The sequence below is a fragment of the Centruroides sculpturatus genome, unplaced genomic scaffold, assembly GCF_000671375.1.
Source record: "Centruroides sculpturatus isolate CEXI.00-Female unplaced genomic scaffold, Cexi_2.0 scaffold675, whole genome shotgun sequence".
In the NCBI taxonomy this organism is placed as follows: Eukaryota; Metazoa; Arthropoda; class Arachnida; order Scorpiones; family Buthidae; genus Centruroides; species Centruroides sculpturatus.
Genome location: NW_019384955.1, coordinates 276,023 through 348,111, shown reverse-complemented (window position 1 = coordinate 348,111; position 72,089 = coordinate 276,023). Strand labels below are relative to the sequence as shown.

Genomic DNA, 72,089 nt, shown 5'->3' with positions numbered 1-72,089 from the left:
TTTAAATTATAAATATAATAGAAATATTTGAAGTGAAAATTGTAAAATAAAAAAAGAAAAAAAAATGAAAACAAGATTAGAAAGAATAAGACAAATGTAAGATTTATGTAGAAATATTTGAAAATTCAAATGTTTTTAAAATTTTGGTGAAGTTTTCTTTAGAAAATAATACAGATTTTTGAACTAAAAAATAATACACATATTTATTCAGATATTTCCCTATCAGTATTTTCCAAATTGGGCGTTGTAACACTTTGGGGTGTTTCCTTACTTATAAAAGGGTGTTGTTATTGAATTGCCAACACTGCTTGGGAGGCAGCACCACTACAAAAATATCACATACACTTTAAATGATCAAATTCACTTCAAAACTTGTTCATTTTATAATAAAACCAAAAACCAGTCAGACAACTTCTGAACCTGTAGTAAATTGCAGATTATGGTTTAAATTTTAAAGTAGGACATTTAATTATTTTCATAACTATATAATATGTCTCTCTAAAAATTCTAGACAAATTGTTTTTTTACTAATTTTTATATTTGTCAAAAATATGTAATAATTTGAGAAAAAAAAAACTGAATTATTTCTCATCCATGCTTCCTACAAAACCTACAAAAACAAAAAGAAAATGGGGAAAAATGAAATACTTTTTTGATGAAGCACAATCCTTCTTTAAACATCATAAGTTTTCTTTGGTAAAATTTATAATTCATTTTCTCTAAGGCTAATAAATATGTGATTATGTATAAATCAACCATAAGAAATTAATGGATAAATCATTAAAGTTAAAATTTATATGATTGAATAATGCAGTATTTTTGTTGTTGGTGTATATGTTTAAGACTTATTTAAAAACTAAGTCCATGCAGAGTAAAGATTTAAATGTAAAAACCAAATAATTGTCCTTTGGTTATTAAAAATTTAAACTGAAGATGAAGAAGAAGAATGACAAAAGATATGAAAAACTGAAATAACTTATGATAACATTTGAAAATTTAAAAAATTTTTTAAACCATTTTTTATTTTTCTCTTTACTAGAATTAGGATATCTAGGCGATAAAAATCATAAAGTAGTTATGTAAGTTATAATTTATATAATCTTTATAACTATTTATATAATTTTTAGTGCTTATATGTCCTAGCATTACTTAATACAGTACTAATTTTGGATTAACATATTTTAATATACTTAAGTCTAAGTTTTAATGAAATTTTTCAAGCTAAATAATTTCCTTTTTAACTATATGATAAAACATCTAATTACACAGTAAAGTAACATTAGATCATATGTAAAGGCAATTTACTCTCTTAGTTTTCCTCATAATTTATCCTAATTATGAGAAATAGAAATCCTGCCTCTTGTTGAGTTGTACCAGATGGACATAATGATTTCAAATATCTCAACATTTGAAATAATTATGTCCATTAGAAATAAACTATTTTATGATTATACTATTATTCAATAACAAATAAATGCAATTATGAATTATGAATGCAATTATGAATTTTAATTAAAATTCTTAATTGCATTCATACTGAATTATTATTTATTTAATATAACACTAATTTCAAGTAAGAAATTATCATCATTTATTCTAATTATTATTATTAAAGTTTCTATCTGTTTATGGTATTTAAAAAATTCATGACTTTAAATATATATACAGTCGACCTCTGTATAACACTGTTGATTTTTCCATTTTATATGAATTCCATGTTGTACGAGTCTCTTAGATTTTACAAATACGTGAGCCGTTCACAGCTGGGCACACGTATTTGTAAAATCTAAGTGACTTGTACAACATGGAATTCATATAAAACAGAAAAATCAACAGTGTTATAGGGGGGTTGACTGTATACTAAGCTAAATACATTGAAATCTTGTCTTATTATTTCAATACAATTTCATAAAATAAGCAGTCTTCTATATGTAACCTTTGCAAAAACTATTATATAAAAAATAGTTAAATCAAAGGTTCCCATGTATATCATATCAATAACATTATGTTACATACATAATGATTTACATTCAAAAGTATTTACTAACTGAAGAGTAACTATACAGGGCAATTCTGAAATAGTGGAACAAACTTCAAGGAATGATTCCTCACAGGAAAATAAAGAAAAATGGTATATAAACATGTCTGGAAACGAGAGGTTTTTGATAAATCAAATCTCTTATGACAATGTTACGTGTATGATAATTTCATTACATAACTATCTTATTAATGCTCTTATATTACATAAATTGATTAAAGGGAGCTAAAGCTCACTTTAATCAATGTACATTAATCTGTACTATTGTAAAGTATTGTACTATTTTAGTAAAGTATGACACACTGATTAAAATAAGATGGAGCTCACTTTAGTCAATATGCACATACTTTACTAAACCATACCTATCTGCACAATGGATAGGTAGAGTTGCTTGGTGGTGTGGCCTCCATGCTCCCTTCATATAAATCTTTTGGACTTTTATCTGAGGTGTCACACTAAGATGCTAGATTATGTCACTCCCACTGACAATGCAGACATGTTGCTATAACATATTATCACCATTTGCAGGGATCCTAGAACCTTCAAAAAAGTGTAGCAGTCCATGCTCTGACATCTCTGCATATAGAAGATATCCTGAACATTTCTTGAAGGAAGATATGTAATTGAGAGAATTATGTAAGAGAGTTAATAAGCGAATATGCAATGAAATCTGTCTTGAACCTGACACTGTCATAAGAAGTTTGATTTCTCAAAAATCTCTCATTTCCTGACATATGTTTATATGCCTTTTTTTCTTTATTTTCCTTTGCGAAATCATCCGCAGGAGTTTGTTCGACTATTCCAGAATCATCCTGTATATTGTCTTGAATTGGATATTTAGCGTTCTGTTCACCAAGTTATTAATTTTACTATTATAATGAAAAAACACTAGGTATTTAATCAAGATGTTATGTCATCTTTAGTTAATTATTGTACTTAAACTTGATAAAGTGTACAGCAATCCTCAATTAATGTTGTCAATAAGTTCGTAGAAACTGTGAAGTTAAGTGAAACAATGTGTAATGAAACCAGTTTTACCATAGATTAAATAATATAGCCAAAAATTAAGTTCCTATGGAATATTTCTAGTCACACAAACACCAAAGACCCAAAATTCCTCTAATATGAAAGACTGAGCTGTAGTAAATCCTAGGTTTTCCAAAGCAGATATTATATAGACTTATTAAACCTGAGACAGAGAACAATCACCTATGCATTTTGGGCCTTTTTAAGCCCAAAGCTCTTCACTTGGAATATAATTTATCCATACAGAAATATCTGTAGGATATCTGGTTTATCTGTAGGATATCTGGTTTGATTTTTTACATTGCTTCTTGTCTATTTTTTTATTAACTGTAGGATATCTGGTTTGGAAAACCTAAGATTTACTACAGTTAATAAAAAAATAGACAAGAAGCAATATCAAATAAATATGAGCTATACAAGATTAATGAAAACACATATGCAAGCTGTTTTCTAATAATTTGTATATTAATTTTTAATTATTTAATAGGAAATGCTTCTCATTACAAGAGATTTGAAGAATGAATGTAAAATGTGGTTGTCACATTTATTATTAAAATGCACAAGAACTATATACTAAAATGTTCTTGTTGAAAGTAAAATTTACATTATATTTCATAAGTAGGATTTTAAGATATCAATTTATTTTCAGTTTATCAATTTTCAGATATTTTTGTGTTCAATAATTAAAGAGAAACCTGGTTTAACATTACTTTTTATTGAAAATTCAGAGATAAAAAAACAACTTCAATTTGCTGCAATTAAGTACAGAAAAAATTTTTAGGCGATTAGTGTTCATCACAAAATTAGTAGGCCTACAATGCACTAATGTAGTTTACAATTTTTAAAATAAATAAATTACGTATAATTTTATAATTTTATGTATATCAGACTGTGTCAGATTACAAAGAGCCTAATTGGGATCTGTTATGAAAATTCTGCATAGAGACACATTCATTTATAGATATGTCACTGATTTGTAGAAAACATTATCAGAGAAAAAACAATATATCAAATTTAATCATCTGTAAAACAGTAAAATAAAGGAATCTGAATGAATAATTCTCTTAGGATCAAAATAATACATTATATAGCATAACCATGAGCTGAATAAAAAACTTCCTAAGCTACTAGATTTCCTTGCAACTTTTGAAGCAATATTTTTACTTATTTCACTTATATTCAAAGTCTATAAGTATATAATGAATGAATCCGGTGCATTTATCTGCATTTGGAAATCAGTAAATGACAAGAGTTGTAGTGATGGTGGGTGGTGTGGGAGCAAGACTAAATTATTATCATTGAAGATTGGTAAAGATGGGTAATAAAGAATAAACATTTGCAAACGAAAAGTTATAAAGAACACCTCCTACCACCATGCAGTCAAAAACAAACAATTGCTGATTCAATGAAATATAAATGGCACTGTATAAATTTACATTGATGAAGGCAAACAGGGCAAATTTGTTTATGATTTACATTGATATTAATGTACATGATGTTTTACATGTTAATGTGGATATAGGTTCTTGTTATCTGAAAAAAGGTAAAACTATAAATGAATGCAAATTATATTAATCAGGTTTCAAGAAAAGAATTTAGTTATTATTATTCTAATTGGGTTGTGCTTGCAAACTCTGGCATTTATGTCCCATCTCATAGAATCAATTTTACTATTTATAAAGAAAATTCAACAACAATAATTGCAAATGATTACAAAAATAGTATCTTTCCTCAACAATATTATAACAAAATAATGTTACGTGAGGATTTGTAGTATTATTACTGTATTTAACTTTGTTGTGTATGTTGTGTTTTAATGCAAAAAATAATTTTTGTTATAGTTATTTTTTATACTTAACATGATAATCTGATTTACTATTTTCCATGCAAAAATTTTTGTTTAGTTCATAAACTTTATTATTATTCAAAAAATTTAAGAATTAGACAGATTTAGAATTAGCATAACTTTAGAATTAATAAGTTTAACTTTAAAAATTTTGAATGTCATGTTTCCATGTTTCATCAGATTTCACTCATTCACACAAAATCAATATGGCACACTTATTCACAATTTGAAAAACTATTATAATTTACATCCAAGCTTTGTGGAATTATTATTATTTGGAGATGATAATAAATAAACACAGACATAACTAAAAGTTGAAAAAAAGAAAAAAAACCTATATTTAATATACCCAAAAGTTTAATAGATAATCCTTCAAGCTGTGCATTATATGCTTGTGTATAGCCTTGTCTAACTCTCTAGTGGGGGATTGTGCCTTGTCGAGGATCAGTCTCAATGCTGGTGTTTCCTTATGAGTTTTGGCAAACGCAAATAGTCTGGGAGTGTCTGGGAAAGGCACTACAGCCCTGTTTAGGTTCATCAATCTAGCTAAAGGTGTTTGAGAGTAAACTTTTTTACATGTGCTTGCAGTTTGTTGACATAACCATCATCAATGGGGTCACACTCGGTATTATTGATGTATTTTTGCATCATCAAAGTGTACGTATTCTTCTTTAATAACACCAGAGCTTTGTTTTTGTCCACCTTGAGTACTACTACATTAGTATCCTTTAGCCATTTTTTGGACTTGGAAATCCGTTTCCAAATTTGGTCTTCATGCGTGCGGCTGTTAGAGTCCCGTATCCTTATTGCAGCCTTCCATCTGAAATAATCTTTTTGCAATTGTAATTGTAAAAGCCTTACTGTCCTTTTAAATTCTAATGTTATTGTTAATTGTCTACTTGGACTTTACTTATTAATAGGACTTAATACTAGTGTTTAAAGATTGACATAGCAATGAGAGTTAGTTCAGGAAAGAACAAAATTTCTTTATTATATCACCTGTAGTAATAGTTTCTGAAATACTGGTGTTTAAAGATTGACACAGCAATGAGAGTTAGTTCAGGAAAGAACAAAATTTCTTTATTATATCACCTGTAGTAAAAACTATTACTACAGGTGATATAATAAAGAAATTTTAAACGTTTTCACCATAGATGTAAAAATCTAAATATGTTAAACTTAATAGTCATTTGTTTACTTTAAAATTTATTTTAAAAAGTTTTGGCTCAAGATCTTATAATGAAAAACAAAACATTATTAAAAGAGAAAGACCAATGCCTAACTTAAATATAAACACTTCAATAAAAACATTTGTTCGACATTTTCATGATAAAATGGCTCTGTAGATACATAAAAATGCAAAAATTATTTTGTTGGCTTGCCTACTATTTTGAAATGAAATTAGTGTGTGGAATAAGAATGGCTTTGACAATTTAGCTGGCAAAAGACACGAAAAATTGTTGATTCTTTCGTATTTGAAGCAACTTGGAAATCAAAGCGGAATAGAATTTAACATTAGTAAATAATATAAAATAAATATTGAAAATTATAACAAGATAGTTACGGCTAATAGATATAACATCTATTAATTTAAATACAGTATATGTTTTTATCAAAGCAAGAATCGGCATTTAAAGGGCATAGGGAATCTATTGAATCTAATAACAGAGGTAATTATATTGAACTTCATTAATAACTATTTATTAATTACGTCAGATAAATAATCTATTAAAAATACATTTAAGGAATTAACTGATCGCCTCTGGAAGTCAGCTTCTTACAGAAACACAACTTCCCTATCATCAAGTGTCACGGCACACCGCTGATTAATAATATAAAGAACTCAGTCTCCACTTTACTCGGCTAGAGATGTTCGGTTAAGCTTTTGTTTAAATAAAATTTTGGCTCTTTCATCAGGGTTTTGTTTATGTCCTCAATTCCCTAATCACTTAATTATTTAACTACTTCTAACTAAGTAGAAATAAGTCAAAACCAGTTACTTTATACTCGAATATTTGTAGTCTTGGGAAAAAAGTGGAAAGACAAATTTTTATGACAAACGTATACATAAATTGTAAATTTAACAAAAATAAATTCTAATGCTTTTTCTGTACCTCGTGCATCACTCTCATTCATTAAATTTAGTTGTAAATGATGCTGTCAAAGTAACAGTTAATTTTTTAACATTACAAGAATTGTACACGTTTTTTTCTACATCCCTTTAGAGATGGGACATACGAAATCGTAATCTCACTGGTTTAACATTGAAATCTGTGAGTAATATAAAATCGGAGAGTGGAATAAATATATCAAATATTTTAATGGATTTTTTTAAACTCCTGTCAACTATACAGAACTATTGTAAAAACATACCAGTAAATTCTTATCAGTTGGGTTAAGTTATAAATCTACTCATGATTCACATAATCGGGCGAGGGCAGCCAAATATCTAGCAGGCAGGCGGCTAACAGCCCAGAACCAGTCCTGGATAGAACTGAATGCGTTATACTTGTAGCATCCATCCAAGGTCCTAGGCTTCCACCAGCTAAACCGGGTGAGGTTGGTGCTCTGTAAAGCGCATGCGCAAATCTGGCCTTTTGGATGCTGACGATACAGCACTTCCACTCTGCTACTAATATTCGAATATATAATAGCAATCTTTTTTTTTTTTTTCACGTGTAGTATAGAAATTTGTAATAAGATACATAATGCAGTTATAATAAAATATTGTGCAATTATTTTCATATAATTAAATTATTATGTATTTATTTTTTTAGAAAATACAAGGGAAGCGGTGCATCCACCACTTCCAATGACGGCATGCCACTGGTTGTTACCCTGTATACAAGTTTAGTAGAAGAAAAAACATTTTCAAATCTTTACATGTTCCAAAAATGTCTCTTTTTCAACCTCAGCTCATGTAATAATTCCAATTAAATAGAAAATATCTTCAAAACATAAATGGCAAACTACGTTGTTTAATATCTAGTACATGAAAATTTGTTTAGAAATATTCGAAAGTTAATAACTGTCTATTTATAATTGTTTATTTTCCTGCTGGATACTGTATAAGCAAGAAACCTGTCCAATGTGGAAAAGAAAGAGGTTTTTGGGTATAAAGAACATTATTTAACCTGGATAAGGCAGAAAATTAAGATATCACTTGTATACAAATAAGTAAAATACCTCCAGATAAAATGGTCATCACAGAGCAGGAAAAATTGCATTCCAAAGATGATTTTACACTTATCAGAGAAATGAAGGCCATATGACAAAAGGGATAAACTAATACAGGGTCTTTATTAATATTAGTTTTTTTTTTTCTTGAATTAACCAGGAATAGAATTGAATACATTTAAGTATCAATGACTTTCAAGAATCAAATGAGTTTCCAAAACCTCAGTTCTCAAGAACAAGCAATGAATTTGATTTGTGAAAACAGTGAGAATAAGTCAACATAGTACTGCCAATGTGACTCATACAGAGAAGTTAGTAGCTAACTAGTACAATTACTTGAAAACGACCTGATAAACATGTTGATAATTACAGAGATTGAAGTAAATGATTAAGCAGAGTATTAATATTCCTCAAAAAGGCAGATCACAAAATAACTTGGTCCCTGTATTACTACAATACAATCAGAACTTCTGATGGCAGAACAAGATATCAGTTTTCTACTCAAATTGATTGTTTAGTATCATGTGAACTCACAAGGATAGCATCTTAGAAGTATTCAAATACCTAGCACAAACTTTCAAAAAAAATGAAAACTTTTTTATGATTGAATAGTTCACAACTCTTTGCATTTGAATATTCCCATGTTTAGTTAGAATCATTTTGGATTAACACATTAAGCACCACAATAGAAAGGCATAAAATATCACACTGAGCCATGCTCTTTTTTTTATGGACAAAATAGTACAAAAATTATGGCTATTTAATATAATTTTTTCATCATTGTTGAAAAACATTTTTTTCTCAATTTTAGGCATGTTGCAAAATTGCAACAAGTGGCTTGAATTATTTTTTTCTGATTATGTTATGCTAACTTGTATTCTTATCAAGTTTTATTTAACAGAAAATCTACCACATAAATGCATAAAGTATAGATTGCATAAATGGACCAATACAAATCCAAGAAAAATAGAATAATCATTAAAATTATATACTAAATTATATACTGTACTAAAATATTTTTTTACTGTTTTTATTCCCTAAAAGAAAATAGAGATTGTTTCTCAAATATTCGTTTTTGTGCTTTATATTTTTATGATATTGTACTTATTCATGTTCATTGTGCATGAAAAACATTAGAAAAGGCATGTTTTGTGTATTTTTCATATTTTATAACAAAATAAAATTAAATTTCTATTAGCATTTAATCATAAAAAAATTTACTGGGCCAAGTGTAATTTCACACATTTCCATATAATAATACACACACATTTCTATGGCAACACCATTCAAATTCAAAGTTTTCTTAGAACAATCTGTTAACAGTTAAAAAATTAACTGTTAATTTTTAATAATTTTTTAAATTTACTTTCTTTAATTCAAATAAATAAATTATTTCTATTGTTATTGCCCAATTTCATTGACAAGTTTCATTTCTTCTGTGTCTTTGTTCAATGTATCAGAAATGATTTATTTTCTTGAATGTTAGTAAATTGAAATTCAAAAATTATTAGAAAATTATATCTTGAAGAAGGCATTGACATTCACTCAATAAAGTTATAGATAAAATATGTCATTCACCACAGATAAATTAATTCCTACCTAAACATTCAGAAAAAACTGCTGTTAATGTCTGGATTGAATAAAAGCATAAAATTTGCTTCTTGCCATACATACAAGTTATGGAAGTTGATGATACAATCTCTCTGAAGGTAATAGTAACCAAACAAAATTGGCATCCTTGGTACAAAGTCAACCTCTTTTAGTACCTGCATTTGTTGTAAGTGATATGGATGCAGATAAGCACTTCTTAAAACTTGCCATATTATAAATTAGCTTTCCCTCAAAGATTTGTTACTAAATTTGTGCAATATGAAGTAGAATGAATATTACTTTGAAAAATTATTAAAAATGTTTCTTTAAAATATGTAAAATTGTTAATTGTATACTTATGTTTCATTTGAAAGTGTTTATACCTAGATTTAAAGTATTTTGTTTAAATATAACTTAAATATTAAATAATTTTTAAAATTAAAATAATACATAAAAGATGTTAATTGCTGATGAAACAAACCTTTTATTTTTTTATCGTAGGCTTTCTTTTTCCGTTTATCTCTATCTTGAGCTCTTTGGTCACGAGCAGTTTCCAAATTTTCTTCAGATTCCCAAACAATCTTGGCTCTTTCTTCTACCTAATATATTTCATTTTTATCTTTTATTAATTAAAAGGAATAGAAATTTTGTCATCAATAAATAATATTTTAATGATAATTTAAAGAACAATAAAACAAAATAAAATAGTAAATCACCTGACATTTCAGATATAATTTCATATCTCCTCTACTGTAGTGAGGGTTCTTTTTTACAATGTACTTTAATGGAGGTTCTCTTTTATCTAGATCACAATCCTTCAACAAATAGTCTTTTTTAGCATCTGTCCTTGTAATAAGTTTATGACAACCATCATTTTCCCTTTGAGATAAAATTTTGATTATTAAAAATGTATATTCATTTTATGTAGTCCACTGTAACAAATATCTGATAGATCTCAAATAATTTAAAATCCATAAAGAAAAGTATTCATATAAATTATGAAAAATTGGAAATTAAAATAATTTAATAATTCTCAATAAAATGTAAGAGCAATCAGACCTGCAGTTGTCACAAATATAAACGTTGAAATTTGTGAGGAGAAAGGAATCCACAAATTCAACATCACATTTTTCACAATGAAGTCTATCCTCTTCAATGGGAGGAGCCTGCTCAATGTATATTGTTTGAGGTTGTGATGGCTCATCATCACATTCTTCAAGAAGAAATCCACCTCCAGTATTTTGTAATTTAGGAGGTACTTTCACAGTTTGCTCCTTGCAAGATTGACTGAAAAACAAAATTAAACATTATATTTTTAAATTAAAAGTTAAAATTAAATAATTAAATTAATATAAATTTGACTGATAATAGTTATTAATCATTTAAGCACCTTCTTGGTAAACAACATTATTTATTAATTTTTAGATCATAGATTTATAACATTCAAGTTAATTAAATTTCATTTACTAGAAATTATATCGATATTAATTCTTTTATATGGTTAAATTAACTTCAATTAAAATCAATCAACTGAAATAATATAGCAATCAATGAATGTTAATTATTCTATATATTGTTTCAAAACTTAAATTCCATCTAATAAAACTACAATTTAGGATCTTAAAACAACTAACAAAATTTAGTACAAATTATTTATATAACATGTGCATTTTGTATAAATGATACATAATACAATATTTATTATGACTATTAGACCATAATAAATATTCAATTTCATTTGATTTAAAACATCTCAGTGTAATGGCATCAGTTTTTTTAAAAGTACATGTCATCAATTTTACAAAATTGATGCAAAAACCCCATAAGTGTCAAAAATCAAATTTTACATTAGTAATAAAAGGCAATTAGTACTGCAATAAAAGCAAAAGATTTTTCCATACAAAGGTTCATTATAACTTATAATCATGTAATTATCTAGATGTACTGTACTACTGACAACTCCACAGCAGAAAAAAGATTTAGGTATACGGTTTCCTCAGCAACATGAATTGCCCAATTATACATGAGCTTATTACAAGTAACAATAGAAACATCTCTACTAGTCAAATGTTTTCAAGATTTTTGCATACTGCAAGAGCTTGCACAACTATGATATAAAATTTACTTGACGCATGTTGATTCTATATAAGGTTTTCGTATGTCAACAAAGATTTACTTTTAAAAACCTAATGCTATTATACTGATGTTTAAATCAAATAAAAATTTTGTTCTAATTTTTTAAAAACTGTTTAAAATTTTGAATTTCTTCAGAACATTCAAACATACAGATGTTCTCATTCTAACTTAAGATTCAAACTTTGAGGGTCTGACAATGGATGGAGAAGTCCTGAAAAATGCTTAATTAAACAAATAAAAAGATTTGACTCTTATAATAATCTTAGCATTTGTTTCTCCTCATAACAACAGATTGAATTACTACTTCCACAGTATCTATTACAGATACATAATCATTTGATGAACATTAGAGTATATCTTTTAGTTAAACATTTTTTTCAGAAAACCATTCTTCTGTAGATTATGGTACTTTGGTGCTTCTGAATCAAAAATTTATGATTATTTGTTACTCTATATTTAAGTTTACACACACTAAATTGAATCATTTGTGTTTAGTATCGTGTCAACCGTCTTTCATTCAGAGAAAGTAATAACATTATAATGCTAACAGTAAATCAAGTTAACACATGATATATCAGAAAGAGTAGACATATTGTAAATCTTTCCACATTAAATCTGTTATATTATTAAAATGTTTTATTAAATCTATTTCTTCCACAGCTAGAATGATGTAGTCTTAAATCTTGTAGAGAAATGATAATTTCCTGTAATGTTAATTTTATCCTAACTCCAACTTTACATTACTATTTACCTTTAACTGCTTTGATATGAAGAAGTACAGTACATCAACAAGGCAGTTAAAGGTAAACAGATAAATGTCCTCTTTCATTTCATAAGATTTGAAACACTGCATCATCCAAACCATCAATATAAAACAATGCTTTTCCAGAAATGTGAAAACAAAATAGATTATTTTGTGAGCAACACCCAAAACACTTTAGTAAATTTCATTTCTTCAATCTTCAAAGAGTTTTGTCCACTTTTATATACTAAAAAACTTAGAAGTTGGGATAAACGTTTTTGAATTGTTGTTTTATGTGATGAAAATTGTAACTCATTCTATTTCTTTAATAAAACTGAAATTTATCATTTTTTAAGTCAGTTTACTGAATAAAGTTTCAGGTTTCTATACTAAATGATTATCTATTCCTATACTATATGATTTTACTTAAGTAGAATTGAGTATTAACAGAATTCAAGTAGTAGTTACTTTTAAGTAAATGGTACACATATTACACACACACATTTACCTAAAAGTAACTTCAACTAAATCATTTTACCTTTTAAGCGACGATTCGGTAGCCAATCGTGATTTTCGTAACAACAACGCTTTCTGACGATTTCTTTCTATCCTTTCCTCTTGCTTTTTAGTTAATTTAATTTCGTTATCGACGAGTTTCTTGCTATTTGGTGAATTTTCTAATTGTTCCATGTTTTTAAAAAATTAAAAATTTCTATCTAAACACTTTATTGCAACAAACGTGATAATAGTTTAAGACGATAGATGGCATAGCAGTGAGTATTTTTTGACGTTCGTACAAATTCTGCGGCGCGTTCGTAAGCGAGCCAATAACGTTGTTCGTTTCGAATGAAACGGGCTATGTCATTGGCTTGTTTATTCAGTTGTATTGAAACGCTTTTTTTACCAGGCAGCGTGCTCATTCAAATAATTCGTATATCTATAAAATAAAAGATTTAATGAAAAAAATAAGTTATTATTTGGGAAATTATTAAGGGCTGAGATAGAGAGAGGAATGGAATTTTCACAAGCGGATTAGTCGCGAATATAAACTTCTATTTGAGTTATTTTTTTGATTGGATTGATGGAATAAGACAACGCAATAGATAGCAATTTGCCAAAGGGGTGATTTCCGAGAGTACTTTTATAATAATTGGTTCCTATTTGGGTGTTAGACACACGAAGAAAACCCGGAAAACTCAATGAGCCAGCACGTTGATCAGGCGCGAACCCATGACCAACTAGCACTGTTCAATGATTTTATCCATTTTTTTGTCTTTTTTTTCTCATTCTGCGTCAATAATTGACGATCGCTTCCCAAGTATTGTTATCATAACAGAATTAATATTTAATATTACAGTACTCACACATTTTTGTTGTTTAATAATAAAAAAAAAAGTGAATGATTTCATTTGAAGACCATATTCAAAACGAATCATTCAATTTTTTTTACATTTAACTTTATTTAATTTAAACTCGTGAAAATTTTTTTGTTATAGTTATGAATTAATTAATGAAGATACTATCCATACTGGTATTAAAAGTAAATTGTGAACTTGCTAAGAATATACTGTATTGATAGTGTTGTGTTGAAGTGATTGTGCCTCTAGCGGAGAGCAAGAGAAGTGAACGTTATCTTTTTTTTTCCAAAAAAAAACATTATTTTTAGTACGAATGAATAAAAAGTAAGGGTAAAGGCTGGAATTGTAAATAATATGCTTTGCAGAAATGTTCAAACTGTTAAAATTTGTGTGTATCTCAGATTTTTTTCATTGCATATAAATGTACATTTTTGGAATAAATATTTGAAACATTTTTGGAGATGAATGATTAGGAAGCGAAATAATTTAAAATAATTTTTTTAGTAATTTTCATTAAATACATTTAAAATAAATAATGCAATTTAAGATAGTGTAATTTATTTAAAATTTTATTAGCATTGGCCAATTGTAATGTTTTTAAATTCAAAGATTACGCTGATATTGAATTACCAGCAATAGAGTTTCATGAAGAATGAATTATTAAATTTCAAAATTTGATAACTAATAAATAAGTTAGTAAATTACACATAATTTCGAAACTAGATCTTTCTTGCATATTGACGGATTCATTTATTATTTTATTCGACGGCCAGATGGCCGAACGGTCAAGGTAGCAACCTACCGCTCTGGGAAATCGAATCCGGACGGATCATGACGTGATCCGACTGGATATGGTGGGTCCCGTCCCTCGCCACCCTGCCACACCATTGTGAGCCTGGCCAAACCCATAATTGGATTGCTAAAAGAGGCCCTCTTGATGCTTACAGGACAAAGAGTTTTAAAAAAATATTGGCTATTTTATGAGTATATAACATTTTTAAACATTAAACATGATCAATATAAATACAGAGTGGGGCATAATGGAGTCCCACTTTTACGAGGTGAATTTAAAAAAAAAAACGGTACAAGAATATGGAAAAAAATTTATTTGTTCAAAGTACATGTAATAAGGTTTTTTTGGTTAGGTTTTAAAAATGATGTCGTCCAATGGGAGATGGTGGGGTGGGGTGGGGTCGGAATGATAAAAGTTTTTTTTAACTCTTTCTGCCCTGTGGGCACTAAGAGGGCCTCATCTTGCAAGCCCATTATGGGTTCGGCCAGGCCCACAATGGGGCTATCGGGTGGTGAGGGACGGGGCCCGACATATCCGAACGGACCACCCCCGAAAAATTCCTGGGGATTTTTTGACTCGTTCGGATTCGAGCCCGGGTCCCCCAGAGCGGTAGGCTGCCGCCTTGACCGCTCGGTCATCCGGCCGCTAAATGATAAAGTTTTCAGAAGTCAACATGCCATGGTCGGGTGAACAACGGGGCTTCGTCGTGTAAGCTTACGTTATTGAGCTGCTGGAAACTCCGCTAATTCCACCAACGACCTCTTCATGGCCCGAAAGTCATTGTTTGGTGTGCTTTGTCCTCTGTAGGCATCGTGGGTTTTTTTTAAGAGGATGGCGTCACTGTTAGTGTGACTTCCAACCGATACTGCGACACGCCAGAGAAACTTTTTGCGCCTCATAATGGAAGAATACGATACAAGTGGCTTTTGGTTTCAACAGGATGGAGCCACAATCCATATGACCCGTCGTTCTCGCGCCATTTTGAATAAATCAAAAGTTTTTTCCATATTCTTGTACCGTTTTTTAAATTCACTTTGTAAATGTGGGACTCTATTATTTTTTAAATTTTAAAAATTTTAAATTCTAAAAATTTTTTTAAAAAATGGCCATTCCAAAAGATGCGTTCCAGCAGTGTTTCCAGCAATGGCAGGAGCGCTGGGAGAAGTGTATACATTACCAAGGAGACTACTTTGAAGGAAATTAGGGTTTTGTACCTCAAAATCAATAAATGTATTTTTGCCGACCAAAGGTCCGATACTTTTTGAACACTCCTCGTATTGTTAAATAAGTTTGCTTTTATTTTTATTAAGCAGCTGTAGTGTCTGTATGCGATTTAATAGAAATAATATTAACAAAATTTATTAATTGAAAGAGCCGGGAGGGGCCCTGTAAGAAGAAAATGTCTAGGGCCCCAAAGTGGCCCCTGATCGATTCTCAGTTTTCAATTCAAGATATAACTATGAATTATTAACCAGAGTACCACGTAACGAATTTCGTCGTGCATGCGCAACCTAAAAAATACAATAAGCATCAAAATCACGCTGTTAATGCCGGTGTATTGGCGTGAGAACGCGGCATCCATAAATACGTAGCAAATGGAAATTTCACTGCTGCAGCAAGCCTACTACAAGATATCATTTCATATGGCGATGTCAACTCAGTGGGAGAAAAATGACGCTAAATTGAAATCCTGCGTTAATTTTGGGACACTATTTACAAAACAGGCATTTATTTGCAAGCGAAAACAGATGATGAGATAGATTTCTGCTAGATATTTATGAAACTGGTAAAAACGAGGAAAAAACGACGAAAGCATCGCTCCCTCTTGCACGCACCCAGTTTAAATGAATTATTTCCTTTTGATCACAGTAGTATTTTATCATATTTATCAGGATTACCTCATTAATTTCTCAAATTGTTACGTAACTTACCAATTCTAAATTATTTTTATTTTAAATGGAAAAATAAACCTGGATTTAAAGCAATTCAATTTATTTATAAAAATACAAAAAAAATTTTGTATTTTTAAAAATTAAACACCGTTTGCCAAGTTTTTTTAAAAATATTTACTTCATTCAATTTATTTAATTTTTAATTTGTCTAAACTTCTAATTAGCATTAAAATTTAATTGATGACCTCAAAGCAAGAATAATCCAGGTCAGGAAGTCCTAATTGTGAGATAGTTAACAGAAACTTTTATACATTATTTCCCATCTTTTCTTTTTTTTATGCATGGGGTGTAACAACAAATTCGACTTAAATCTGTATTGCATTAGATAAAGCAGTTGTTTCTAAGGAAACTCCTCTTACTAAGGCTATAACACCAAAATCCATACTTAGATCACTCTTGCTTTGAGGTCGCCAATTAATATTTCATTGTGCAACCTCGGTGGCAGCATGGCAACTAAGTTTTCTCTAACGGGATTCTGGGATCCCGTTAGAAAATCCTAGAATCCAGAGAAATTCTTATTCCGGGAAACCCCGCAAATTTCTTAAAAGTTTAGTTTTTTTTCTTATTTTGAGCTAATGTTGAGGAAATTTTGCAAATAGAAAGTACTGTATAAATAACTCATAAACTGTCAGAATACATTTGCATTTATTAATTTTAAGCCTGCTTATTAGTTTTTAAATTTTTTTTGTTATGTCATGTCACAGATTGTCAATAATCAACATGTGGCAGGACTCTGAAAATTCTTTACTTGTCAGAACCTGTAATATCTTGAATAATTGCGCCGATGCAGTCTTAATTTTTAACCATGCCCAATAGCATTAATAACTGCATTTTTTTTTAAACTCTTTCCGCCCTGTGGGCACTAAGAGGGCCTCTTTTTGCAAGCCCATTATGGGTTCGACCAGGCCCACGATGGGGCTGGCGGGTAGTGAGGGACGGGGCCCGACATATCCGAACGGTCCATCCTCCCGAAAAATTCCTGAGGATTTTTCGACCCGTTCGGATTCGAGTCCGGATCCCCCAGAGCGGTAGGCCGCCGCCTTGACCGCTTGGCCATCCGGCCGCAAATAACTACATTATGCCAGGTTGTGCAAATTGGGCACGGATACAAACGTTGTCTTAAAAGTGTTAATAATTAATGGTAAAATACGTTTCATTATTTCTTATTAATAATATTTAATTAGATTATCAAAACTTTCAATTGAATTTTTATCATCTCAGTTAAATATATTCAGTAAATAACAATAAAATAAATGTGTATAAATAATATTTTAAATAATTCATAACAGTAATACACTAAAATATAAACGAATTAAAAATTAATTTTAGTTTTATAAATTTATTGCCGTATTAATTGACATATTTAATTTTTATTAACAAGCATTAATTTAAGATATGCCGCAAGAGGGCGTGAATTGGTAAACAAGTTTGCGGAATTGTTTCCTCAACCTTGAATCGTTATATAAATATAGATAAGTGTGATACTACTGATATAGAATATATGTCGGATTGCGCAATTCTTAGTTGTATTCTATCACAGAGTGTTGATATGGTAGCTGGAAATCATGCTAGCAAACAAATTTTTCTATTTTTTAAAAAATATTTCCTATAATGGTGAGATACGAAATCATGTAAACAAAATGGTTTCGAGAGAATTCAGAAGTATTCACGATCTCACTAAAAGTATAGTTAGTGGAGCAAGTACGGTGTCTGTCGATGCCAAAGCCAGACAGTTTTGCATCAAGTACGTAAATTTGTCTTCTGAAGAAAAAAAAGACTTATTTATTCATTTAACAAAGTACTATGGTGTGGATCATAATCTCGTACTTCAAATGTCGCAAACTATCGTGAGTAATAAAGACAAGGGAGAATGCTTCAGAATGAGAGCCGAGGAAAAGCTTAAAACCGCTCTTATGCCTTCTTACCAAGAACTATTTAGTCGCATAGGGAGGCTTGAAAAAGGAGTTAAATTTCTTGTGGATTTGCGTACTGATTTGTTGGATTTGATAGCTCTGGTTGATAATATTCATCCGTATTTTTATCAGTTAAAAGCATTAAATGCGACTCTACGTGATCTTCTTTCGTTATGGTTTTCGGTTGGATTTTTGCAATTGGAAAGGGTTACTTGGGATTCGTCCTGTGACATGTTACAGAAAATATCCGAATATGAAGCTGTCCATCCCATGAGAAGTTGGACCGACCTCAAAAGCAGAGTTGGATTGTATCGCCGATGCTATGTATTCACTCACAGTAGTATGCCTAAAGAACCGGTAGTCGTACTGCATACGGCACTTACAAATGAGATTGCCTCGTCAATTCAATCAATTGTCATTAATCAAAGAATGCACTCTGAAGGAGATATTAATTTAACTTTGAACAGATTAGAAGATCCAAAAAATATAAGTGCAGCAATTTTTTATTCAATTACATCAACTCAAAGAGGATTACAAGGAATCGAATTGGGAACACAATTAATAAAAAGAGTTGTACAAGAAATTTTAACAGAATTTCCTCATCTAACTCAGTTTTCGACTCTCTCGCCTATTCCTGGATTTAAAACTTGGCTTATGCTTGAAATTCAAAAATATGAGAAACAAGAACAAACTGTAGAAAACTTTTTTACAAATGATGAACTTTCTATTTTAGAGAGACATCTTGTGGAAAATACATATTCTGTGATCCCAAGACTAAAAAAATTATTAAGTAGTAATAGTTGGATAAATGATGAAATACTTTCTAACATTTTACATATTCCTTTAATGAGAATTTGTGCTCATTATTTATATAAAGAAAAAAGACGTGGATATGCATTAAATAATGTTGCTAACTTCCATCTAAGAAATGGTGCAGTTCTGTGGAGACTAAACTGGAAAGCTGATCTTTCACCTAGAGGTCTTGACAATTCTTGTGGTATGATGGTAAATTATAGATATTTTTTAGATAAGGTAGAAGAATTTAGCTGTATGTATGTGGAAAAACAGGAAATCGAAGCATCAGATCAATTTATTCAACTATTAAAACCAATATCCTTTTCTTCTAGTCTTTAACATGTTAAGGTTTTGAAGAAAACTTTAAAATAAATTAAAATATTTCTATATACAATTTCATTTNAGGAAAGAACAAAATTTCTTTATTATATCACCTGTAGTAATAGTTTCTGAAATACTGGTGTTTAAAGATTGACACAGCAATGAGAGTTAGTTCAGGAAAGAACAAAATTTCTTTATTATATCACCTGTAGTAAAAACTATTACTACAGGTGATATAATAAAGAAATTTTAAACGTTTTCACCATAGATGTAAAAATCTAAATATGTTAAACTTAATAGTCATTTGTTTACTTTAAAATTTATTTTAAAAAGTTTTGGCTCAAGATCTTATAATGAAAAACAAAACATTATTAAAAGAGAAAGACCAATGCCTAACTTAAATATAAACACTTCAATAAAAACATTTGTTCGACATTTTCATGATAAAATGGCTCTGTAGATACATAAAAATGCAAAAATTATTTTGTTGGCTTGCCTACTATTTTGAAATGAAATTAGTGTGTGGAATAAGAATGGCTTTGACAATTTAGCTGGCAAAAGATACGAAAAATTGTTGATTCTTTCGTATTTGAAGCAACTTGGAAATCAAAGCGGAATAGAATTTAACATTAGTAAATAATATAAAATAAATATTGAAAATTATAACAAGATAGTTACGGCTAATAGATATAACATCTATTAATTTAAATACAGTATATGTTTTTATCAAAGCAAGAATCGGCATTTAAAGGGCATAGGGAATCTATTGAATCTAATAACAGAGGTAATTATATTGAACTTCATTAATAACTATTTATTAATTACGTCAGATAAATAATCTATTAAAAATACATTTAAGGAATTAACTGATCGCCTCTGGAAGTCAGCTTCTTACAGAAACACAACTTCCCTATCATCAAGTGTCACGGCACACTGCTGATTAATAATATAAAGAACTCAGTCTCCACTTTACTCGGCTAGAGATGTTCGGTTAAGCTTTTGTTTAAATAAAATTTTGGCTCTTTCATCAGGGTTTTGTTTATGTCCTCAATTCCCTAATCACTTAATTATTTAACTACTTCTAACTAAGTAGAAATAAGTCGAAACCAGTTACTTTATACTCGAATATTTGTAGTCTTGGGAAAAAAGTGGAAAGACAAATTTTTATGACAAACGTATACATAAATTGTAAATTTAACAAAAATAAATTCTAATGCTTTTTCTGTACCTCGTGCATCACTCTCATTCATTAAATTTAGTTGTAAATGATGCTGTCAAAGTAACAGTTAATTTTTTAACATTACAAGAATTGTACACGTTTTTTTCTACATCCCTTTAGAGATGGGACATACGAAATCGTAATCTCACTGGTTTAACATTGAAATCTGTGAGTAATATAAAATCGGAGAGTGGAATAAATATATCAAATATTTTAATGGATTTTTTTAAACTCCTGTCAACTATACAGAACTATTGTAAAAACATACCAGTAAATTCTTATCAGTTGGGTTAAGTTATAAATCTACTCATGATTCACATAATCGGGCGAGGGCAGCCAAATATCTAGCAGGCAGGCGGCTAACAGCCCAGAACCAGTCCTGGATAGAACTGAATGCNATTTGCGTACTGATTTGTTGGATTTGATAGCTCTGGTTGATAATATTCATCCGTATTTTTATCAGTTAAAAGCATTAAATGCGACTCTACGTGATCTTCTTTCGTTATGGTTTTCGGTTGGATTTTTGCAATTGGAAAGGGTTACTTGGGATTCGTCCTGTGACATGTTACAGAAAATATCCGAATATGAAGCTGTCCATCCCATGAGAAGTTGGACCGACCTCAAAAGCAGAGTTGGATTGTATCGCCGATGCTATGTATTCACTCACAGTAGTATGCCTAAAGAACCGGTAGTCGTACTGCATACGGCACTTACAAATGAGATTGCCTCGTCAATTCAATCAATTGTCATTAATCAAAGAATGCACTCTGAAGGAGATATTAATTTAACTTTGAACAGATTAGAAGATCCAAAAAATATAAGTGCAGCAATTTTTTATTCAATTACATCAACTCAAAGAGGATTACAAGGAATCGAATTGGGAACACAATTAATAAAAAGAGTTGTACAAGAAATTTTAACAGAATTTCCTCATCTAACTCAGTTTTCGACTCTCTCGCCTATTCCTGGATTTAAAACTTGGCTTATGCTTGAAATTCAAAAATATGAGAAACAAGAACAAACTGTAGAAAACTTTTTTACAAATGATGAACTTTCTATTTTAGAGAGACATCTTGTGGAAAATACATATTCTGTGATCCCAAGACTAAAAAAATTATTAAGTAGTAATAGTTGGATAAATGATGAAATACTTTCTAACATTTTACATATTCCTTTAATGAGAATTTGTGCTCATTATTTATATAAAGAAAAAAGACGTGGATATGCATTAAATAATGTTGCTAACTTCCATCTAAGAAATGGTGCAGTTCTGTGGAGACTAAACTGGAAAGCTGATCTTTCACCTAGAGGTCTTGACAATTCTTGTGGTATGATGGTAAATTATAGATATTTTTTAGATAAGGTAGAAGAATTTAGCTGTATGTATGTGGAAAAACAGGAAATCGAAGCATCAGATCAATTTATTCAACTATTAAAACCAATATCCTTTTCTTCTAGTCTTTAACATGTTAAGGTTTTGAAGAAAACTTTAAAATAAATTAAAATATTTCTATATACAATTTCATTTTCTTTGTTGTATTTACAAATTTTTAAATCCTACATATAAAAACTTTACAAGTCATTTTCAATGTTAAACATTGAGAACTGTTAAAATTTCTAAAATGTAATTTTCAGATGTATTGATGTATATTGTAGCTTTTTACATAAAAAAATAATCATAAAAAAATTTATTTCTAATTAAAATAAATCTTTAATTATTGAAGTATAGTTTTATTATGTAAATACAGTAATACATGATGTAAAGTTTAATGTTATTTATATTAAGTTCTCCAAAATATTTTTAATTTTATTGATTTATAAACATTTGTTATATATTATTTTACTTAATATATGAAAGTTGTAATAGTAAAATATTTAAATGTTGAAATTTTTAATCCTCAAATCACTTATTAAATTGTATGCTTTGTAATTAAATACATAACTTGTAAAGCTCTTGTATATAATATGCAAAATTATAAATATAGATAATTATCAGCATTAATATTTGAGGCAGGTTAAAAATGTTTGCGAATATGCGAATTTAGACAATATATAACCTTTTTAAAAATACAGTATTAAATAAATTAAAAATTGATCTTTCTAGCTTCCAGATGGCGTAACTTGTCAGTAATCTTGGAAACGTTATATTTTCATAAGAATTTTCACTCTCAGATGGCGTAACTTTACAACTTAATCACTGATGGCAACATTTTTAATTTAAGCACAGACAGTTTTATAATCGCGCATTATTATTTTAATCAATAGAAAATTATTTAGTTTATAAGAAAATAAACACATTTTTTTTCTCCCCTTCTGTTCATATGGTGGTTTTTTCATTGCAGTTCTAATTACAATTATAAAAGCTGTTTAAAATGTTTATCTTTGCACGTATTTTGGTGTTTGAACAAAAATTATATTTATTTTTCATTTTTATTTCACCATTTAGAGCACCTTTCTATTCTACCCACAATGGGTTCGGAAGGCACTTTCTCAATGGAATGGACGATTGGTAAGGGACAGGCAGGGGCGCCGCCAGCTGTTTGAACGCCCGTGTGCAATACCGATTATGCCGCCCCCTGTTTAACTACGACTACCTACGCTGAGCTTGCCAGAAAGGCTCTTTGCCGCCCCCCTGGACGTGCCGCCCGCGTGCAGTGCACGCCTTGCACGCCCGCTTACGGCGGGCCTGGGGACAGGGCCGGACGTAACCAAGGTGTATTCAAATGTACTGTACAGTATATACATATTCCAATGTATATTCGATTTCGGATCTACCAGAAAGGTAAGTAGACGGCCAAAAACTTGATTCCACTTACAAGTTTTCAGCGGCATAGACGAGAGATGGCGGCGTACAGTACCTGTACATTCAACGGAAAAATGTAGACTATTAAACCATTCCATACCGCAAATGGCTACGAAAAGATGCCAATTAGATGCAATGCCACACTTTCAAGCAGGAGATATATTTTATTGTTCTGACATTAAAATGGTCTACATATTATTATTAGCTAACAAAAGCGGCAAGTCAGTAGCAAAGGCAAATAAATATTCGACACGTTGGAAGGAGCGATGCATACATGTGGCAAGTTAGATTTTTATACATGAGCAGAGCTGTAGCAATGTTTTTGACGTCCTTGGCAATATATTAGTTTTTTAATCCACGATACTGCACTGTACATCTGTATTTATGTAATATATAAATATACAGTAATGTATGTAATTCTCCTTGGATCTAATAAACCACTGTAAAACAATTACTGTACTTCAAGTAAAAACTTATGACAATTCGGATGACAGTCAAATTTTTATTTTCCAGGCTGTTATACAGAAGAAGAGTATGGCGATCGTGATTTTTGTAAAAAATGTGATTAAATATCGAGGGAGTGAGGAAAGAAAGGGGGTCGTGACTCTTTAAATTAATAGAGTCAGAGTTGGATTATGACGATTTTACTCGTTATTAGCATTTACAATTTTTTATAAAACCTACCATTCATAAATTATAAAAGTAATTAAATTATTTTAAAATTAATAACTAATCGTATAAGCCTTAACATAAAAGGTCACTAATACAATATAGTGGTTAACGAACAAATCGCGAACACTTTCGCGAAAGATTTTTATGTTTGGACAACGAACACATGATCGGATAACGGACACCCCACAGAACAAACACAAGAAGAAGCGACGTAAAATAATGAATACCAATTGGTCTTCCCTTGTCTTCGGACAACAATTCAAAACTTTTCGGAGTGCGGGAGACGTCGATATCGACGCTCAATCCGGTATATACCGATCGGATAGTATTCCTCCGAACTTTGAAACGCTCCTGTAATTCCAGCCTTTTATTTTTCTGACAAAAACAATTCTCTTACGTATTCGCGAGACTGTTGGATAGGCACTCGTTAAGTTTTGCTTCTGTTTTTCTTTTCGAAAGGTGAGAATATAATAGCACAGGGGGCAGATGCCTAATGTTGCTGGGCAGTATGGCGCGAACAGGGGCCATATTCTGGTCACTGTCTTTGGTCTCTCGTCTCTCACAAGCCGGTCACTGATTAGCTAATCATTTGGCTTAGCCAATCAGCGATCGGCTTGTGAGAGACGAGAGACCAGAGACAGTGGCCGGAATATGGCCCCAAGTCTACAGTAGGCCTCAGTTCAATCTTATTTAAGAAAGATACTGTATAACAGTGGCGTGCCGTGACATTTGATGATAGGGAAGCTGTGTTTCTGTAAGAAACCGACTTCCAGGGGCAATCAGTCAGTGGAGGTCTAGGGCAGGCCTGGCCAACATACGGTCCGCCTAATGAATTGATGCGCCCCGCGACTAATCTCTCACTATCAGTTACTCAAGTCCGAATAGCTCGACGAAAAATTCTGACGCATAAAAAAAAAGGTCAACAATTCACTGCATCTAGAGTTAACGCTCCATTACAAATGTCTTAAGCACAGCATAGAATGTTCATAACGCATGATAATGTGAAAAATGTATCTGTCATCTCTACGTACAATTTAATTAATCTCTACGGGGTGACACCAAATGAGATCTCGCACTACCTCAAAATCTTCCTAGGGCAGCCTCTGGTTCGCCCCGTAAAAAAAGTTTACTTTCCAATTCGGCCCGGGGGCAAAAACTGTTGGCCACCCCTGGTCTAGGATCCATTCGTATTCGTTTGTTCAATAAGCCAGTAAAAACCGTAGACTTCTCTAAATGTATTTTTAATTAGATTATCCAACGCACTTAATAAATAAGCAAGTTCAATATAATTACCTCTGTTATATTAGATTCAATAGATTCCCTATGCCTTCTAAATGCCAGTTCTTGCTTCGATAACATCTACTAATTTAGATATATCTATTAGCCGTAACTTTGTTATAATTTTCAATATTTATTTTATATTGTTTACAAATGTTAAATTCTATTCTATTTTGATTTCCAAATTGCTTCAATTTTACGAAAGAATCGATGCGAGATTTACGATTTTCGTGTCTTTTGCCAGCTTTACTCAAATTATTTAAATCGTCAAAGCCATTCTTATTCCACACACTAATTTTATTTGAAAATAGCAGGCAAGGCCAACAAAACAATTTTTGCATTTCTATGCATCCACAAAGCCATTTTATGTCTTCATAAATTTTATCGTGAAAATGTCGAACAAATTTTTTGTTGACGTATTTAAATTTAATTTAGGCATTGGTCTTTCTCTTTTAATAATGTTTTCTTTTTCATTATATCGTCTTGAGCCAAAACTTTTTTGAAATAAATTTTCAATATCACGATTACATTCTAAATCGCTAGCCATAATATAAGAGCTAAANTCAAGTCGGGAAAAAAGAGGGGAGGGGAAGGGAGCGGGAAGTACGGACACACAAGTCACAACTATCGACGTAACAGACTGAAGAGGGGCGAAAGCCCGAAACGCGTTTCTGTAAGAAGTAAATGTAGGTGATGGAATTATTTGCCAAGTGTCTATAAATGCACCAAGTCGTGACATAGAATCAGAAGAAACATAAAATCTTCTTTACTTTCTAAATCTTAAAACAAAGCACTTAGTCAAATAGCTCCCTACGAGTGGAATCAGAGACGGTCCTGCTAGGTGCATGCACGCAGGCTGCCAAATCCCGAGGCTGCCGATACAGATCATTGTCAAATGCCTCTTTTGTGGCATCACTAGTATACCTCAAAGGACGCGACAGGGTTGTAAATTTTAAACGTTTCTCGCCATAGCTGTAAAGATCTAAATATATTAAACTTAATAGATTGTCCGTCATTTGCTTTCTTACTAATTCATTTTAGGAGCAGGGTCCACGAAAATTTCCAAAATTTACAACTTTTAGCCCACTCTCATTGAACTGGAAAAATTTCTATCTTTATTATATCTAATATTACGAAGAAGTCGGTCCGCACTGTACTCGGCTAGAAATTGGTTCGGTTAAGCTTTTAAGAAAAATTCCGGCTCTTTCAGCAGGATTTTATTTATGTCCCTAATTCCCTAATCGCTTAATTATTTAGTAGAAATAAATTAAGACCTGTTACTTTGTACTTGAATATTTGTAGTCTTGGAAAAGAAGTGGAAAGACCAATTTTTATGACAACGAATACATAAATCGTAAATTCAAGGAATATAAATTCTAGAGCTTTTTTTGTACAGTACCTTGTGCATCCCATTCATTAAATTTAGTTGTAAATGATGCTGCCAAAGTAACAGTTAATTTTTAAACATTGTACAAGAATTGTACACGTTTTTTTCTGCATCCCCTTATAGATGGGACATACTAAATCGTAATATCACTAGTTTAACGTTGACATCTGTAATACAAGATGGGAGAGCAGAATAAAAGCAGAATAAATATATCAAATATTTTAATGGATTTTTTAAAACTCTTGTCAACTATACAGAACTATCATAAAAACATATCAGTAAATTCCTATCGGTCGGGTTAGTTATAAATCTACTCGCGATTCACATAATGGGGCGAGGACGGCCAAATATCTAGCAGACAGCCCAGAACCGGTCCTGGATATAATCATTGGAAGCGTTATGTGTGTAGCTTCCACCGTGAGGTTGGTGCTCTGTAAAGCGCATGCACGAATGCCTATAATCTGGCTGTTTTACACCATTCAAATAATTTTGACGAGGAAGCTGTCACGTATTCGACAATACGGCGCTTCCATTGGGAATATCCATATACGAATTTATATTCGAATATACAATAGCAATCTTATCGTTTTTCTTTTCACCTGTAGTATAGAAATTTGTAATAAGATACATTCAAAACTTCAATAGGACCAAATGTATCAGATTCGAAAAATTTCTAAAAATTTGATTCAAAGCTCTAAATGGGTATTGCTAAATAACGGTATACATTTTAACTGCTTTGACCATCTGGTCTTGTGTATTTATTTGAAAGCCTTATCAGAGCTCAGTTGACTAAACTATTTCAGTTATAGAATTAATTTCTTTCTGGTTTTTGTAGAAAAGGATAACGGTAAATTAAACAAATTGTTAACGAATAAACAAATCGTTCTCAGTCGACCAAAGATAATTATTAATTTAAGCGACATTTTTAAATAAATTATGATTGATCGATTTCTAAAATATATACAGTATACTTGCTTGTCTGGGTATGTTCCGCCTGAAAAGCAAAAATTAGATCCCGCTATTTAATCCATAGTACTGTATGTTGAAAACTAAACATTTGTCATACGAATTTTCAAATTTTAGATTATAATCGTTGTCTTGCAAAGGAAATTTATGTAAAGAATGCTTTCAACCTTTCATACATTTCAAGCGAATTACTTTTATTCTAACAGACTCGACTGGATGAATACGAAAACAATATAATCTATGATTAGATAGTCATTTTCAGTTTAATCTTTCATTTAATCTATTTTCTACAATATACTATATATATTGATAGCAGAACTATTTTTCAATAAGTGAATTGATCAGTCGCCTACAATTTCAAATACTAAAGAGCCCAAATCTTTCTGTGAATTTATAGCTATTAATAAGTTGTAAACAGTAAATAACAATTTTATAATAAATGTAAAAATATTCGGTATTTTGCATTTTACATACAGAGGAAAATAAAGTTAATCTTAAATTAATTAGTACATGAATTAAGTTTTACCATTTAATCAGTCACAAAATTAAATTTTTATTTTTCCAGCAGTAGTATGTAAAATATTTTCATAGTGTTGTCAACGATAGAATTCCCAAATGTTATTCCCCATAAAATTTTTGAGTTTATAAATCTGTCAATTTAAACAAGGTTACCATAAACAAATCATTAAAAACGGGAGGACAAAAACGTTTTGATGAAAAATAATAATAATGGCTTAGTTTTATAATGCAAAAGAAGAAAATAAAAAATATTTATATTTCTAATATTGCTTTTACTTTTCACCTTTTTTAAATACATTTAAAAAAATTTCTCCTGGAAAAATTTTTACATTCGGAAAGTGGAAATGTTCGGAAAAAATATAACGCACAATACTAACTTAGAAATAGATAAACTTAGGAATATCACGGATTTAAGTATGAGTGAGTGGTGAAAAATATTTTTTAATTTGCCAGTTTCCATTTATTAAGGGCCAGTATCAATTTGCAAAGTCTGCTTTTAGAAATTTTAAAATCGAATCTGATTGAACTCATAATGGGCATGGAGAAAAGGCATTCTTAGTTCCCAGAGAGCAAAAGGAGTTACAAAATTATACAGTTTTGAAACCAAATTAGATATGTCTAATTTTCGAGAAGAATTTCAGAACTTTTTGTAAAATAAATTTGACAAACCTATAAAATTGAAAGGCATTCATAATTTTCAATTTATTTCTCTTTCAAAATAAGTAATCAGAATTATGATTTGATCTATAACTTCATATTGCATAAGAATAATTTATTACTCAGGAAAGGTTATTTTAATCTATATAAAAAATAATTTCTGGCATAATTTAAATTTGTTATAAATTATTCTTTCTAAAAGAATTTCCTTTTAGCCATTTACAATAGTTTATTTTTTATTTATTTTTTAATATTTATAATGCGATGAATCAATTTTATACGATGCATTCATCAAGTAGACCTATCTAAAAACATAATCATTTAATGTTTTATATAATAAACTAGCCAATACAGTGCTTGAATTAATGATAGATGTTTAAATGTATAATATGAACGTTTCTTACCTACAGTTTACATTTAATAATATTTATTATCAAGTTATTTTTAAGTTATTTTACATAAAATATATAGGTCTATATAATATTTAAAATACTACTGTTTAATATAAAATAACTGTTATATTAAAGAGCGATATTCAAAGAAATACGTTATCTTCTAGTAAAAAAATCGTTTTACTCGAAGAACACTTAATAATTTAGATGTCATTTATCTTTCCACTAGGAATTTAATCTTTTTATTAAATTAAAAAAAAATCATTGTGTGTAATTCTGTAATTTGAATCGTGTTGAATGATTATCAATAAATCTTTTTCCTTTTTTCATTACGTCTAGAGTATTCTTTTCGACAGTATTATAAAAAATAAAGTATTGTAATTAACCTTCTAACTATTTCTTAATTACTTAATTTACATTTATTCTAGATATAAATTTTAATTATAAACTTGGAATAAGATCTAGAATTAAATAAACGACACGGAGTTAGTTTATTTATATTTATTAAATTTTAAATTTTTTAAAATAATTATTTAAGAGGAATATATAATTGAAATTATCTTGTGATGTGTATTTTATATTTAAATTAACAATTTTAATTATAAATGTATAAATTAGTTATGTAATAATTAAAAACACAACTGTTAACTAATATATTTTATCTTCAACAAATCGTGAATGTTGGGTCAGAGACCTTCATTTGAAAGAGGATTTTAAGGGCCTCTTTACTTTTTTTTCCTGATATAAACTATTGCACAGTGGCATTTTTCCACAGATTTTATCGTCGAGTTATTACCATGGAGTAAAAATAAATTTCATCTTTAAAAACTTATCATCATAGAGATTTTAAGTGACATACAAATTTAGATTTTTATATCATTATAACAGAGTTATTGCATTAAGAATTATCTAATAGATAGCAAATTTAAAAATTTATGATGAAATACCTATTTATCTTCATACTTTTAATTAAGGAAGTAAATTGATAGAATTAAAAAAAACAGTTATCATGAAATTGTTTCAAAGTTTTAAAAGCATTTTGTCACTTAAATTTAGTATTAAAATTAGTATTAAAACAATGCTGAATTATCACGATCGGAAATAATAATATAATGATAGTTAAAAGTTCATTTTTCTGGATTGTTTTTCTTGATATTTTCCCAGAAGAAAAAAGTTAACGTTAGTGAGGAGATTGGGTGTCTCTTTAATTGAGAAATATAAGAATATAGAAGCATTAGATCGAATAAATCTATTACATTGGTCAATACAGATTAAAATCTCAGAACATAAATATAAAAAATACGAGCAATTATTTATTGTGACATCGTCACAAAGCAGGGTTGCAATTTTTAATCATATTTTAAATACTGTATATGCTATCCACCTCAAATTACCAGTGTCTTGCCCCTGTATATCATACTTTTCCTTTATCAATAGAGTCGTGCCCGATTATCTATTTAACACCTTTTAGTGGAAAATATTTGAATTGAAATAATACGATTTCCTATGCAAATCAGAAGTTTCTCTATAGTTAATCAGGGCCTCATGCCCCTAAGGTTTCCATCTATGGTTTTGTTTTTGTATATTTAACTCCGTTCTTGAGATTAAGGAACGACAGACGGACGGACCACAGTGGGAATTTATAGGAACAGAAGAAATTGGAATTGAATTTCAGGCAATTTAACAGGTAAGGTATATTTTAATATTAATAGGCTTAATTTAAAATGTAATGCTATTCGGAATTTTAGTTTTTATATTTAAAGCATTATTTGATAAAATTTGAACGCGATATGATTTTCCTTATATGGTTTATAAATTTTATTGTATATAAATGATTAAACAGCATTTTGTTGTAAAAAAATAAAATCTCACATCTCATATACGATGACACATATTAATTGAGAAATGATACATTTCTCATTAAACTAAATTTTTGCATTAATCTAAATATACATTGTGAAATATTTTATTTACATAAAAACAATTTCATTATCAGTTTTTTAATATCGTATTTTAAATTTTATGTTGAGAAGTATTATGGATTAACATAAAATTTTATGGATGTTTTGCTATTTATTTCAAACAAATAACTTTGCTTTCATAAGTAAACATATTATTTATTTAAATTCTTAATAAATAAAAAACTAAACCAGCCTATGAAATTTCCGTCAGCTAAATGGAGTTGAACTCTTATTTTCTACTGCCGTTTCATAAAAAAATACTTTATTTTTTCTTTAAATACGGTACATAAGTAATCGGAATCCGAGATCGAAGTAAATAAGAGATATCCTCTATTTTGTCGCCTATTTTTAGACTTTTTCTATTTTGAAATTTAAAGTCACGCCTAATCTTTACATAAAGAGTTAAAAACATTTTTAAAGAAATTCATATTTTTTGTATCATTATTTTTTATTTTTACTGTTTTTGCCCCTTCAGCACTAACAGGATTTTTTTTTTCAGGCTTGTAGTAAGTTCGATTAGGCCCAAAATGGAGCAAACAGTTGGTGAGGAACGGGCCCGACATATCAGGACAGATCAAAAACTCCTATGACTAATTCGACTGCACGAATTCGATTCCGGATCCCCCGGAGCGTTAGACCAATACTTCAACCACCTCGGCTATTATTTGTATTATGAATTCATTTTGTAATACTAGTAACGTGAACATTTTAAAGTATAGTCTGTTATATTTATTGCATATTGGCAACGAAAAATAAAGCGATCGTTTTCATAGCAACCTGGAACAATAGCTAAAGTGATCAGGTATAGTTTAACATCGATACAAATTAATAGATGAGTGCTTTGAACTTCAGTCGAATAGATTAGATTACGAAATTAGATTTCGTATAAAAACATGTAACTTTTTACTCTAAATTAAATACAGATTCATAATTTAATTTCCATTCACTTAATTAAAATTCTGTATACGAATCGACTATAATATTAAGTTAGAATGCGATTTTAAAATGTGTTTACCATCGAAGCATCTTTTCTTCGTACAGATTAGAATGAGGAAATGAATCAAAAGTTTAAAATGATCCTTATGTAATTATTAAAATATTTAAGAATAACACCGAAACAATAAATAAAATTTAATACGGTTTTGTTTTAATAATACTCGTGCTAATAATTTATAACATACAAAACATTTTTATCTCTTATTCAACAGTCGTTTTAAGTTTCAAATCTATAAATTATATGTCACCAAAGCATTTTTAAGTTTTCATTAAAATGTTTATTGTTTCATAACATTAGTCTTTGAAAATAATAGAAAAATTAAGATATATTAGTTATGATAACTGACATATAGCGTACAAATATCTAATTTTGTACTGCTAAATTTAATGTACGGTATTACAAACTGCACTTCTGCATTGCACTTGCACCACGACACTTACATACACTTCCGATGGTATTCATTTTTGATTTTCTTATTGTTTAACATAAGAAATTTCACGATGTAGTTTGCCATTTGATGAAAGTCGGGTGAATGAGACAATAAACATGTCGTTAACCCGAAACCAAACTTTCAGAATGCTCGTAGCAAAAAGTCTTTCATTTTTTCCTCGTGTTTGCTAATATTTAGTAAAGAATAAAACAAATATCAGTCTGTCGTATTCGTACAATTATTGAATTTACATTTAAAAAGTATAGATATAACATTGACATATTCAGCGGTCAAGAGTAATCCTCGTTGGCATTTAACATAGTCTATTTTCTGTTATTTAACTAACAATTCGCGTGTGTGATGAAAACCAACTGCGTGTCCTTACGATATTAGAAAATATTTGTTTACTCGATCAATATACTAAAAATATTTAATTTTGTCTATGTTTTTAATTTAATTAACATCTTTAAAAAATAAATTCCTGGAGTTTTGTATATTTGGCGAATTTTCGATATTTTTATCCGTTTTATAAAATTAAAATTTACAATTTTTAAGTGAAATTACTTATTCGTGTATTTAGCGTAAGTATTCATGTAGAAATTTGTATTTTTTTCGTAATCATTCTGGTAATAAGGTATTAAACTTAACCAGAAGATTAAAAAAACTTCGGCTTAAAATAGTCTTCCGGGATATAAGGAAATATTATTGTCTTAATTTTTAAAATCGATCAAACTTCCGCGATGAGGCTACTATTGACTCAATATTTAAACTTTTTTTGTATTTCACAACTTCGAATTTTTTAAAAAATTTAATAATTTTGCGAAATTGTTGGATAAAATACGAATATTATATTTCATACGAGATCTTTACACTTTAATCTGCAATGTTTATTAAAAAGAGATTTTAAAATGCTCATTTTGGTTGAAACCTAACATAAATATTTATTCGTATTGGCGCATTGTCTAACATAAATATCAATATTTTAATGATAGAAATGATATAAATTCGTAATAGACGTAAAATTCCTAAAATATGATTCTAAAAACAATACGATAGATGAAATTTCACAATGATTCTAATATGAAAATAGATCTACCTTTGTAATTTGTTCACAAAAGCAGACTTATTTATACACATTTTAAATATAAAAATCCATGCCTGAGCATAAATATTTAATTTATATTTGTAGACAATTCTTATACCTTGTTTTCAAACTTAAAATTTCATGTTTTAACAATATTCAATTTACAAAATAGAAAATTGAATTAGATTTCCTGGTATTAAATTAAAGTTTCGACATCAAAATAATATATACAGTATATTATGTTTAAAAATTGTGATGTAATTTATTTTAAAACTAAAATTACATAAACATTCCATTCGACTTCCTTCACTTAAAATAAGGGCACTGCCGTCCAATGAAGTGTGCTTATGCATGAAAGATTTCCATTAAATCAGGAAGAAACGAAAATTATCAGTCAGTAGTACTTGTGTAGCATTTATCAAAGTTTGCCTAATTTATCTACGTATCTAGGCAATTATCATCATCATGACAGCATATTTCGCTATAGACGTTCATCTCGTTTAATAATTTATGAATGGCTCCTATAAAAAAGCAACTTTCGTTGAGCACATCTGCTTTACCTACTAATAGAAAGTAAGTAAAGTATTTTAAAATACAGTATTTAAGTATAGAAAGAATTTAAAATAAGTCACTTTAATAAATTCCGATAAGAAAATTAAATAAGTTTTAATTTAAGGTTAAAAGTCATCTCAATAAATCTACATTTCGGGTTTTACATCGTATAAATTATATAATAGGCCTATATGTTTAAAATACAGATGTTTTATTCGCATTTCAAATATTCAAGTGTTTGTTATTACTTTAAACATTTTTTTATCGTTATGTACAGCATTATCTAATAGATAAAAATGGCAACGATTTAATATTTTTTTGCATGAAGTAAATTTTTAACGTGTAGGCAAAGAAAAAACTGAAGAATAGTACGATTCAGCAAGAATTACGATTTGTTAAAATTTCAAATATCGATTAATAAACTTTTAAAATATAAATTCATTATTTTGTTCCCCTTCGATTATCATTTTTTTTTGTAGATAAACCTACTGAGTCGACCTAATTTCTTATGTAGAATGGATTCTTCCATTTCACAAATAGTTTTTATGTATTTTTATTGGAATTTTTTGTTAAAATGATCTAATTCGTTTCTATCTCAAGTTGAAATAAGTCGAAAAAGGTTAATTTCAAAATCATTTTGGTCATTCGAGATCCAGATGGTGTAAAAATAACGGGTAAAAACACTTTAGAAGCTATACCTTTAGTTCTGTTGTTAATTTTTTTATCATCCAAATTTCAAAGATTTATTTACGAACAGAAATAAGGATATTGAAAATAAACTATTTTTTCAACGATCATTTAAGCGATCGTTAAATATCAAAATATCAAATTAACGAAATATATTTTCTTATATAAGATATAAATAATATCTTAAATATCAAATTAACGAAATATATTTTAATGAGAATGGAAATTAGATTCGTTTAATAACATTTGTTTTCAAGTATCTTAATGTCAAAAAGTCCATTAAACGTCCTCTACCATATATTCAAAATAGAAGTTTGCGTGGAAAATCTTATTAAATATAAGAGACCTTGGGCAATTTCCGACAGATTTTACAAATATCTAACTCCGAAGCCAAGAAAATGTTTCCTTTATCAGATATTTGACGAGAAATTGTAGGTCTAAAAGTAGGAAAAAACAAGTCGAAGCAGTTTGGGTCATGGCTAAATTCTCAAAATATCCAAATTTATCCTTCAATAGTCGTTCGAATTGTGCAGACAATGATTTAAGGAGAGATAGGAAAGATGGAAAATAGGCTAAGGAAATCTATACATATTTCTGTCAAATAAATTTTAAAATATCATGGTTTTGGATTGCCCATTAGGCACGTGAGAGCCTATGGACCCGGATCTCGGGGTACCAGCTACGATCATTAGTTTATAATATCGTAAAATTATAAAATTATGTAGAGGGGCCTCCCAATCTTCTGTGCCTAGAGGCCCACGAAGGTCATAATCCGTTAATGAATATCTTATTAAAGAATTTTTGTTAAGATACTATTATTATTTATATCGAATTTCTCTTCGCGATTATATTAGTGCCAAAAAAAAAATGAAAGAACTCATTTAATTTGGCAATTAAAGAGAGAGAAACAACATATAAAGTTGGCATTATATTATATAATTAAAATATTCGTGGAATATATCGAATTAACTGCAAAATAAATATTATTTATAAATTCTATATGAATTACTGAGCGCTTTTATAACTTAAGTAATAACTTTTTGAAATTATTTACAACGGATGAATATGCATAATATTTTAGCCTAATTTATATTTTGTATAATAAACAAATATAAATATTTTTCAGCACAAAATGAATTTTAAATTAAATTAAAGTTTGTATGAAATTACACTTTTTAAATGTTATAACAATTATATAAATTAACTACGGTTGTAATAATTGAAATTGTGTCGAATAATTAATATTAATCTTTATAATCAGTTGTAAAATCTCTATTTTAAACCACCAAAATATTAATATTTTATTCGAAATTATAGAATTTTGTCTAAAACAATTTGCCAAATTATATACAGTAGTATAATAGTTTGACAGTATAAAATGTTAGAAGTTCATTTTTTAATTTTAATAATTAAAACTTTTAGAAATTCTTTTGATTTAATGAAAATGTGAAATAATAAATTACGATTTCTAAAACGTTTTTTAAACTTTCAAATAATATTATCATATAATCAAATTTTTAAACTTAAAAAATTAAAATATCATATAAAAAACAAGTTTAAAAGCAAAATATTTTTTTATCCTATTTTATTATTAAAATCAATTTTTAAGCGTGATAATTTAATTTTCATAAATAAAATAGAGTGCTGTATAAAGTTTTATTTGTAATAAAACATTAATTAATATACAATTCATTGAAATTTTCGATGGCATTAAACTTATCTTTACCTGCAAAATAAATATACTTTTATATCTATAAATTTGTGATTATTTGTAGTTTACAAATTTTCATTTTATGTTTATCGAAGTCTAAAGTACATAATTTATCACGATGAAGTTTAGTTTAGATCACTCCACCTCCAAAAACGGAAAGATCGCGCGATATTGCTAGAAAATAGTAAGGATCAAGGAGAAGTTGGATAAAACTTTAAAAGGGCAAAGGTTATATTGTGAATCATGGAAATCTGATAAGAAACCCTCTTAAGTCGAATAATCTTTGGATAAAAATGCTGACATTAAGGTTAACTTATAGTGTGTTTGCTTTCGTGTATGCCTTTGCAAATTATATCGAATCGTAATAAGTTAATGGTAATAATATGAGAGAATATCCTTTAGCATCTCTAGGACGTGAGTGTTTAACTAAAGTGAGGTGAGTTCATTTTGGCTTTCAGTAGGAAAATTTGCCATTTAATATTGTTTAGAGTAGCTTTCGATAACAAGAAAAAAATAGGAATTTCGGCTGTTGAAAAAAATTGTTTTTTTAATTTTTAATAACATTCAAATTAAAAGGTCTCGCCCTACATCAGCATTCGTGCGTCATAAGCTGAAAACTTTCATATTAATAATAATTAGCAAACTATTTTTAGCGACTTTTCATTTAAATAACCAAGCTTATTTTTTTTNGTTTAATATAAAATAACTGTTATATTAAAGAGCGATATTCAAAGAAATACGTTATCTTCTAGTAAAAAAATCGTTTTACTCGAAGAACACTTAATAATTTAGATGTCATTTATCTTTCCACTAGGAATTTAATCTTTTTATTAAATTAAAAAAAAATCATTGTGTGTAATTCTGTAATTTGAATCGTGTTGAATGATTATCAATAAATCTTTTTCCTTTTTTCATTACGTCTAGAGTATTCTTTTCGACAGTATTATAAAAAATAAAGTATTGTAATTAACCTTCTAACTATTTCTTAATTACTTAATTTACATTTATTCTAGATATAAATTTTAATTATAAACTTGGAATAAGATCTAGAATTAAATAAACGACACGGAGTTAGTTTATTTATATTTATTAAATTTTAAATTTTTTAAAATAATTATTTAAGAGGAATATATAATTGAAATTATCTTGTGATGTGTATTTTATATTTAAATTAACAATTTTAATTATAAATGTATAAATTAGTTATGTAATAATTAAAAACACAACTGTTAACTAATATATTTTATCTTCAACAAATCGTGAATGTTGGGTCAGAGACCTTCATTTGAAAGAGGATTTTAAGGGCCTCTTTACTTTTTTTTCCTGATATAAACTATTGCACAGTGGCATTTTTCCACAGATTTTATCGTCGAGTTATTACCATGGAGTAAAAATAAATTTCATCTTTAAAAACTTATCATCATAGAGATTTTAAGTGACATACAAATTTAGATTTTTATATCATTATAACAGAGTTATTGCATTAAGAATTATCTAATAGATAGCAAATTTAAAAATTTATGATGAAATACCTATTTATCTTCATACTTTTAATTAAGGAAGTAAATTGATAGAATTAAAAAAAACAGTTATCATGAAATTGTTTCAAAGTTTTAAAAGCATTTTGTCACTTAAATTTAGTATTAAAATTAGTATTAAAACAATGCTGAATTATCACGATCGGAAATAATAATATAATGATAGTTAAAAGTTCATTTTTCTGGATTGTTTTTCTTGATATTTTCCCAGAAGAAAAAAGTTAACGTTAGTGAGGAGATTGGGTGTCTCTTTAATTGAGAAATATAAGAATATAGAAGCATTAGATCGAATAAATCTATTACATTGGTCAATACAGATTAAAATCTCAGAACATAAATATAAAAAATACGAGCAATTATTTATTGTGACATCGTCACAAAGCAGGGTTGCAATTTTTAATCATATTTTAAATACTGTATATGCTATCCACCTCAAATTACCAGTGTCTTGCCCCTGTATATCATACTTTTCCTTTATCAATAGAGTCGTGCCCGATTATCTATTTAACACCTTTTAGTGGAAAATATTTGAATTGAAATAATACGATTTCCTATGCAAATCAGAAGTTTCTCTATAGTTAATCAGGGCCTCATGCCCCTAAGGTTTCCATCTATGGTTTTGTTTTTGTATATTTAACTCCGTTCTTGAGATTAAGGAACGACAGACGGACGGACCACAGTGGGAATTTATAGGAACAGAAGAAATTGGAATTGAATTTCAGGCAATTTAACAGGTAAGGTATATTTTAATATTAATAGGCTTAATTTAAAATGTAATGCTATTCGGAATTTTAGTTTTTATATTTAAAGCATTATTTGATAAAATTTGAACGCGATATGATTTTCCTTATATGGTTTATAAATTTTATTGTATATAAATGATTAAACAGCATTTTGTTGTAAAAAAATAAAATCTCACATCTCATATACGATGACACATATTAATTGAGAAATGATACATTTCTCATTAAACTAAATTTTTGCATTAATCTAAATATACATTGTGAAATATTTTATTTACATAAAAACAATTTCATTATCAGTTTTTTAATATCGTATTTTAAATTTTATGTTGAGAAGTATTATGGATTAACATAAAATTTTATGGATGTTTTGCTATTTATTTCAAACAAATAACTTTGCTTTCATAAGTAAACATATTATTTATTTAAATTCTTAATAAATAAAAAACTAAACCAGCCTATGAAATTTCCGTCAGCTAAATGGAGTTGAACTCTTATTTTCTACTGCCGTTTCATAAAAAAATACTTTATTTTTTCTTTAAATACGGTACATAAGTAATCGGAATCCGAGATCGAAGTAAATAAGAGATATCCTCTATTTTGTCGCCTATTTTTAGACTTTTTCTATTTTGAAATTTAAAGTCACGCCTAATCTTTACATAAAGAGTTAAAAACATTTTTAAAGAAATTCATATTTTTTGTATCATTATTTTTTATTTTTACTGTTTTTGCCCCTTCAGCACTAACAGGATTTTTTTTTTCAGGCTTGTAGTAAGTTCGATTAGGCCCAAAATGGAGCAAACAGTTGGTGAGGAACGGGCCCGACATATCAGGACAGATCAAAAACTCCTATGACTAATTCGACTGCACGAATTCGATTCCGGATCCCCCGGAGCGTTAGACCAATACTTCAACCACCTCGGCTATTATTTGTATTATGAATTCATTTTGTAATACTAGTAACGTGAACATTTTAAAGTATAGTCTGTTATATTTATTGCATATTGGCAACGAAAAATAAAGCGATCGTTTTCATAGCAACCTGGAACAATAGCTAAAGTGATCAGGTATAGTTTAACATCGATACAAATTAATAGATGAGTGCTTTGAACTTCAGTCGAATAGATTAGATTACGAAATTAGATTTCGTATAAAAACATGTAACTTTTTACTCTAAATTAAATACAGATTCATAATTTAATTTCCATTCACTTAATTAAAATTCTGTATACGAATCGACTATAATATTAAGTTAGAATGCGATTTTAAAATGTGTTTACCATCGAAGCATCTTTTCTTCGTACAGATTAGAATGAGGAAATGAATCAAAAGTTTAAAATGATCCTTATGTAATTATTAAAATATTTAAGAATAACACCGAAACAATAAATAAAATTTAATACGGTTTTGTTTTAATAATACTCGTGCTAATAATTTATAACATACAAAACATTTTTATCTCTTATTCAACAGTCGTTTTAAGTTTCAAATCTATAAATTATATGTCACCAAAGCATTTTTAAGTTTTCATTAAAATGTTTATTGTTTCATAACATTAGTCTTTGAAAATAATAGAAAAATTAAGATATATTAGTTATGATAACTGACATATAGCGTACAAATATCTAATTTTGTACTGCTAAATTTAATGTACGGTATTACAAACTGCACTTCTGCATTGCACTTGCACCACGACACTTACATACACTTCCGATGGTATTCATTTTTGATTTTCTTATTGTTTAACATAAGAAATTTCACGATGTAGTTTGCCATTTGATGAAAGTCGGGTGAATGAGACAATAAACATGTCGTTAACCCGAAACCAAACTTTCAGAATGCTCGTAGCAAAAAGTCTTTCATTTTTTCCTCGTGTTTGCTAATATTTAGTAAAGAATAAAACAAATATCAGTCTGTCGTATTCGTACAATTATTGAATTTACATTTAAAAAGTATAGATATAACATTGACATATTCAGCGGTCAAGAGTAATCCTCGTTGGCATTTAACATAGTCTATTTTCTGTTATTTAACTAACAATTCGCGTGTGTGATGAAAACCAACTGCGTGTCCTTACGATTCCTATTAGAAAATATTTGTTTACTCGATCAATATACTAAAAATATTTAATTTTGTCTATGTTTTTAATTTAATTAACATCTTTAAAAAATAAATTCCTGGAGTTTTGTATATTTGGCGAATTTTCGATATTTTTATCCGTTTTATAAAATTAAAATTTACAATTTTTAAGTGAAATTACTTATTTGTGTATTTAGCGTAAGTATTCATGTAGAAATTTGTATTTTTTTCGTAATCATTCTGGTAATAAGGTATTAAACTTAACCAGAAGATTAAAAAAACTTCGGCTTAAAATAGTCTTCCGGGATATAAGGAAATATTATTGTCTTAATTTTTAAAATCGATCAAACTTCCGCGATGAGGCTACTATTGACTCAATATTTAAACTTTTTTTGTATTTCACAACTTCGAATTTTTTAAAAAATTTAATAATTTTGCGAAATTGTTGGATAAAATACGAATATTATATTTCATACGAGATCTTTACACTTTAATCTGCAATGTTTATTAAAAAGAGATTTTAAAATGCTCATTTTGGTTGAAACCTAACATAAATATTTATTCGTATTGGCGCATTGTCTAACATAAATATCAATATTTTAATGATAGAAATGATATAAATTCGTAATAGACGTAAAATTCCTAAAATATGATTCTAAAAACAATACGATAGATGAAATTTCACAATGATTCTAATATGAAAATAGATCTACCTTTGTAATTTGTTCACAAAAGCAGACTTATTTATACACATTTTAAATATAAAAATCCATGCCTGAGCATAAATATTTAATTTATATTTGTAGACAATTCTTATACCTTGTTTTCAAACTTAAAATTTCATGTTTTAACAATATTCAATTTACAAAATAGAAAATTGAATTAGATTTCCTGGTATTAAATTAAAGTTTCGACATCAAAATAATATATACAGTATATTATGTTTAAAAATTGTGATGTAATTTATTTTAAAACTAAAATTACATAAACATTCCATTCGACTTCCTTCACTTAAAATAAGGGCACTGCCGTCCAATGAAGTGTGCTTATGCATGAAAGATTTTCATTAAATCAGGAAGAAACGAAAATTATCAGTCAGTAGTACTTGTGTAGCATTTATCAAAGTTTGCCTAATTTATCTACGTATCTAGGCAATTATCATCATCATGACAGCATATTTCGCTATAGACGTTCATCTCGTTTAATAATTTATGAATGGCTCCTATAAAAAAGCAACTTTCGTTGAGCACATCTGCTTTACCTACTAATAGAAAGTAAGTAAAGTATTTTAAAATACAGTATTTAAGTATAGAAAGAATTTAAAATAAGTCACTTTAATAAATTCCGATAAGAAAATTAAATAAGTTTTAATTTAAGGTTAAAAGTCATCTCAATAAATCTACATTTCGGGTTTTACATCGTATAAATTATATAATAGGCCTATATGTTTAAAATACAGATGTTTTATTCGCATTTCAAATATTCAAGTGTTTGTTATTACTTTAAACATTTTTTTATCGTTATGTACAGCATTATCTAATAGATAAAAATGGCAACGATTTAATATTTTTTTGCATGAAGTAAATTTTTAACGTGTAGGCAAAGAAAAAACTGAAGAATAGTACGATTCAGCAAGAATTACGATTTGTTAAAATTTCAAATATCGATTAATAAACTTTTAAAATATAAATTCATTATTTTGTTCCCCTTCGATTATCATTTTTTTTTGTAGATAAACCTACTGAGTCGACCTAATTTCTTATGTAGAATGGATTCTTCCGTTTCACAAATAGTTTTTATGTATTTTTATTGGAATTTTTTGTTAAAATGATCTAATTCGTTTCTATCTCAAGTTGAAATAAGTCGAAAAAGGTTAATTTCAAAATCATTTTGGTCATTCGAGATCCAGATGGTGTAAAAATAACGGGTAAAAACACTTTAGAAGCTATACCTTTAGTTCTGTTGTTAATTTTTTTATCATCCAAATTTCAAAGATTTATTTACGAACAGAAATAAGGATATTGAAAATAAACTATTTTTTCAACGATCATTTAAGCGATCGTTAAATATCAAAATATCAAATTAACGAAATATATTTTCTTATATAAGATATAAATAATATCTTAAATATCAAATTAACGAAATATATTTTAATGAGAATGGAAATTAGATTCGTTTAATAACATTTGTTTTCAAGTATCTTAATGTCAAAAAGTCCATTAAACGTCCTCTACCATATATTCAAAATAGAAGTTTGCGTGGAAAATCTTATTAAATATAAGAGACCTTGGGCAATTTCCGACAGATTTTACAAATATCTAACTCCGAAGCCAAGAAAATGTTTCCTTTATCAGATATTTGACGAGAAATTGTAGGTCTAAAAGTAGGAAAAAACAAGTCGAAGCAGTTTGGGTCATGGCTAAATTCTCAAAATATCCAAATTTATCCTTCAATAGTCGTTCGAATTGTGCAGACAATGATTTAAGGAGAGATAGGAAAGATGGAAAATAGGCTAAGGAAATCTATACATATTTCTGTCAAATAAATTTTAAAATATCATGGTTTTGGATTGCCCATTAGGCACGTGAGAGCCTATGGACCCGGATCTCGGGGTACCAGCTACGATCATTAGTTTATAATATCGTAAAATTATAAAATTATGTAGAGGGGCCTCCCAATCTTCTGTGCCTAGAGGCCCACGAAGGTCATAATCCGTTAATGAATATCTTATTAAAGAATTTTTGTTAAGATACTATTATTATTTATATCGAATTTCTCTTCGCGATTATATTAGTGCCAAAAAAAAATGAAAGAACTCATTTAATTTGGCAATTAAAGAGAGAGAAACAACATATAAAGTTGGCATTATATTATGTNTATATATTTATTTATTTATTTATTTATTTATTTATTTATATAGCTGATTTAAAATGATTTAAAATATGGGATGTAAATTTTATTTATATTCATCCCATATTTTAAATTAAATAAATAAAAACATTATGAGTTTATCTGTTATATTTAGCTTTTCGAATTATTTTATTTGCTCAATTTCATTCAAATTCCCTATATTCCTTTTGTAAGTCTATCGAAGTTCTGTTTGTTGTACAGTAGTCTCATAGGCTTTGTGCATTAAAAGCAAAAAACGACTAACTGATTTCTTTTCTCTTTATTATTACTTTTCCTAGCAAAATAGAAATTCCCTTACAAGAGCGTTTCACTCTGTTGGGTGCTCTATGTCACAACAGAGCGTGCATCGCGTCAGCATTCCTACTTTTTTCATGTTCTGTTTAAAGGTTATTGAAGCGAACTGCCACTGAGAGAAAGTACTTGAATTTGAATCTGAACTTTATTCCAATTGAGTGATGTTCTGCACTATCTTTTCACTTATTTGGTTTTACTATTTAAAAATGTATACATCTGTACAATTACAATTTTTTTCTTTCTTTCTTTATATTCTTTTAACTTTCTTAATGATAACTTTTTGAAAAAGTGATGCATACTACATTAAAAATATAATTTCTCGACTTTTATGAGAATATAATGTGATTTTATGTTATTTTTTCTATCCTTATCGATTTATTTTTTCCTTCGCTAATATTTTAATGTTTTTAAAATAAAATACATGTATAATAATTTCTCGAGAATTGCAAAATTATTTTTTCTTCTAGTTAAAATAAAATGTAATAATAATCAATTTGAAAAATAACATTATTTGGCGTTTCAAATTAAATCCTTATGTAAAAATATAGAATTATATAAAGATAATTCGAATACATAAAAAATAAAATCGTACTGTACTTAAAATATTACGTAAATTTTTTTAAAAAAGATATTTTGAATAATTCTGAAATTAAAAATTGATTTTTAAAACAAATTTTAATTTATTTATAGTATCTAAAGTATAATGTTTTCTTTTTGACTTATATATTTAGCGATTATTTGCAAGAATTTGACTTACTTTTAAGTCAAATTTTTGCAAATAATCGCTAAATTCTTATAATTACATTTGATATAATCATGCTATAATTTATGCGAAAGTATAAATAAAAACAATGATATAATTATATTTTGTTACAATGATGATATAGACCTAAACAAACCGATTATGTATCATGATATTCATAAATGTATAAATGAGAACAAGATACAAAAAATATAATATAATATAATTTATTCTTTATATATGTCAAATATTTAATAAACTAATTATAATTTCTAATTTTTTTACATTCACTATAAAAGAAAATAAGTAAATATTTGTATGTGATCACACGCTAACATTTGCTAACTACCCTACTTTTAACATTTTTCTGTTACTTGTTACCTAAGTTACGGCTAATAACATTTTCATTTTAAAACGCAAAAATTAAAAAAAAAAAACTTAATTTAGAAATACGTTATTTAATTATATGCTTTAAAAATTATCTTTATAGTCTACAAAATGCATTCCTCGTAAGGAAAGAAAAAACCATATCTCATTAAAACCTTCAAATATAAAAATAATATTATAGGAACGCAAAAATTAAAAAAAAAAGTAACGCGACAACTTCTATGAGCACATAAATGACAAGGTTTAGTGCAGGAGCCAATTGGTCGTTACATTTGTTTAGTCACGTGACGGGTGTTGTGTCGTAGTTTCCATAGTTACCAACTAGTGTATCCCGAGACAATCGGAGACAGCTGTACTGCTCCTCGCTTATGACTTCAAATGGATGGGTCATAAAGGGTAAAGGTATTTTTTCTTAATATCTAGAGTAAATACTAACGTAGGAATAATTTTACGTAAATCGGACGGTGTTAATTATTCAAACTTTATCTATTTAGAGCAGCTTTAGATAGTATACACGTGTATAGTATGAGACGGTAATTTATTAAATACGCTGAACAAATAACTATAGTTGATGTAATAAATTACATTTTTACGGTTTTATCCAGTTTATTTCGATAATATTATCTCGAAATCGATTATGTTATTTACTCAATTATGGGTTAAGGTTTGCTGGAAAGTATGTCTCGACAGAAAAACCCAAAATGTCTAGATATACCAGCTCTACTTACATATAAATAATAGTACTAGTCTCGAGATACGAAATTATTAGATAAAACTAGAAATATAAACCGTGGAGAAGTTTCAAATTTTATGACGTCGATTGATGCAAAATTGTAAGAAATTTCGTTACGACAATTATTCAGAAATTACGAAAAAATAACAAAAAATCGAAAACGAAACAGTCAAAAACGTAACGCCGTTTAATTTCCGCCGGTTAAACTTGAAGATAATTTGCCTATTAATATTCTATTTGAATTATGGAAATGACTCTAATTTTAAAAATTTGCACGGGTTATCCGTACAAATTTCTAAAATTGCACGTTTTAAGTATAATTTCTAAACCGAAATTTAACCTAGAAATTGAATATCACATCTTAAGTAACTTAAGCTTAGATACTTGAAATGATTTCAGACGAATACAATACATTTCGAGACGAATATCGATAATGCTATTATGGATAGACGAGAAACAGTAACTATGTTGAGAGCTTTCTTTCTTTTACAAATTTCAAGATCTATCAAAGATAAGAGAATTTATGAATTCAGGTTAAAGCTCTTAATTATAACTCTAGTTTAAAAACATATTTACTACATTAAAACTATTTTCTTGCGATAATAAATCAAGTTAATGAACACACCCCCTCGAAAAACTCTTATACCGGATACTTACATAAAATTGATTTATCATTGTGTTATAAATTTACGATTGTTTACGCACCTAAAGATAAGATTACCAAAAACGAAATTTAAATAGTTTTAATTTTTACCAACGCATTGAATGGCAACACGTAAAAAAATCTATAATAGGTTATGCCAACTAGGTACAGGTAGGTCTATAACAGTCAAGACATATCTATACGAGGAAAATAATAGTTGATTAATAGATAAACTTTGGCATTTCTGAAGGTTTCAAACACAATATTTTCAAGGATTTAATGGATTTTTGTGTTGTTTTTAGTTGATTAATTATTTATACGAATGACAAAAATTATTTTCTTAAACTTTTTACAGCTTTATAGACTTCGAATACCCGAATCGAAAACTAAAGAAAAAGAGCAAAAGCAATCAATGGTGAGTTGAGTTTTTTTTTTAATTTATTTCGTATGGTATCCAAGAAAGTTTTGTCACGATTAAAATATCGATTTTTTTTAGCAATAGAAGTAGGTAATTAGTTGCTGCAAAACTTTCTTATATTAAAAAAATGATAATTCCGTAAAGATAATGAATGCGGTTCTTTTCTGGTATGAATTAAAGAGTGACTTCCATAATAGCTAAAAGTCAATGGTCTCCAATATTAAAATGGGTGATGTATTATCTTGGTTGTGGTCCACGCCTTAATAAAATGAGGTAAATATTTCCTCTCGAAAATTAGTAGATTCTTTGCGTGACTCCGACAAACGCTGCTTAAAGTAGCAAATTTTCACGTAACCAATTGATTAAAAAAAACTCGTCCGTGGACTAAAACGTCCTTATCGCTAGGGAAATGAAAATTTATCGTGCAAATTTCCATTTCTTTACAGATAAAACGAAAAGCTTCTCTCACGTTAAAAAATAATTCGTAGTTTCATCTTCTATAATCGGAATAAATTATAAATAAGTAACCGAAAGAAAAAAAGTATGGCAACGAACAAACAGGTTCTCTCTATATCGCCATCCCTTAATCTGTAATGGGTCCTCCCAGTTTAGTGCCATCTGGCGAGCATCTCGGCCGTCAATTGTTCTCCCTCATCTTTAGTAGATCGGTAGATACTTGATAATTTGCTTTTCATCCAGACATAGAAAGATTATGATACTTTAATTAAAGTTTTTTATGGCCGAATTAATTAAGGGTAAGTTACGTTTTATCGTATCCATGTCGTTTAAATCTGTGTTTGTTTTTATAGGCGTGGATATTCCGATAGATAATATATTATCATCTGCGATATCGTCCACTTATAAATAGCTAAAACCGTTGATTTAATGAGAATTTCGTTTTATTTTAATTAGAAAAAAAATAAATATTTATGTAAATAGTTTTATTATACAAACGGATCTATTTAATCTTTAATTATGTTAATAATCGATATTTATTTGATGCGATGTTTTATTATGATGTAAGGAGTGGCTTCACTGTCTAGCATCTTCTAATTCCGAGAAAGATGCTGTTATCTTGACGTCTCATCCTCTTTTTATATTTTATATTTCAAATTCTCTCCTTGAACTAGGTTGGTGGCATTTTAAAGCAATATTTTATGATGCTTGATTTATCGGTTTTGTAAAGTGAAGCGGATTGAATGACTCAACGGTTTCTCCCTATAATTATCATTAGTTATCATTTTTAAGACTTTCTAATTTAAGTGAATTATCATTCGAAAACTCTTATTTATTCTATTTAAAATTATATTCGTCTGTATGAAAATTGGATGTTTCTTTCTGTCATTTAAACGAAACCACTTTTTACCAACACCTCCACACGTTCTACGCATCATTAGCTTCATCCTAATTTATTAAACTGCAGAAAGATAGTTACATTACTTTCAATAATCGTCTTTTGTACAGATGTTTAAAATTATACGTCTTAACCTACTTTTGTTTGATTTTATCTATTAAAAAAAAAAGTAACTTCGCCGCTTAATTACAGTGTCGAACGGAGAAGCGCAGCTACCGACCGACGTCTTTTTAATATAAAATAGCCGTTTAAAATAAATACTTATCGGATTTTCACGCGCAATAGGCGATCTCAAAGATGAAGTATTGTTGTTCTCAAGTTACTATAGTAACTAGTTAGTGATTATAATAAATCACAACACGACACATCTTCCTCCAATGCAATCACCTTGACGTCAAATGGACAGTCAATATTAACTTATGTTTAGCAATTGTTATGTAAGTATCTCACAATAGAATATGAAAATTTTGAAAAAAAGACTAAGGAATCGGTTGTAAGTCTTTCGTTTTTAAAATTATATACAAAATAACTAGCTTTTATTTTTCGATTTTATTTAATTACATTTTCCATTACTTGCAAAAGTTGTTTTGAATTAAAGCGCTTCCTGTAACTGAATATTATAAAGATAACAGTTACAAATATTAGAAATTCCGAACTTTAGTTGGATTTTGAACGTTTTAAGTTATTTGAATGCTTTAGAACGACGTAACATCTACCATTTTACTTCCTGTTAAATGACATTAATTGATCAAAGAGCAAAATTAGGCCAGGCAGGAGAAAGTTTCTAATTTTAGAGAGCAATCAAAGTCGAGATGCGTAATTTTTGTTTCGGTTCATTTCTACTAACGATACAATTTTTTTTATTATTTTTGCAAATTTCATTTCTTATTTCCATTCTCTAAAAATATTGTTGACCTTTATAACTTGTTGGCTCGGACGTCTTTCCAATGATAAATTATCGATGAATCGTCAGGGCGTGGTTTCTTAATATGAACGCAGATTGACCCCAAATTTTTTCTTAAAGTCAAATGTTTTTCTATTATCTTTCTTAAAAAATGACGCACTGTTGTGATTTATTTTATCAACTGTTTTTCAGAATGATGTGGACTAATTCATAGAAACTTTTTTTGCGCTTCAAATTTTATATTCAGAGTACTTAGAAATTGTATTTTATATTTATGGGAAATACAGTTTTTCTTTTTCAGCCTCCAACCGGACAAACGATGTATGAGCATGCCAAGTGTGACGTCAACCACAACAACAACCACAACAACTTCGCTGGTGACGTCACAATCACGACTGCTTCGTACGCATGACAAAAGGTTCCACAGGAGATTTCCTTCAGTAGATCGCAACGAACAGATCCTTAATTGTAAGTTTGATAGTTTACAGACTAAATGCATCCAATAAGATTTCTAGTAACAAAGTCGAGCTTTGTCTTAACTATAAACTTTGCTTGTTGCATCGTAAATTTCAATTTTAAAATTCATTTGACAGAAGCGGACGAAAAAGCTGTTTTTAGCCAAGTCTGTATATGTGAAATTTAAAAATATCCATCGTGTAAAACACTCTTTGTTTATCAATTAAAGTTGAAATATCATCCAAGTAATTGTCACACATAATTTAAGTCCCATAAATATTTATTTGAATGATTTTGTCGCAAATTACATGCATTAGATTAATTAAATCAATAGCCATTTTAGTATCATTGTTCATATATATCTGTACAATGAAATCTAGGTTTACCGAATACTGGATTAAACGGGTACATATCAGATAAACATTCAGTTTCAGCAATGTAATAGGACTATAAATATGTGTTTATCTTGAATAAACGGACATTGCATTCTACGACAACATACAAAAATTTCCTACCCTTCGTATATTCCAAAATCTGTGTAAAGCGGACAATACAATTGTACGCTTTAGTACTATAGTACTGTACTGTACATGTTTCCCAAAAATATCATTTTAAAAATATGCTTCTCTTCCTTGTCATTGTTTCACAGAATTTCATTGTATCCTTAAACTTGTCAGAGGAGGTTTCCATTAGAAATTTTAGATAATACTCCTGAAATCAAACATCGGTAAATTAACGTTGCCTTTTTTCCTTTTATAATGGGTTACCGTAAGCCCTCATTTACGCGGACACATCTTCATTTGGGAGTAAAAATTACAGTCTATATACTTTTTGTGAATTTCTTGTTTGTCCGCATTTCCATGAGTCGGATATTTTTATTTGCTCTGGCGGTAACCTACGTAAAAAATCCAGCAACGAGTTGAATGACTTTCCTGGCAAAAAATTAAAATTGTGGTGGCATCATCTGTTATAATATTTTATTTTAAAAACTTTTTATGTTATTAACTATTTCAAAATGGTAGAAAGCTTAATTTTGTGATAGAGATGAATTTTATTAAAAAAATTGTAAACGCTAATAATGAGTAAAATCTTTATTAAGTCCGATCCCAATAGAGATATGACACATGTCCCCCTATATCTTCTACTCCTGACCTTTAACCATCAAAATTCAAAAGCATCAATCCCCCTAATAAACAAACCTCCCTGCAAAATTTCAGAAATTTTCGACAAAAGACACAGGAGTTATGCTTCAAATTGGGTGAACAAAATCGTGCTCTCCACACATATATAAACATCCATATGTACAGAAAAAACCCGACTTTTTCTTTTTGCATTTCTCGATGTTTCAATGATCTCCTGGGTCCAAAAATGTAAAGATCTTGGGGGACATTTTTTGAACGATCGCCGTACTTTCCCTCTGTTAGTCTGTTTATAAGAGAAAGTATAATGGGAAGCTTTATCAATTGATAACAGCGTAGTGTTACATTTAGAATTCAGAAGCTGACTACCCGACTAATTAGTGGTCCAGTGATCCGGGTGAGCCATTCCTCGGGAATTTTTTGTGGTCGTCTCGGATATATCGGAAATCGTCTTCACCATTCAGCTCACCCCATTATTGGCCTGGTCGAAACCACGATGGGTATGGAAACAAAGCCCTGTTAGTAGTCACAGAGCAGAGAGAAGGAAGGAAAAACACCCCAACCAATTATATCGGCAATTGAGTAGCATTTCCACTTTCGAAATCACATGGATAATCAACAGTTTATTCATTTACATGTATTCATCGAAGCAAATATTTATTTGAATCACAATAGTGAATTGTTAAAATAAACCTAGTGATATATGATGAAACAGTGATTAAAAAGTGTGGATGACATACTCAACGGTGTCCCCAGACTATAAAAAAGAGTACGACACAAGCAATAAAAAAGGATACTGTAAAAAAACAACAAAAAAAAGGACATTATGCAAGAAGCTTCAAGCTGTCATTCAACGTGTCTGATCACAAGGTGACACTGATTGCAAACGGGGCTAATTTGGCCTTGAAAACAAGGAAACTTTCTTTATTTTCAAGGCCAAGTTTTGGTAAACATTCGGTAAACTCGTAAGTTTCATTGGACGATGAATAAAATATCGTTCTTTAGTTACTTTTATATTTGCGAATAGGCTAGAAGTTATGGATTTTTTGTTGTTTGTTGATAATGGAATTTGGGGACTCCTTGGGGATTAGGAAAACGGCAACCCATACGAAAAGAGGAATACGTTCTCCAATGTACGAACACACCTGCCTATACTTTCTGTATGCCACTTTTTAAAATTCTTTGCTACTAGGCATTTTGTTAAAGCTTCAAATCACGTTATTAAACGAAATAGTTTAATTGTAACTTATTGAGTAATAAGGCTTTCAAAAGTAAAACTCCCGTAGTTAGATTTTTTCAGGATCTCATGCTTAAGTCTGGACATCGAATTTAAGGTGTCATTATTTTATGTTTTTTCAATATGGTAATTATAAGAAAACAGGCATTAAGAAACTCGGCGAATTTTGAAAAAAGAAAGGGAAGAGGGAAAACAGAAACGGAATGAATTAAATGCGTCATGCAAATTGGCAAATATTTTCCTTGGGAAGTCTGGATAGCATAATCGATGCTGCCGCCTATCTAACTTCCAGTAGTTACAATTTTGAGTCCCCATTTCGTGCCAGATCTTTCATTGTAGATTTTTCTAAATTTTAATTCATTTATTTCATTGTAGATTTTTCTAAATGTTTTAAATTAAAATTTAATTTAAATTTTAATTATAAGTTACTAACTTATAATTAAATTTGGTACAAAATGACACTTAATAGGCTACCTATAGTGCTAAATTATGTTAATTAATTATCGGCTTAAAATGGCCTTTTTACTTCGACAATTCTTTAGATTTCTCTGATTTCTATCCTTATGACACATTCTTTTACAAAATAAAACTTTGTATCAATTATTTAAAAAATTGTCAGGTATTGTAAAATATAAAGCGATTTTTAACAGACATCTGACACCAACGGACAGTCTCCGGATCCAGTGTCCGTTAAACCGAAGTTCTACTGTATTTATTAACAGTGTGACGTGATTTTTAGTAGGGCTTATTTGCAGTGGCGTAGCGTAGTGGGGCGGCAGGGGCTGCCCGCCCCGGGCGGCACTTTTAGGGGCGGCAAAATTTCACAATAAATAATAATAATAATATCTTGTAAAAATTTGAACCATTTCATTTCATATTTTTGTCGCACCTACGATTAGGACCGATTGGACGGAATTTTTCATTACTTATTATGTGACGAAATTGAATTTTAGTCTTTTAAATTGAGATACCTAAATAAGGGGGCGGCGAAATTTTCCTTCGCCCCGGGCGGCTGATACCCACTCTGTGCCACTGCCTAATTGCATATTATTTTGATTATAAGGATACTTTTGGCATTATGAGGTTATTTATATATTTATAAATGTAACTTTTTTGACAGATTATTCATGTGCACTTCTTTCTGATATATTATTGCAAGGCCATTTGTACATCACGGAAAATTATTTTGCATTTCATTCTAATATCTTTGGACACAAAACAAAGGTAAATTTTATATTAGAACTTAAATAAATATGTTTTAAAATAGAATTTTAAGAATTGATATGTTGCGTCAGCTGCTGATTCCTATCAGTGATGTGGTCAAGGTGACAAAAGAAAGAACGGCTCGCATAATTCCTAACGCAGTTGGAGTCTATACAGGAGAAGGAAAGGTGAATTTAAATCTATATTTATAATAAGCAGGAAATCTGGAAGTTATAAATTAAAATTTGATATCAATTTTTGCAGTATATATTTGGTTCATTACTTTCTCGAGATGCAACCTATCGCCTGATGCATCAAATATGGATGAAAACAGCAGATGCGGTAAATTTATGAAAGTAATGATAACACTAATTAGTTTTATAAATTATAAAAATAAAATTAATGTTTTTTAGGGCTTAAGTTTGCCAGACGACACAGAGAGCGATAATTCTTCTCCCGCTCTCCAAGTAAGTTAATTGTGATATAATAGCGAGATTGCGGCTGAAGTTTTCACCTCTAAAACGTGAACTTCGAACGTTTATCTTGGAAGTCTAGAAGTTTGACAATGATATTTGGAACGTCGAGCATGCCCAAAACACAGAAAAATGCAGACGTTTAAGTTGAACAGAAGTTCAACTTAAACGTCTAAGTTAAGTTGAACAGAAGTTCAACTTAAACGTCTGCATTTTTCTGTGTTTTGGGTTAAAATTTTGGCAAACATTGCTTGGAGTTCAGACGTCAGACGTGTACTTCAGCTTGCGGTACAAGTTTGAAGTTTCGACTTGGGCCGCAACCTCTCTATTTAGTGGCATCTTATATTTAATTTATAAACAATCATTTTATCCTTAGAACATTTCTGAAGATGAAGATTCTGCGAGTGGAATATCACTCCAAGTATCGTCCGACGAAGTTACACAGATGATAACCGTATCACAGGAACATCCATCCACTTATTTAGGATCGCATCGTTCTTCTGTGGTGACAGCTGTGGATTCAGGATGCAAAAACGCAGACTTATCAGAATTATCAAGTAAATGTCAGTGGTCTCCAGCTAGAGGTAAGTAATATGAAATTAAATTTTATTATCTAGGAGTTCTTTATATTAAATTAATAAAATATTTTACAGGATATGCAAGAAAAATGGAAGATATTGTTAAAAATATTTCAAGGTAAATACCGATTGTTTTGTACATAACAGCATATTTTATTGAAAATTATCTTATAAAATTTCTGTTTTATTTAGGATGCCTCGAACATCCTTATTGCTTGTAATGTCAACAATGTTGTAAGTAATATTTTTCATTAGATAAAGCAATTATAGTTATTGCCTGTTACTTACAAGTATATATTGTTTATAGATTATTGATACTTTTTTTGTCTGCAAGCATTCTCATGTACAGAATTACTTTAGTTCATCATCGAATCACTGCTGCTGAGCATTATCATCCAGAAGCAGAAGAAAGGTGTCTGATTTTTCTATAAATTAAATTTATAGCCATTGGGAATAAATTAAATCTATTCTTATGATTTATGAATGAAATATGCATAAAAATTTCCCTTAAAAATAAACTTTTCAAAATGTTTTGCAGATTTCATCAATATCTAGAATTACAAAAGGAGCATCAAATAACTCTAACAGAAGAAGTAACTAAACTCACTAATTCGCTTCAACAACGTATTGATCAGTTAACACAAGTAAGTATTAAATTCTTCTTTTTAGAATTTTATTATCGTAATAGTAAATTATTTATATATATATATATATATTCCCAAACCTATTATTAGGTTCGCAAATCTTTAGAAGTACTCTTGACTTCTTCACGCTTATGTGAAAGTCCAGCTAAAAAACAAAGGTATTGGATGGAGCTTTTGTCACCATAAAATGTAAAATTGTTGCAAATATGTGTATATAATTTCTCACAAAGATTCATAGAATATTTTATGTTTATCAAGATATGAGTTCATATAGTTCTATTTTGATGTTAGAATAATTGTAATTAAATAGTTTTGTCCATGTAAATTACACTCTGCAGGTCAGCAAATTAAATGTTTATTTACTGAAGAAAGGTGTGTGTGAATTCATCTCAATTAAATTTCCAAAAGAAAAAAAATATATTATATATATATATTTAATGATCAAAGTATTTCTTTCGGCTTATATTTGTATATCATCTAATGCCACATTATAGCTTGATTAATACAAGCCATTTCAATTTGTGGTGCACTGCTTTATACATACCTGTCGAGGATTTTTTTATTGAAATCTTCTGCACATGGTAAATTTTTCCATTTGTTTTATAAAAACACTTAATGTAATGTTAAACGTTGTAAATAAAGTAATCTGCATAAATAGTTTTGTAATGAATAATAATTATTTATGGAAAAATATTGAACCAGTTCTATATATTTAAATTTTTAAATGCAAATTTGCAAGTGCCATATTTTAAATAATAAATAATACTAATGATTATAATTTAAAACTTAAAAAATTTTTTTATTACTATTCAACCATATTTGAATGCAATATACCACTAAAGTTTTTTGTAATACTTTATTATATTTTATTAATTTGAATTGTTATTTCACTTAAGCATATAAATCTTGATCCAATTGTATATGATATGGAATTAATGGAACAAAAGTATTGAAAATGAGTAAATGGTTAGACTTCAGTTCAAAAATAAGAAGTAAGTGGTATAGTTAGTATGATTTTGAATTGTGTTCACAATTAATAGATCCTAAAATGTAAAAATAGTATTTGATTTAATTTGTCTTGATATGGTAAATTAGAATATTTATTGATCAATTGTAATAAATATAGATGAAAAATAGATTTTCAGCATAATTTGAATATCTGATATCCATAAGAATTTTGTAGAATTCTGATATAAATATTTATTTCATCTACATAATTCTGAATATCTCTTACAATGGATTTACAAATATAAATAAAAGTTATAAAAGTTGGATGACAATTTTATTGTATTTACAAGAACTTAACAAAATGATTAAAAGTAATAATGCATACAGAAGATAAATTAACTGAAAAACATTAGAAATAGCATATTAAATTATTTTTTTCAGTATATATTTTGTGCTCTTGTAAATATATTATCATACGTATAACAATATTATTATATAATTGAAAATTTGAAAAAAAGTGTGACTATGCAATAACATTAAATATGCATAAGGAACTACAATCAAACATCTCCTGATCTATGCAAATGGTGCCAAGAATATATAATGAACAACTTTTGACTTTATAGAAAACAGATATAACTTATTTGATTTATTTTCACTTAGAAATTAAATACTGCATAATGTTTACTTTGTAAATTAACACTGTAACAAGTAAATCAGTTTTCTAAAATTGAACATTGTACAGAAAAGAAATTTGAACTGTAGTTAATGATTATCAATGTTAAATTATTTTTTAAACTAGAATATAACATATAAGTATATGGGAATTTGACTAAAATAATTTAATAAAAATTAATGCAAAGATTATATTTAAATAAGTTTTATTATTAAATTAACTTTTAAAAACTTTTTCTTAATGGATGAAAATGATTACAAATTGTGCTTAAATTATGTCACATTCACAATGATCTAATTTAAATGACATAATTTAAATCAATGATTATTTAGATCAGTGATTTAAATTATGTCATTAAATTATACCTGAATGTGAATCATATTTTATTTAAAGCTTGTTTTTAATTATTTATAATCAAAATAAGTGCTCAACTGAAAATTACTTTGATTTCAAAGAAACAAAGATGATAAAAAGAATATCAGTTCCTAAGTTATATTGAAATAAAGCTTAGCAATTAAGCTTATGATATTTCAATTTAGTTGTTTAATAAGTTTTACTATTAGAATCTTGATGGAATTTAGTGATAAAATTATAATATATTAGAAAATTTAGTAGGAATTATTATTTTTACATTTAATAATGAATATCAAAGATAGTATCTTTGCTATGATTTTTTAATGTAATTTAGTCTATATATTTTCAATAATTATTAAGCATTTTTCCATTTTCTATAGAATTGTCTGTGTTCAAATAATATAAATCTTCTATCATTTTTATAATTTCTTTTACTTCCTGACTATAGGAATAATTGTTTGATCTTGTCATATGTTTTAGTTTTTTCATTTTTGATTTAATTTGAATGTACTTGTAATTTAATTAAAGTAAATCTGGCAATTTTTTAAAGTACTATAGTTATTTAAAATTAAATTTAATTAATAATAATTATAAAATGCATATCCAACTATTGCATATTCATCACAAAAATAGTTTATTTTAAAATAAAGTGCCATAAAATTGCATTAAAATTGAGTGCCATAAAATTGCTCATCTATTAAATTATAGAACAAATAATAAAAAGTAATTGAAAATTTTTTAAAACTATACTTAGGCAATATTAAAAGTATAAGGATGAATTTTGATTCAATTTATAGAACGGAATTACAGATATCAAACAAAAGAAAAGAATAATTATTCAAATTTATGTTAACAGTTCAGATAAATTATTCCTTATAATTTCAAGCTGGAAAGTATTATTATACTTTATTTTATATATAATTTGATAGATTTTATTTATTTTAATAAATTGTAAAGTAATATGAACTAAAATATTTTAAAAAATTATGTGAGTAAAATAAAAATATGAAATTATAAATAAAATACTTTTTAATTTTAATTTTTAAATTAAAATTAAAAAGTATTTTATTTATAATTTCTAAAACATTTTATAATTTTTCATTTCTAAAACATTTTATAATTTTTCATTTCTAAAACATTTTATATGAATTAATTCAAATAATTTATTAAAATATCTATTAAGAATTTGGTTTTGACAATGAGACAAACAACAGAATTTATGGAGTATAATAAATTTAGAAAATTTGAAAAATTTTGTTTTCAAAAAGGAACTTTACATTATTCAAGTGTGNGGAGATAAAGACAAAAGATTTCATTTAAACCCTAATACTTTTGGTCTTGATTTACTTAGATTTTTTTTTTTTTAAACAGTTTTATAAAGATATTTTGTGAGGATAAATTTATTTTGATAGTTATTAAACTGAATGTTCACAATGAGATGGTCCTAGTTTTTCTTAAAGCCCTATGCAAGAGCTACTGTATATTATTGGAGGATTCCATGTTTTGTTATAGTTGCTAGAATTTTTTTTTATACATGGTTATTATTCACTCTTATATAATCTTCATCTGTCCTCATATGGAAAAACAAATCTATTTAAAAGACATAATTTTAGTATATTAATTGGTTAGTTAGTTGATCTAAATTGTATATTTAGGGTATCCATAGTATTTGTCTCTGTGACAAAGTACAGTAGATTTCCTTGAGTAAAAATAAAGTTTTTGTAGTATAAAGAGTATTGTTTGGTGCAGTAACTTATTGCTCCTTATATAGATTTCTGCATTTATATATTGCAAACCTTTTAAATAACAGTTAGTTATTAATTAAGTTATGGATTAACTATATTTAAATAAGTAAAATTCTAAATTAGTTAGCAATTAGTAGATCTTAAAAATATTAGTAGTACTTTTCTAAATTGTCATGATGATTTATCAAAAACTTCTTGTTACTTTTTAATAGAAGAGATGCAGCTATAAAAGGTTAAAGTAACCACATTCCTAGTAAAAATATGATTTCATTATTATTATTCTTTCAATTAGCAAATATCATTGTATGCCATCAACAATGAAATAATTCAAGTAACCAAATTATATTAAATGATATCAGCTGAAATTATTTGATGCCAACTGTGACAGCATCTATTCAGAATTTAAAAATTGAAAATAATAATAATTTTCATTTTTTTTAAAAATATTTCATATGTTATATTTTAAGATTTTATTTCCCAAGTTCTTCAAAAACAATTACAACAAGAGTCAATTATTAAATATTTCTATATGAAAATACTTTAATCGCTAATTAACACTTGAAGTAATTTTTCTATATCTTGATTTTCTCTGTAGACATTAATTCCATTGTTTATTTAGCATAGATGATTGGAAACTATTTCTCAAAATATATCGTCATATGCAACTGATAGTGTGTTTGTTATATTTAATAATATTGGAGTTATGTCTATTAGGAACTTTAAATTTTTAGGATATATGATGTTTTAAGTTATTTTTAATTCTTTCTCTTGATATATAAACTAATTAGTTTGCATCATTTAACTTATGACAAGCATTGTAAGTATAAAAAGATAAGTAACTTGATTTTAAATAAGATTTGAAGAAGAAATGGCCCATTTATACTTTCAACTTTGTGTATTGTATTAATGTTTTTTTCAATGCATATTTGCTTGATGAATATAATAATATTTTTAAGTATTTCTTATATAGAAGAGCATAAAACATCAAATATGATATACAGAAATAAAAATCAATTTAAATATATATTTTAGAATGAAATGTTAACTAATGCAAAGATTTATGTAAATACTATATAATAAAAATATAAATTGTTAACTTTAATATTACATCATTGAATGACATGATTCAGTTCCAATCTAAAAAAATAAAAGAAGATAATTCAATTTCTGGACTCTTAAGAGATCTTGAATACTCCATTGTTAAGATTCACACTTAAATGCAAATTCTCAACTACAGTACTTGTACTGTACATACTTATGTAAACATTTAATATAAATATAACCCAAGTAAATTAAATTGAAAACAAAAATAATTGATATGAAATAAATAAATGAAATAAACTTAATATTTTAAGTAACTAATATATTTGTTTTAACTAATATACTTATTAAAATATAAATTTCCTAAATTATGTATTAAATTATTTAAGTGTTAATTAATAAATGAATGCATCAAATTATTTATTAATATATTCTAAATAGAATAAAAGAAAGATTTAAAAATTAAATATTTATGTAATGTTCTTTTAAAAATAAAAAATAGAAAATATTTTCTGGCAAACAAAATATCTGGAATGAAATATAAATTTTAAAAGTTAAATGCAGTCCTTCAGAAAAATAATTACATCTCAAAATTGGATTTTGAAATATTTGGTTTTGTTATTAAAGTCAACAAAACAAGCATTCTTATTTTGCAGTTTCACTGATTATCTAACAAAACATAGTAAAATAATCCATTAAAACTTTGAATATAAGTATTTATTTATATTTTATTAATCTTCAAAATTTATCAAAAAATCATTTTATAACTTTTATATTTTTACTCAATAAGTACATAAACTTTTTAATACCAACCACATTTATTTCTCCAGTTTCCTTAAACATGAACAATTCTATGCTCTTTTGGAGATAAAGACAAAAGATTTCATTTAAACCCTAATACTTTTGGTCTTTACAGTGCATCCCTAGGAGTCCAAACCTATGTGACACTTATGCCACAATGGTGTTGACAACTCTGAATGAGATGAGCTGGAAAGCCCAAAAGTACTAGGATTTAAGTGGAATTTTTTATCTTAATTAATCTCCAAAACACAGAATGTATAAATTTTTAAGCATTCATACAGTGGATAATAAAACATATTTCAGATTACAATTTTCAAAGGACATAAAGTATTTTTTACAGATTATTATTATCCTGTATATTATTATTAAAAATATAAATAATTTGCCAAGTAATCAGTCTTACATTTACTGTTTTGACAGCTTATCAATTAGGTATAATTAGAATATAAATATACTCTATGCTCCTAACATTTATTAGTAATAATTTTTTTCAATTTAGCAATTATATATTAGTATAACTAGTTGTTTTTTCAACAGTTTAGCATATTATTTCATTCCAATTTAGTTCAGAACCTGAAGCAGGCCTTGGTGAAGGCTGAAAACATTTAGAAAGTTTAGTTTAAGTTCAATTACTGGTTTAAAAAGGTTTTGTTTGTGGCAGTTCATTTTTCACTCCAATATTTCTGAGAAGAAGACTGTTATAATATATATAACAGTTTCAATGATATATTATTCAAATGTTGTTCAATTTTATATCTATACTACAGAATTTAAGAATTTTTCTCTGTAGATTATCTTAAATCAGACCAACTGAATATAAGTATATTTTAATTAACAAACTAAAGTTTTACTAAATTAAGCATTAAAATTATTTTATGTATATATGTACAGTACATTTTACATTTGTATTTTGAATATACTCAAAAGTGTATTTTGTTATTATATTGAAGAAAAGTTTGACTGTAATCAAACTTGTAAAAATATCACTTTGTTAATTCAAATATACTTGTGTAAGATTATAATATAATTTTTATGTGACAATAGATTATCCAAAATCTTACCTTCAATTGAGGTTTAATTAAGAATTTCATTTCAATACTTTTATGTAATTATATGATTAAATAATTTATCAAGTCAATTAACAATTATTAGAAAAAAAATCTTTGTAAATATTTTTCTAAATACATATTATTGTTGTTAGTATTTTTTATAATTTTGATGAATTAAAAATACTAATGAAATCTACTTAGGATCAATGAAAGCTGAAAGAGAATTATATAATTATCAAGACTTTTGCTCTTTGGCAGCATGCCAAAGTTTTAAGTGTTATATGTAGACAATCCAATAAAAGAATTAACAATACCATCATCATCATAGTATTGCTAATTCTATAATAATAATAATTCTGTAATCATGTTATCATTACTAGCATTATATTGATATTAGCAGAGATTAAAGAAAAATGTAATCGTATATAATTCAGTAAATAGTTTATTAAAATTATATTTTTGTTGTTTCTTTCTTTTATTAATAAGTTCATTTAAAATAACGTTGACAGGGTTTAATTACAAATTAATGTTGGCAGACAAAAATATGAGGGATTTTATTGATACTGATGAAACATGGTTAAAAGTTATTCAAATATTCTTTCTGTATTTGTGATTTTATCTTTTGTTTTTTAAATATGAATAGCTAAATTCGGTAGAACCTGCATGCGAATACACTACTTTTCTTGTATTGTAATTCATGAAAGAATGTTTGTTTAAAACAATAACATGTAGGCTATTAACAGAAAGAAATCCTTTTATATTTTTTATAATTTAACTTCAATATGAGACAAACCACACAATAACTACAATAACAACACTTATTCTTAAAACTATTGTATTAGGTGTATAATAAATGACAAAAATTTTTCTTATAAGTATACCTTAATTTCACTAAGGTATTCTTTTAAAGGTAAATTTTTCCTATAAGTATACCTTAATTTCACTAAGATATAGTGATAAATCATAAATCTTTATATACAATCGCCCTTGTTTTTGTCACCTGTTTGGAACCATTAAAATTTGGTGACAAAATAGAAAATCTTTGTATCAATACAAATACAAAAAGTATTTATTGTTTTCTTTTAAAGTTTTATACTACAGTTACATATGTTGTTCATATACCACACAAAATAAAATAGTTTTTTAACTTTATAATAAAATTTTAAAATCATTTCTGACGCATTAGTGTATAAAAGAGTGAAGCAAAATAGATATATTAGAATGGTCCAAAAACATGTAATGATAAGACTACAAAAGAAAATTAGACTGAAAATAAAATATTTATACTGGAAAAAATCTGCAATTATTTTCCTGCTGTCGACCTCGTGAAATTGTGAGTATTCTTGATTGGAGATTACGAATCAGCAATGTGTGAAAAGTTGGCTCCTCTTTCATGAAAAAAGTTTTAAGGTTTTCTAAGTTAGCTAGAGTTGTGACGTTGCAGATGTCGGAACATTATTACCATCTTCATGTATTTCATCATCATTATCCTCATCATCTGCTTCTTTGAAAGCCAGGTGTAGTATCAGAAATAGCTCAATTTCTTTATCGTGTAAAGAATATGAAGTCAGTCTTGGCTGCAGGAAACATAATCGAGTACATCAGCATTGATAGCGTCAACAATACTCACGTCACTAAAACACTTTAATAGGTCTTGCAGGTCTTATTCACTTGCTGATATTTCAGCTTAGGAGGAAGACACAATTTTACCCAACAGTGTTTAATTATATCTGGACTCTGTTCTTTCCAAACTTCATTGAACGTACACTAATCTTTTAGACTATTATTTCATTTTATCAGTTGCATCAATTGCCCAACATTTTATTACCAATAAAATAGAATTTTATTACCATTGTTATTTTTGATAGCCTACGAAGCTAGACAATTGAGGGAAATGATAGAATCGAGTTGCAAGGGTTTTAATCAAACATATTGACAGAACTGAGGATGTGACATTTATGAGGGTGACAAAAAACGAGGGACGAGTGTATTGGTAATTTTTAATCAAAATACTTGTGGTCTTCCCTGAGCCGTATTGAACAGTCTTTGCGCCCGATGCAAACCTCATACCTGACACCCCTGATTCAACATTATTTATCAAAAAAAAAAAAAAAAAAAAAAATTCTACGAGTTTATTTTGGCTTCCTCCAAGTCGGCGCCACGGGCACATGCCCACCTTCGTTCCCCCCTTCGCTTCACTTTTCTCCCCGTACCCGTGTTATCTGAGGTAGCATCGGTCTATATTACCTCAGATAATTGGAATTCTGCTGCATGATTATGACATCGAGGAATTTGATGATAAATATTTAAAATAAAAATACATTTTATAATTTTCAAAGATTTGTATTATTTCTAGCAATATTAATGTTAAAATTTGTCTATTTTTGAATACATATTAACTTGTTATATTTCTTAATAATTTATTAAACAAACTATTTATGACAAATAAATTGTAATATAATGACTTGCAATACAGTATGTTACAAATATTTAAACATATTTTTCTAATTTTATCAGTGTGTCTAAATTAAAATGCTTTTTCTAATTAAGAAAAGAAAATTGATTTAAAATGTGAAAATACACAACATTGTGTTGATGATAATTATAATTCTTTGTTTTTTTTTCCCATAAAGTTTTTATTTAGTTTGAAAGTTATGTTAAATATTTTATTGCATTTTAACTCTTAATAGAGTTTGAATAACATTTAATGATCATACATATATTTAAAAAAAACTTTTTTCAAAATGCAATAGTTTGATAAAGAAATTATAACATATAAAAATGCACTGTTGTCTAGTTTAAATACAGTAAATAAATTTGTCAAGAAAGAATGATAATAATTTTTTTTTCATTTACAATAAATTCTTTTATAGAACTATTTATTCAAAAGAAGTTTAAATTTACGTACATACTTTTACTACGAGATTAACAAAATTTACAGTAATGATACTGTACTATATTAATCACATGTTTTTAAAGATTTTATTAATTTATATTCTTTTTCTAAATTCAACTTTTTTATTAATTATAAACAAGATTCATTGTTTTAATTAATTGAATAGGAGTTAATTTGATAATCTTGCTATTATAATGAGTGTTCAGCTCTTTTATTCTCTTGACCATTTGGTTAAAATTAGGGATTATTCATTACATTACTGGTAGATCGTTTATCGGTAATTAGATTTTAAAAAAATGCATCGGTAAATATACTGGTAATTTGACATTCTTTATTGATAAATGTGGTAAAAAATAAATCGAAACGTTATAATTTTTAAAGCCAAATATTTCTTTGTACTCCATGTACATTTTTACATACTGTATTAGAGAAGAGTCAAACGTTTTTATTTAAACCAAAAAAAAGTAGTTTACCGCATTTATCTTTTAAATTACTACTTCACAGTTCGCTACAAATTTTAAAGTATCATATTAAGACACCATGCCGGACAGTTTGGCAATTTGTTTCTTAACTTGTGACATCTAGAACTCAATAACGATTTTAGCTGAACAAACCATTTAGTTGTCAAAATGGAACACATTTATTTGAATGTGAGCACTCCAATGCTAATGAAAAAATTACAGAATTCTCGATTTTCCAGACAACTATACTTTTGTTTTTCAAACTAGAAAATAAAGGTAAAATAAAGGACTATGGTACATTAAGGATCAGTTGCCGATTCATCAGTGAATCGGAAACTTAACAATCATTAGTAAGCTAATTTTTACTTTCCCGGCTGTTATAACAGAGGAAAAGTATGATGATGGTTAAAAAATGACCTCTCAAGATTTTTCATTTTTGGACTCGGGACCTTGAAACGTCGAGAAATGCAAAAAAATTCGTTGATAATTTCTGTATGTATGGATGTTAGTGTGTGGGGGCACGATTTTGTTCGCCCTCTTCAAGCTTAATAATTCCTTTGCTTTTTGTCGAAAATTTCTGAAATTTGCAGGGAAGTTTGTATATTTGGGGGATTGGTGCTATTAAATTTTAATGATTAAAGTCGAGGAGGTGGGAAGATAAAGGGAGTCGTGTGTATTTCCAGTAGAGTCGGACTTAATGATGATTTTACTCATTATTTATCATTTACAGTTTTTTTTTATAAAACCCATCCCTACCCTCAAAATTAAGCTTTTTGCCATTTTAAATAGTTAATAATAAAATATCATATTTTTAACAGATGGCACTACCAAATATTGCTAGGAAAGATTGCTCGATTTTTACATTTGTATTCAAAATTTAAAAATAACCGATAGTTTAGCCTACTGGTAAACCGGTAACGTTTTAAAGTTTACTGATTTTACTGGCAATAAAGTCTGTAAATTTGAAATCCCTAGTTGAAATGTGTGTGTGATATACAGTATAAACTTGATTATTCGAAGCGGTAAAAAAAAGAAAGAAAAAGAATTGTAGTTTTATACATAGCGCAGAGTATAATACACAAATAGTATTGTGTAAATAAAAATTATTACGCTGCGAAACTAGATCATATATAAGTAGCATTAAGTTAAATTTTGAGTAAATTAATTTACTTTCAAGTAATTGCATTTCAGTATTTATAGTTTATGAAACACTAATGCTTGATCTATTCAAGATACAAACCAGTTTCTGGATTATCCAAAATTTCGTTTATCGGAAAGACTCCTGTCCCATCAAGTTCAGATAACTGAGTTTCTACTGTAGACCCACAGTTTCTTTTTCTTGCAAAATTCTTTCAAATCTATTGATACATTTTATGAATTTTTCACCAGAAACCTGATCATTGAACGTGGCCATTCCTCATTTGTGTTTTCGTTTACACAATTTTTAATATTGTTTCATACTGCTTGAGAAAATAAATTTTTGTGTAATTATTTCTATCGTCAATAATCGATAAAAATTCAGATACTAATTATTTGTGTGTGTATATTGCTTTCATCCTTCAGATGGTCTACATACACTATATCAACGTGGATAAGATTGAGAATTTTACTTTCACATTTTTAATGTAACTGTGCTCTGTAGCGCAGATTTTTGTTTCGGCTCCATACAAAATCACAAATGTGGTGACGTTCTGTTTAAAGCAGTTTAATACCCGCGTGTACGGTGGGAACATCCTCATAGAAAAAAACGTTGAGAAACGTTTAAAACGCCCATAAGTGAATCCGGTAGCCTACAAATTCCAGCACCGGTTAATGTAAATTTTTCTAAAAGATTTTGTTTTCGAAAATCTATAACGAAAAAATGATATTTTTATTACGACATTAAATTTAATTGTTAGGTTAATGTAGAAAGTTTCCTGGAGTCAAACCAAGCATATTTTCATTTTGAAGTTATTTTGTTATTATTTTGATCACTCAAAATTTTATCATAAAACGTATCGCATTGTAAGTTGCTTTATGCCTGTAATTAGCATTTCTTTCGTGACTTATTTTCGACTTTTCTTTTGACCACAGTTAATTTTACGAGTAAATATATTTGTTACAGAAAACCAGTTCCCGAAAAACAAAGGACTAATCTTATCAAATTGTTAAAATCTTGGAATTCAAAATTCTTTTCGTGCATTTCATTAGATATTTTGGTCCATCTGTCAGCTATATTGATTTTTTCGTCTTTCAATTTCTTTAAGTGTTTGGTTATTTTTGTTTTTATTAGCGCCCATTGATTGAATTTCATCTGTTTCTATTTATGTAATATTTTCCTTAAATTCGTTGAAATTATTCTGTGAGTTACATTTCATGCTTTTTATTCCTCATTAGTATCCATTTCAGATTTATGACCCTTATCGACGCAAAAAAAAATTCTAAAAATTATTAGTTCGGAATACAATATACAAATGTGTTTAATATACAAACTAGAGAGCTAATTTTTTTTTAATCATAAAACGGGACAAAAGTGAAAATTTTACTAAAACGAAGGATAGAACAGAACAGAACACACAATAAGAAAAAAACTAGCAACGAGTTGCTTAACTTTCCCTGCAACATTTAAAACGCATGCGTGAGCCATCTGNTTATTGCAATCTGTTTATAAGTTACTGTACAAATTGATAATTATATTACGGTCGGTAAAATTGCGGAACGTGAAAAAAAAATGAATTATTTTAACACAGTAGAAAATAAATTAAATTGAAAAATAAAAGACTAGATCTGGTTAAAAAAAAAGACTGAAATAATAATCCGACATTTTATATTTTAATTAAAAGAATTTTTCTATTCGCCCTCTATCGTCCAAAGTTCGCAATTACGTTATCACGTGTTCTTCCAGGTTGTCAGATACAGTGATGTTTTTGTTGAGTGCTTTATTCAATAAAAATTTTTGTTTTGAATTTCAATGCAGCAGTTCTTTTTGTCAGAAGCATATTAAAATTTAATTTTGTTAGCTTATCTTTGACAGAATGTAAATCAAATGGCTGTACTGTACTTAGTATTTCTACTATTTTTGTGAATTTTGTCCTTTTAAAACAGAAAAACTGACATCACAATACTTTGAAGTTTCCGATCGAAACACATCCCTCGACTTTATTTGTATTTTCCATTCTATAAGCCTGAAATTTGGCCAAACGTTTCTGAAACACACTGTATATAGAACATACATTAGATAATAGTTTAAACACTTTTTCTATTTGAAATTTTTGCAAGAAATTTGAGATAAAACACAAAAATTTTCCATGTAATATATCCACCATGGGCAAATGTGGCTCTTTTTGAGTTACATGCAGCTCTTGCTTAAAATGTTAATNGACAGTTCAAGGTCAATGGTTTGATGCCAATAAAACTTCAATGGCAACCGAGTTTTTAAAAATTATTGACTAAAGTTCTTTTAAATTTGGATGACACAATAGTCCCTCGTTATACTGTACTTTTTTATATGATATTATTCAATAATTTTTGATTTATAGACAATTTTCATAATTTCATATATGATAATGGCGTATTTGTATTTCATGAGATTTCTATCGCCATTCTTTCTCACGAAATTCGTCTTTAGGAGTGCGAGTAAAACTTTATTAATACAATCTTAGACTAATAGATTAGTATCAGTATTATTTTTCTAATAAATTATTATTATCAATATTTTTTCAATCTTGGAAATTCATGTATTAAAGACAGTTTAACATACTCATTTCGAATTCAGTCATTATGGGGCAGCTGGCTTATGAAGAACCAAGACCGATCTATCTTAGCCGTCACCCACGAAAAAATACTTGAGGACCTAGTCTTAATTTCTTTTGGAAACATTGAATTTTCAGTATCTAAAGGCAACAGGAAGCTTACGTGCACATTCGATATCATATCACACGTAAGCACGTTGGATGCTGATTAAATGTTCCTGTTAAACAAGACTTTTAATTATATATTAAAAGTTTGACTTCTATTAAGTTTAACATTAAAATTCTATACATAAAATGTCTTAATAATAATCAAAAATATCACATGTTGCAATCTATTAATTAAATAAATTCTAATGGAGTATAACACATCAAAATCGGATATAGATATCTTAGCTACCTGGCTGGCCGATAAGAATGCTCGTGAGATTTGTGTTACTCGCCAATTAGTCGAGTTCATCAGTTTAGCAATTCATTACAGCTCGAAAAGAATTACATGATACACTGCTCCATTATTCCGTAATAAAATCATGAATAGTGTAGTAGACAATTAGAATTTTAAACAGTTGATGGAATTAGAGACTCGAACAAAGAAATATATTTTATATTTTAATGGATGATTACATATATTTTTGCTTAAAGAAAACTGAAGTTTCCAAACAGACATTGAAACAAATTTTTTATCTAATTTATTTAAATTGACATTTTAATGTTTTGATAATTAAAATACTTTATTATTTTCTGGAAAATTATCAAATTTTCATTTTGTTAATTATTTTTCCAATAGCAGATTATCAAATAACAAGATTTTTTAAAACAATATCTAGAAATGAATAAAGAAACAATACAACGGCATTTAATTTAATAATCAAACTAAAATTTATTTTTAATATTAATATGGAAATTTATATATTTAGTTATTACATTGAATCGGAAAAACTGTTTGTTATGTAATCTTAATTATGAAGAATTTTAAAGAAGAAAACAGTATATATGATATACAATTCAGAAAATTATTATCGTGTTATCAGCAATTATTTCTAATTAATTAATAAAAATATAGTAGTCCTTTGTTTTATGGCGCAGGTCGGGAGACAAACCAAATGAGTGATATTTCAGATGGCGCGATATAAGCGATGTATGTATTATGTATCCAGCTGTTTTTTTCTATTTTCATTTTTCATACCTACTACTTTTTCTTGATGGTTATATTTCATATAATGACAGTTCAAGGTCAATGGTTTGATGCCAATAAAACTTCAATGGCAACCGAGTTTTTAAAAATTATTGACTAAAGTTCTTTTAAATTTGGATGACACAATAGTCCCTCGTTATACTGTACTTTTTTATATGATATTATTCANATTTAATTTAATAATCAAACTAAAATTTATTTTTAATATTAATATAAGATAATATTAGAGATTTTATTTAAATGATAATCATATAATAATTAATTTGCAAAATGTGTTTTATAAATGGAAATTTTTTCATCAAAACTGGGTGTATCCCTATATATAACGGATATTTCATTTATATTCTGGATAATTTTTTAAAATAATGTATTCAGCTTTGCTAAATATACATTTTTATAAGGCCAAAAATAAAATGATTTAAAACAGTTTAATACATGACTCTTTCATTAATGCCTTTTACTGTATTGTTCCGATTAGAATAGAAATGGCCATTATGAATTTTATTCGTGTCTGTGTTGTCAATTAATAAAAGTCAAGTGACTACTATCACGTAACGTTATACCAAAAAAAAAAGAAGTTATATTTCGTTATAATTTGATTTAAATCGTATTAAAAAATTAATGGTATTAAAAAAAATAAAAGTGAACTAATATAACTTTGTAATGAATGATTTTTCGATAGATTAAATATTTTTTAGTAATTTATTACGGTTAAAATTTTATATAGATTACATATGAATAACAAAATATTACAAAAGTGAATCTAAAATATTCAGGAGTTTTCTATCAGTATAATTTAATCATGCAATCATATAATTTAATGATTATAATATCTAATATTGGTCATATTGCTAAAATAAGCTTTAAATTATTGTGATTAGTGATTATATAATTTTGAATTGCAAGACATTTTTATTTTTCCCGGCTTGTTAAGTAAGTTTAAACAGTATAACACGGGAAAGAATATAATCATATCAAATTTGACCTTTCAGGTCTTTTTGCAAATCTCCAGGTTTTGAGACCTCCTGAATCCAGAAAAGTAAAAATAAAAACATGGAAAAAATTTCATGGACGTGTGTGTGTGATGGCGTCTATTTCCTTTAATATCTCAGGATGGGGTAATGATTATAGAACGAAATTTGATATAGTATCTTCTATATAAGAGGCACTGATGCTATTTATTTTTGATGGTTTAAGATCAAGGGATGGAGAGATAGAGGGGTCATATGTCATATCTCGAGAGGGGTAGGACTTAATAAAGATTTTATTCGTTATTAACATTTATATGTTATTATAAAACAGACCCCACCTACAAAATTAAGCATTTTGCCGTTTATAGTAATTAAAAAATAGAAAGTTTTTTATAACAATATCTCATAACAGATGGCGCCACGTACACTTTTATTTATTTTGATTAATAATATAAAAGTTTTTCTTCCTTTTAAAAATAAAAACTCATAACAGTCGGGAAAGTTACGTAACTCTCGTTGTTAGATTTTTTTTATTTATATGACTTCAGTTTTTATATCGTAGTTTAATGTTATATCTTATAATCGAAATAGGTTGAAAATAATAATACAGTAATAATAATAATGATAATAAAAATCGCAGACTCAAACGGTTAGGAGTTGAAAGTTGAAATTTGGTACACAGTTAAGGTACGCTATGAGAATGCACACTAAGAAGGGATTTTTCGAAATTGTCCCCAACGGGGGAGA

At 28.1% G+C, this 72,089-nt stretch overlaps 3 protein-coding genes across 9 annotated transcripts in view; 2 read left to right on the top strand and 1 right to left on the bottom strand.

Annotated features, from left to right (window-relative positions):
• LOC111632358 (DNA repair protein complementing XP-A cells-like) overlaps positions 1-13,430 on the bottom strand; it is a 16,055-nt gene extending 2,625 nt beyond the window's left edge. Inside the window, exons 1-4 of the mRNA XM_023376772.1 lie at positions 13,094-13,430; positions 10,737-10,964; positions 10,394-10,556; positions 10,159-10,276 (exon numbers count right to left, since the gene is read on the bottom strand). Of these exons, the coding sequence (XP_023232540.1) occupies positions 10,159-10,276; positions 10,394-10,556; positions 10,737-10,964; positions 13,094-13,245 (661 nt within the window). The 5' untranslated portion in view covers positions 13,246-13,430. The remainder of the gene's footprint in view (positions 1-10,158; positions 10,277-10,393; positions 10,557-10,736; positions 10,965-13,093) is intronic.
• Positions 13,431-18,080: 4,650 nt separating this feature from the next.
• On the top strand, positions 18,081-22,476 carry LOC111632357 (malonyl-CoA decarboxylase, mitochondrial-like). The gene is made up of 2 exons (XM_023376771.1): positions 18,081-18,673; positions 21,340-22,476. Exons 1-2 carry the CDS (start codon positions 18,224-18,226, stop codon positions 22,369-22,371), a joined length of 1,482 nt encoding a protein of 493 aa, XP_023232539.1. The 5' UTR covers positions 18,081-18,223; the 3' UTR covers positions 22,372-22,476.
• A 14,658-nt stretch (positions 22,477-37,134) lies between these two features.
• On the top strand, positions 37,135-55,844 carry LOC111632353 (GRAM domain-containing protein 2B-like). Of its 7 annotated transcripts, none has more exons than XM_023376764.1 (13): positions 37,135-37,438; positions 47,427-47,486; positions 50,049-50,215; positions 53,700-53,803; positions 53,875-53,970; positions 54,047-54,124; positions 54,196-54,249; positions 54,632-54,839; positions 54,909-54,951; positions 55,026-55,067; positions 55,141-55,245; positions 55,372-55,477; positions 55,568-55,844. In XM_023376764.1, exons 1-13 carry the CDS (start codon positions 37,386-37,388, stop codon positions 55,661-55,663), a joined length of 1,212 nt encoding a protein of 403 aa, XP_023232532.1. In that variant the 5' UTR covers positions 37,135-37,385; the 3' UTR covers positions 55,664-55,844. The 7 variants fall into 7 exon arrangements, with proteins under 7 accessions (XP_023232532.1, XP_023232531.1, XP_023232534.1 ...); XM_023376763.1 differs by lacking the exon at positions 37,135-37,438 and adding an exon at positions 42,444-42,636; XM_023376766.1 differs by lacking the exon at positions 37,135-37,438 and adding an exon at positions 45,951-46,091.
• The last annotated feature ends 16,245 nt before the right edge of the window (positions 55,845-72,089 follow it).

Excerpts from the sequence above, each read along its gene's own strand:
- LOC111632357 (XM_023376771.1), top strand. The coding sequence starts at position 18,224 with ATGCTAGCAAACAAATTTTTCTATTTTTTAAAAAATATTTCCTATAAT. Across the intron at positions 18,674-21,339 it reads TGTTGGATTTGATAGCTCTG|GTTGATAATATTCATCCGTA; the intron begins GTTGATAATATT and ends TTGATAGCTCTG.
- LOC111632353 (XM_023376763.1), top strand. The coding sequence starts at position 42,578 with ATGGCTCCTATAAAAAAGCAACTTTCGTTGAGCACATCTGCTTTACCT. Across the intron at positions 47,487-50,048 it reads AAGAGCAAAAGCAATCAATG|CCTCCAACCGGACAAACGAT; the intron begins GTGAGTTGAGTT and ends TTTCTTTTTCAG. Across the intron at positions 50,216-53,699 it reads CAACGAACAGATCCTTAATT|ATTATTCATGTGCACTTCTT; the intron begins GTAAGTTTGATA and ends CTTTTTTGACAG.